Source organism: Salvelinus fontinalis, chromosome 15, assembly GCF_029448725.1.
Source record: "Salvelinus fontinalis isolate EN_2023a chromosome 15, ASM2944872v1, whole genome shotgun sequence".
Classification (NCBI taxonomy): Eukaryota; Metazoa; Chordata; class Actinopteri; order Salmoniformes; family Salmonidae; genus Salvelinus; species Salvelinus fontinalis.
The window spans coordinates 42,869,848-42,941,936 of record NC_074679.1 but is presented as its reverse complement, the minus strand read 5'-3'; the positions used below and the strand labels follow the sequence as shown (position 1 = coordinate 42,941,936).

The window sequence follows — 72,089 nt, the reverse complement described above, 5'->3', positions numbered from 1 at the left end:
CTTCAACATCCTGGCAGCCTGCCAGCCTTGCTCTGTGTGTGGACTTCCCCTTCCTCGCTGTCTTCCTTTCTCTCTTGTTTCACGTGTTTTCACTGTTCTTTGACAACACTGTGCGTACATGCATACGTTCCCCCACTGTAGACAGTAAACACTGGGTGAGTCATAATACTCCTTTCCTCAGCACGTGCTGAGATATGATGCTGTGCAAATAAACTAAAGGATCACTTGACCAGATAAGGCCCTTGTGATGTTGCTTCTGAAGAGTGATTTTATTGCAGATTTATTATGTAGGTGTATGCTTGCATCAATCTTCAGTAATCAGAGAGAGAAAAGTTTGATTTATATGATGCATGTCTAAAGGTTGCTGTTAAATTGTAAACGTAATTTTCCCTGAAATAAGACCACAGATTTGTCCATTTGCATTGTATCCTAGCAACTGGAAAGGAAATGCATAGTTTTTTTTAGCCACTGCTGTGCTTGTCACACTACCTTCAGGGAAGTCACTTGTTAGGCAACGCAGTGGCTGAATTCAATGTGCAAACCTTCTATCTGATCCAATGTGCCCGCTCTTGGCCCCTTGACCACAAGCGTCTTCATTAGCATTGCTTTGAGGGCTTTTCTTGGCTTTCTTATCACAAGATAAATTCCGAGTTTGGTTAATTGTGTTTCCTTGGACTGCTAACTGAATGCACGTAGGCCAGTCCTTCTGAAACCACAACGCATCCTCTCCATGCAATACTTACAGGACATTTTTGCAACCAAGGTATTTACCCATAAATCTGTTCTTGTTCTATTTTTGTCTCTGAAATGCAGAAACTATTTCTGAATATTCCAAGGACACTGGAAAAATACACAAATACTTTCCCACAGGAAGGCTTCTGTAATAGTGTACACTACAGTCTGTGGTTTGTTACATATTATCAAATGATTATTAGCGAGTATACTAAATATAATGTGGAATGGACTGAGAATTGATGTTTTGTGTTTGTCTATTTCAGGCGATGGTGGCGTGCTATCCAGGAAATGGGACGGGATATGTGAAACATGTGGACAATCCCAACGCTGACGGCCGCTGTGTCACCTGTATCTACTACCTGAACAAGAACTGGAACGCAGAGGTGGAGTGGTAGATTCATTACATATGCATTCCATAATCATTCAATTAACTACACATTATTATTATGATTATTTTTACATATTTATTGAATATATATTACACGTATACATTCTTATTACATGTATTTGTCACCTATTACAAAATAATTTAGGTGCAATCAACACCAATCCTTTTTAACTTACGCCTACATTTCCAAGAAAGTCACTCTCTTGTATTTTCCGATTGTTTAGTTCCCGCTATAACATAATGAACGATTGTCATTATATTTAAGCATGGTTTATTTTCAAACTATGAAAATGTGAGATATTGCCATAAAAATCGCACGCTTGTTGGAAACCCCCCTTTGGCTTCTGATCTTTGTCAAATGCATACCAAGCCTCTTAAAACTTAACTTCTTACTCTGTAAAGCTGAAGTCAACAATATGTATTTGTTATGTTGCAGGAGCATGGAGGAATTCTTAGGATTTTTCCTGAGGGCAAATCCTATGTTGCAGATGTTGAGCCCCTGTTTGACAGACTGTTGTTCTTCTGGTCAGATAGAAGGAATCCACATGAGGTGCAGCCTTCATATGCAACAAGGTCTGTTTGATGCATCACACTGTTGTTATTATTATGGTTATATTACAGGTTTTCATAAAATGATAAAGATGCAATGTAATTCTGTATTAATCATTTTGAATTTTGCTATGTTCCAGATATGCTATAACAGTGTGGTATTTTGATTCAGAAGAAAGAGCAGAGGCAAAGAGACGGTTCAGAGACTTAACAGGTACATTTCTCCACTGGATCAATTAACTACGTTACATCTATGTGTAAACAAAAACCTCCTCTAACGCTTTACATTAACTTGCTCTTATTTCTGTGCAGTAATAAATTGCAGTTATGTAGTACTGACATTAGGTTACAACCTGTATCCTAATCATTAATGACATTCATCTGTCTGTTTCAGCCTCCACTCAGGACCAGGACAGAAGGACCCTGTGAACTGTGACCTTTAGAGACTCCATCTTGTATAGACACAATAGAACAATGAATCCCAAATCCTTTGTGCTGACTGAGAGTTTTCACACTTTGATCTAATCACTGTTTGGATTTTGGTATCTCTTCTAAAAGCTACAAAGATGTGTGCTTGATGGCTTTGTACATTATTTTTCTATTAAATTATTTGCTGCTCTTTCAATAACCAGGGTACTCATTACTGTTTTTAAACCCAAGTGTCCTGGATCAAACCAAATAACACTGTACCACTTCTGGAAATGTCTTCATCCTCCTGAGACCCAGCAATTCATTTTTGTCCACTCTAATGGATAATAGTTGTTGAGCTGTGTCTCTAAGGCCGTACATGCCACTGTGTTAAGTCCTGTTGTAACTTTGCGAGGACATTCTGGGCTTTTCAATGATATCACATGTTTGGGGGTGGGACTTTTAACTTTTTCTGTTTGGATTTTCAAAATGTTTTTCACCTACTGTAGAGGCTTTAGACAACGCCCAACATTCTAAAATAGGCCACTTCTATAGACGCGTTTACAGGAACGGTTCCAATGCATTTTCCCCCTAGATTAGTTTTTGTTGTTGCAAATAAAATAAAATCTATTACTCAAGTTATTATACAATTTGGCTCAGCTGTAATTAAAATGTGTGCATATAAAGATTAATTGAGCTGTCAATGTCATGTTGAAGCACAAAATCTAAATGGGCACCTGTAGTGGCTCAAAGACATTGTCACATCGTATATCTTGTTGTAAGTTGATAATAACATCTGGAGTACTCAAGTGTGCATCTCAAATGGTGACCTACTTCCTATGTGGTACACTACTTTTGACCACAGGCCCTTTTGACAGAGGGTTTTAGATCATCCAAATCCTTACCAATTTATTACATGTCAACAATCGTTATAAACTAGTTGAGAGTAGTTATGAGTGACTCCCAACACTTCTGTCATTATTGATCGCTCTGAGCAGATGGCTTTGACAATAACTGCAGGTTGTTTGAGAAGCTTCTGTATACACCTTGTGAGAAAAAATTCAATCATTGATGCAACTTTCAACGCTTCACAGATATACAGCACTGTATTGTTGGCTGTAAACGATTTTAGTGCTTAAAATCGGCTTGTATGCTGGTGGATATAGCCTACAGTATGGTGATTTAAGAGTGGTTTTGTAAAATGTTTGTTTCAAACAAAATAAAATATTTTTTCACCTGAATATTGTCACTGATTGTTCTATATTTGTATCTTAAGGTTACACTCCTAAAAAAAAAAAGGTGCTTTCAAGTCAAATTTTATTAGTCACATGCACTGAATACAACAGGTTTAGACCGTACAGTGAAACGCTTACTTACGAGCCCCTAACTGACAGTGCAGTTTCAAAAACTACAGATAAGAATCCGAGATAAAAGTAACATGTAATTAAAGAGCAGCAGTAAAAAATAACAATATATACAGGGGGTGCCGGTTAGTTGAGGTAGTATGTACATGTAGGTAGAGTTAATTAAAGTGACTGCATAGACGACAACAGAGAGTGGCAGTGACGGCGGAGGGGGGTGGGGCAATGTGAATAGTCTGATTAGCCATTTGATTAGATGTTCAGGAGTCTTATGGCTTGGGGGTAGAGGCTGTTTAGAAGCCTCTTGGACCTAGACTTGGCGCTCCGGTACCACTTCCGTGCGGTAGCAGAGAGAACAGTCTATGACTAAGGTGGCTGGAGTCTTTGACAATTTTTAGGGCCTTCCTCTGACACTGCCTGGTATAGAGGTCCTGGATGTCAGAAAGCTTGGCCCCAGTGATGTACTGCCGTTCGCATTACCCTCTGTAGTGCCTTGCGGTCAGAGGCCGAGCAGTTGCCATACCAGGCAGTGATGCAACCAGTCAGGATGCTCTCAATGGTGCAGCTGATCTGAGGACCCATGCCAAATCTTTTCAGTCTCCTGAGGGGAAATAGGTTTTGTGGTTCCCTCTTCACGACTGTCATGGTGTGCACCAAGGAACTTGAAGCTCTCAACCTGCTCCACTGCAGCCCCGTCGATGAGAATGTGGGCGTGCACGGTCCTCTTTTTCCTGTAGCCCACAATCATCTCCTTTGTTTTGATCACGTTGAGGGAGAGGTTGTTGTCCTGGCACCACACAGCCCGGTCTCTGACCTCCCTATAGGCTGTCTCGTTGTTGTCGGTGATCAGGCCTACCACTGTTGTGTCATCGGCAAATTTAATGATGGTTCTAGAACCTAAAAGGGTTTGTCGCCTTTCCCCATAGGATAACCTTCTTTGGTTCCAGGTAGAACCGTTTTGGGGGCCATGTACAACCTTTCCGCAGAGGGTTCTACCTGGAACCAAAAAGGGTTCTATGGGGACAGCTGAATAACTGTTTTGGAACCCTTTTTTCTAAGAGTGTAGGGTTATGGTGAGTGTAAGGGTTAGGGGTTTGGCTAGGGTTAGGGTTGAACCAGGGTGTGGACATGTAGCAGGGTTAGGGTGGAACCTGGGTGTGGACATGAAGCTAGGGTTAGGGTTGAACCTGGGTGTGGACATGAAGCAGGGTTAGGGTGGAACCTGGGTTTGGACATGAAGCTAGGGTTAGGGTTGAACCTGGGTGTGGACATGTAGCAGGGTTAGGGTGGAACCTGGGTGTGGACATGAAGCAGGGTTAGGGTGGAACCTGGGTTTGGACATGAAGCTAGGGTTAGGGTGGAACCTGGGTGTGGACATGAAGCTAGGGTTAGGGTTGAACCTGGGTGTGGACATGTAGCAGGGTTAGGGTTGAACCTGGGTGTGGACATGAAGCTAGGGTTAGGGTGGAACCTGGGTGTGGACATGAAGCAGGGTTAGGGTTGAACCTGGGTGTGGACATGAAGCTAGGGTTAGGGTTGAACCTGGGTGTGGACATGAAGCAGGGTTAGGGTTGAACCTGGGTGTGGACATGAAGCAGGGTTAGGGTTGAACCTGGGTGTGGACATGAAGCAGGGTTAGGGTTGAACCTGGGTGTGGACATGAAGCAGGGTTAGGGTTGAACCTGGGTGTGGACATGGAGCAGGGTTAGGGTGGAACCTGGGTGTGGACATGAAGCAGGGTTAGGGTAGAACCTGGGTGTGGACATGTAGCAGGGTTAGGGTTGAACCTGGGTGTGGACATGAAGCTAGGGTTAGGGTTGAACCTGGGTGTGGACATGTAGCAGGGTTAGGGTTGAACCTGGGTGTGGACATGTAGCAGGGTTAGGGTTGAACCTGGGTGTGGACATGAAGCTAGGGTTAGGGTTGAACCTGGGTGTGGACATGAAGCAGGGTTAGGGTTGAACCTGGGTGTGGACATGAAGCAGGGTTAGGGTGGAACCTGGGTGTGGACATGAAGCTGGGGTTAGGGTGGAACCTGGGTGTGGACATGAAGCTAGGGTTAGGGTTGAACCTGGGTGTGGACATGAAGCTAGGGTTAGGGTGGAACCTGGGTGTGGACATGAAGCAGGGTTAGGAAAGAACCTGGGTGTGGACATGAAGCTAGGGTTAGGGTTGAACCTGGGTGTGGACATGAAGCAGGGTTAGGGTTGAACCTGGGTGTGGACATGAAGCAGGGTTAGGGTTGAACCTGGGTGTGGACATGAAGCAGGGTTAGGGTGGAACCTGGGTGTGGACATGAAGCTAGGGTTAGGGTTGAACCTGGGTGTGGACATGAAGCAGGGTTAGGGTTGAACCTGGGTGTGGACATGAAGCTAGGGTTAGGGTTGAACCTGGGTGTGGACATGAAGCTAGGGTTAGGGTTGAACCTGGGTGTGGACATGAAGCTAGGGTTAGGGTTGAACCTGGGTGTGGACATGAAGCAGGGTTAGGGTGGAACCTGGGTGTGGACATGAAGCTAGGGTTAGGGTTGAACCTGGGTGTGGACATGAAGCTAGGGTTAGGGTGGAACCTGGGTGTGGACATGAAGCAGGGTTAGGAAAGAACCTGGGTGTGGACATGAAGCTAGGGTTAGGGTTGAGCCTGGGTGTGGACATGAAGCAGGGTTAGGGTTGAACCTGGGTGTGGACATGAAGCTAGGGTTAGGGTTGAACCTGGGTGTGGACATGAAGCTAGGGTTAGGGTTGAACCTGGGTGTGGACATGAAGCTAGGGTTAGGGTTGAACCTGGGTGTGGACATGAAGCAGGGTTAGGGTGGAACCTGGGTTTGGACATGAAGCAGGGTTAGGGTTGAACTTGGGTGTGGACATGAAGCTAGGGTTAGGGTTGAACCAGGATGTGGACATGAAGCTAGGGTTAGGGTTGAACCTGGGTGTGGACATGAAGCTAGGGTTAGGGTTGAACCTGGGTGTGGACATGAAGCAGGGTTAGGGTGGAACCTGGGTTTGGACATGAAGCAGGGTTAGGGTTGAACCTGGGTGTGGACATGAAGCTAGGGTTAGGGTTGAACCAGGATGTGGACATGAAGCTAGGGTTAGGGTTGAACCTGGGTGTGGACATGAAGCTAGGGTTAGGGTTGAACCAGGATGTGGACATGAAGCTAGGGTTAGGGTTGAACAAAACTACTACAAACAGTGTAGTTATTCAATCCGTAAGGCATTTAAACAGGCAAAACTTCAGTACAGAGACAGGGTGGAGTCACGATTGAAGGGCTCAGACACGAGACGTATGTGGCAGGGTCTACAGACAATCACGGACTACAAAGGGAAAACCAGACACGCCGCGTACCCCGACATCTTGCTTCCGGACCAGCTAAACACCTTCGCCCGTTTAGAGGATGACACAGTGCCACCGATGCGGCCCGTTACCAAGGACTGTGGGCTCTCCTTCTCCGTGGCCGATGTGAGTAAGACATTTAAGCGTGTTAACCCTCGCTAGGCTGCCAGCCTAGACGGCATCCTAAGCCGCGTCCTCAGAGCATGCGCAGTCCAGCTGGCTGGAGTGTTTATGGACATATTCAATCTCTACCTATCCCAGTCTGCTGTCCCCACTTGCTTCAAGTTGTCCATCATTGTTTCTGTACCCAAGAAAGCAAAGGTAACTGAACTAAATGACTATTGCCTCTTAGCACTCACTTCTTTCATCAGAAGTACATACTTTTTGTAGGAATGTAGTGGAGTAAAAGTTGTCCAAATATAAGTAGTAAAGTACAGATACCTCAAAAGATTACTTAAGTAGTACTTCAAAGTATTTTTACTTAAGTACTTTAGACCACTGAAAAGGAGCTCTCGCATGTACAGTTGAAGTCGGAAGTTTACATACACCTTAGCCAAATACATTTAAACTCAGTTTCACAATTCCTGACATTTAATTCTAGTAAAAATTCCCTGTCTTAGGTCAGTTAGGATCACCACTTTATTTTAAGAATGTGAAATGTCAGAATAATAGTAGAGAGAAGGATTTATTTGAGCAACTGCACATGGGGGCAAAGTACGATCTTTGTCCCCATGTGCAGTTGCAAACCGTAGTCTGGCTTTTTTATGGCGGTTTTGGAGCAGTGGCTTCTTCTTGCTGAGCGATCTTTCAGGTTATGTCGATATAGGACTCGTTTTACTGTGGATACAGATACTTTTGTACCCGTTTCCTCCAGCATCTTCACAAGGTCTTTTGCTGTTGTTCTGGGATTGATTTGCACTTTTCGCACCAAAGTACGTTCTTCTCTGGAAACAGAACGAGTCTCCTTCCTGAGCGGTATGACGGCTGCGTGGTTCCATGGTGTTTATACTTGCGTACTATTGTTTGTACAGATGAACGTCGTACCTTCAGGCGTTTGGAAATTGCTCCCAAGGATGAACCAGACTTGTGGAGGTCTACAATTTTTGGCGTCGTACAATTTCGTACAATTTCATTTGAATTTCCCATGATGTCAAGCAAAGTTTGAAAGTAGGCCTTGAAATACATCCACAGGTATACCTCCAATTGACTCAAATTATGTCAATTAGCCTATTAGAAGCTTCTAAAGACATGACATCATTTTCTGGAATTTTTCAAGCTCTTTAAAGGCACTGTCAACTTAGTGTATGTACACTTCTGACCCACTGGAATTGTGATACAGTGAATTATATGTGAAATAATCTGTCTGTAACAAGTTGTTGGGACAATTACTTGTGTCATGCACAAAGTAGATGTTCTAACCGACTTGCCAAACTATAGTTTGTTAACAAAAAATGTGTGGAGTGGTTGAAAAACGAGTTTTAATGACTCCAACCTAAGTGTATGTAAACATCCAACTTCAACTGTAGCTGTGGACGCCCCACTCATGAGCACTATGATTTCATTTTGAATATTGTGTGACGTGTATGTGGGATTGTGGGGTATGGCCAGTGGTGGAAAGAGTTCCCAATAGTCATGCTTGAGTAAAAGTAAAGATACTGTAATAGAAAATGACCCAATTAAAAGTTGAAGTCACCCAGTAAAATAAAACTTCAGTAAAAGTCTAAAAGTATTTGGTTTTAAATACACTTAAGTATCAAAGGTAAATATAATTGCAAAAATATACTTAAGTATCAAAAGTATAAATCATTTAAAACTACTTATATTAATACAACCAGACGGAACTATTTTAGTATTTGTTTTATTTATCGATAGCCAGGGGGACACTCCAACACTCAGACATCATTTACAAACTAAGCATTTGTGTTTAGTGAGTCCCCCAGATCAGAGGCAGTAGGGATGACCAGGGATGTTCAATTGATAAGTGCGTGAATTGGACAATTTTCCAGTCCTGCTAAGCATTCAAAATGTAACAAGGACTTTTGGGTGTTAGGGCAAATGTATGGAGTAAGAAGTACATTATTTTCTTAAGGAATGTATCAAGGCAAGACCCAGATTCCAGGCACAGGAGGCAGATTGTTGGAGTCTTACAATGTTTATTAATCCAAAAGGGGTAGGCAAGAGAATGGTCGTGGACAGGCAAAAGGTCTAAACCAGTTTAGAGTCCAATATGTACCGAAGGGCAGGCAGATTAAAGGTCAGGGCAGGCAGGATGATCAGGCAGGCGGGAAAGTAATCCAGGGTCAGGCAGTGGTCAAAACCAGGAGGACTAGCAAAAGAGAATAGAAAAGGAGTTTGGGGAAAAACACACTGGTTGACTTGACTAAACATACAAGACGAACTGGCACAGAGAGACAGGAAACACAGGGATAAATACACTGGGGAAAATAAGCGACACCTGGAGGGAGTGGAGACAATAACAGGGACAGGTGAAACAGATCAGGGCATGACAGGAATGTAGTGAAGTAAAAGTAAAAGTTGTCAAAAATATAAGTAGTAAAGTACAGATAAGTATTAAGTAATACTTAAAAGTATTTTACTTAAGTACTTTACACCACGGGTTACGGTGCTAAACACCTGCCGGTTCCAAGAGGTAAAAGCATCAACTTTATTTTTTCAGATAGAATCCCCATGCACTGTAATTTATAAATTGATCAGAGCTATTGATAAAACCTAGATAAATGAGATCGGGATTGTAAATACACATACCACCTGTCGGTTTCAAGTTGAAAAACATCTACTATTTCCGATAGAAATAACACAATTTTCCATGCGCTGGAAAATATAAATTGATAGGAGCTAGGTAAATGAGTAATCCGTTTGGAAAAGGAAATTGTCAATACAAATAGAAATTGTTTTAGATGATTTGTCCTTGTCATCCCTGGAAACGAATGTGAACCCAGTCCATTGCTGTTTGGAAATTGACAAAGAGGAGGAGTCTTGAGAAAGAGCAGGACCTTTAAAGCTATTATGTTACCTCATAATCACTAGAGACAAATGTGAAACCAGTCATATGGCAGCAAACTGAAACGTATCAACATATCAACTTTCCCACAGTAAAGTTTATAAAATGCTGTGCCATTATGCAGAATTTAAATTGCACAGCCTTTTCATTTGCAGGGATGGGCACTCTCGAATGTCTCAATTATAGGCCTCCTCGACTTTCTCTGTCTCCTATTTCTATCATGTTAAATATTAGACACTATCAGTATCAACCCTCAGTAATCCTAATAACCACACATATTCAATTGCCAATTTACTGTCAGTTCCCTTCGGTTGGCATAGCCTACATTATCATTCCATTTAATTACATTGTTTAGTTTACCTTCATTTGCTTCCCCTGTAAACGCTGTCACGGCTGTGGGGTTGTTGCTGAGGATCATTAGTAACAGTTGATAATGTAAAAAAATGCATGTAGGCTAAATAAATGGTTATAGAGCGGAGCACAGACCAAGCCGTAACAGTTTGAACCTCACACATGGTGTAATACTTGGCCGGGTCATCACACAGTTGAGCTGCAGTTAGTTTCAGAGTGGGTGGCAAGGAATAAGTTAGTCCTAAATATTTCTACAACTAAAAGCATTGTATTTGGGAAAAATCATTCACTAAACCCTAAACCTAAACAAAATCTTGTAATAAATCATCTGGAAATTGAGCAAGTTGAGGTGACTAAACTGCTTGGAGTAACCCTGGATTGTAAACTGTTATGGTCAAAATATATTAATACAACAGTAGCTATGATGGGGAAAAGTATGTCCATAGTAAAGCGCTGCTCTACCTTCTTAGCAGCACTATCAACAAGGCAGGTCCTACAGGCCCTAGTTTTGTCGCACCTGGACTACTTTTCAGTCGTGTGGTCAGGTGCCACAAAAATTGACTTAGGAAAATTGCAATTGGCTCAGAACAGGGGAGCACAGCTGGCCCTAGGATGTACACAGAGAGCTAATATTAATAATATGCATGGCCATCTCTCCTGGCTCAAATTGGAGGAGAGATTAACTTCATCACTACTTGTATTTATGAGAGGTATTGACATGTTGAATGCACCGAGCTGTCTGTCTGAACTACTGGCGCACAGCTCGGACACCCATGCATACCCCACATGCCACAAGAGGTCTCTTCACAGTACCTAAGTCCAGAACAGACTATGGGAGGTGCACAGCACTACATAGAGCCATGACTACATGGAACTCTATTCCAAGTAAGTCATGCCAGCAGTAAAATCACACAACAAAAAACAGATGCAAATACACCTTATGGAACAGCGGGGACCGTGAGGCAACACAAACATGGGCACAGACACATGCACGATAACACACGCACTATACACTCACGTACACATGGATTTTGTACTGTAGATATGTGGTAGTTGTAGAGTAGGGGCCTGAGGGCACACAGTGTGTTGTGAAATCTGTTTTTAAAATAGTATAAACTGCCTTAATTTTGCTGGACCCCAGGAAGTGTAGTTGCTGCCTTGGCAGGAACTAATGGGGATCCACAATAAGCACAAATACAAATACAGTTCCATGGTTAGTGCCGGGAACAGACGAATAGACTATCCTCCCTATTACAATTCTATGTACATTAATATTCCAACATTACCATGGGTTGAAGAACTGAATGTGGCAAATTTCAGAATTAATCCAACGTTTTCTTTCGTGCGTAAAGGCTCTCCAAACTAGTTTTTGTGATTCATAAATACTTTCCTAAACCTAAATAATCTACAAAATCTGAATATTTTTGGTGCTGAAACAGCGATGAATATGCATGTATTTATTTTCTTTCATTGTTCCCTAATATTCTGAACCCGTTCTCTCGAGTCTGTCGCCAAAATTCAAACTAAAAGGTACACCGTATTTAAAGGTATGGCTGAAGATATTGAATGATGAAAACTCCAAAATCTGTTGGACAGTAAGTGGGAGGGTTTTCAGCAGCAGAGCTAATGCGACTGATTAAGGTTAGTCTGAATACCAAATACTGAGAAATGCATAGGGAAGCGTGTGTAGGAAAGGCGTTCATTTCTAAGTCGGAATCGGCCCCTATATGCCTTTACCACATTCCTTACAGCTGAAAACCCAGAGAAGGATTCTGGAAATTGTAGAGAAATTATATGAAGAAAAGTACATATCCTCTAAACAAAAAATGTATCTTTATGGTCCTGACCCTCCCAGAGCCAGAAAGATGTATCTGTTAAGTAAAATACAGTATATGGACGGCCCCTCTTGACGTTCCCACCAGTCGACCAATTGTTTCAGATTGTGGAAGTGAGTCATGTTGAGAGGCAGAGTATATTGACTCCTTTCTAAATCCCAATCTCAGAATTATGTCAGACACCTTTGAGTATGTAAACAAATTTAGGCCCCGATTCCGACCCGACATAAGCATAAGCACGCCTAAATATAATATATATAATAACATAAGCACACCTAAATGGAATGTTATTCCTGTCTTGTGCACTTTTCTCTCTATGCCTATTCTGACCTATAATTTAAGAATGGGTCCGATTCCGACTTAGGACATTACACCTTTCTTATACACATCTTTCCTATGCACTTCTCAGTAGTTGGTAATCAGACTTACCTTATGAAGGAGCATAACAGGTTTTACAGGTGTGGTTCCCTTGCGCTTGCTGAATAAATATAATTAAACTAATGAAAACCCTCCTTCTGGCGGACTCACTAAACACAAATGCTTTGTTTGTAAATTATGTCTGAGTGTTGTAGTGTGACCCTGGCTATCCGTAAATTTAAAAATCCCGAGCAATTGTGCCAACTGGTTTGCTTAATATAAGGATTTTTTTATTATTCATACTTTTACGTTTGATACTTAAGTATATTGTAACGGCTGCTCTCCTCCTCTTCGTCTGAAGAGGAGAAGCATGGGTCGGACCAATACGCATCGAGGTATGCAGTCATAATGAATTTATTTAAAATAATAGATGAACACGAAACACTTGAGAATTTACAAAATAACAAACGCAGTCAACAGACCTGGACACGAACTTACATATAACGTGAAGAACGCAATAACAGGAAAACTGACTACATAAAACGAACGAACAAACAAAACCGAAACCAGTCCCGTGTGGCGTAACATACACTGACACAGACACAGGAGACAACCACCCACAAACAAACAGTGTGAAAACACCTACCTTAATATGGCTCTCAATCAGAGGAAATGAAAACCACCTGCCTCTAATTGAGAGCCATATCAGGTCACCCTATTACCAACATAGAAACACATAACATAGACTACCCACCCAAACTCACGCCCTGACCGTCAAACACATACAAAATAACAGAAAACCGGTCAGGAACGTGACATATATTTTAGCAACTACATTTACTTTTGATACTTAGGAATATTTAAAACCAAATACTTTTGGACTTTTACTGAAGTATTATTTCACTGGATGACTTTCACTTTTACTTTAGTCATTTTCTACTAAGGTATCTTTACTTTTACTCAAGTATGAGAATTTAGTACTTTTTCCACCATTGGAAACTAGCCATATGGAAGCAAATATTAACATGACATGTATTGTGGCCCCTTTCCCATAGTGAAAAAGGCTATAAATACACAGCCTGGAGGTGTGTTTTGAGGCATTGTCCTGTTGAAAAACAAATGATATTGTGCAAAGCTGTCATCAAGGCAACACTTTTTTTGGTCACTACATGATTCCATATGTGTTATTTTATAGTTTTGATGTCTTCACTATTATTCTACAATGTAGAAAATAGTAAAAACCCTGGAAGGAGTACATGTGTCCAAACTTTTAACTGGAACTGTATATATACAGTGCATTCCCAAAAGTATTCTGACCCCTTGACTTTTTCCACATTTTGTTACATTACAGCCTTATTCGAAAATTTATTAAATTATTCCCCCCCCCCCTCATCAATCTACACACAATCCCCCATAATGACAAAGCAAAAACAAGTTTTTAGATTTTCTTTGCAAATGTATTAAAAATAAAAAACAGAAATTACACATTTACATAAGTATTCAGACCCTTTACTCAGTACTTTGCTGAAGCACCTTTAGCTGCGATTACAGCCTCGCGTATTCTTGGGTATGACGCTACAAGCTTTGCACACCTGTATTTGGAGAGTTACTTCCATTTTTCTGTTCAGATTCTCTCAAGCTCTGTCATGTTGGATGGGAAGCGTTGCTGCATAGCTATTTTCAAGAGATTTTAGATCGGGTTCAAGTCCGAGCTCTGGCTGGGCCACTCAAGGACATTCAAAGACTTGTCCCGAAGCCACACAAAATAATACTGTCCTATGCTCACCTCTAAGGCTTCCCCAAATAGGGTCAAACTCCCAGTTAACCATCTGCCTCTTAACGTAGCCTACACAAGAGGGCTCCCAATTATTAACAGAATTATTTAGAATGCCAGTTTTGAATTGTTTAAACTCAAATATTAACAGTGTCCCTCTAATCGATCAGTTGTATCCTCCATTGGCTTTAACAAACGCAAATAGCCAAATAATATGCTTTTGTTCGTCAAGACTTCGGCCTATGGGTTGTGTTAGGGGCGCGCTCCACGCCATGCTCCCTCAGCCTCACCACCCAACTGTGTCCACAACCACAGGGAGTAAAATATGATACTCAGGCGCAGCATGACCACAAAGACTACACCAGGGAACGCACCTCACAACACGAATGCCAAAATATTTAAACGTCAATGTCAATGAATCTCGGTAGAGGCAAAAGCGAGATATATCCAAAAACCCACTAAATCAAACAGACGCATTACAGTCACATGAAAGCAAATGCAAACAAGAAAGTAACCAGAGTCAAACCCTGAGATTGTAGCATTAGCAAATAGTCTTTAGAGAGGTACAGTTAAATGACTAGCTATTGCCAACTTAGTTCAAACAAAAACATAACAAACTCACATTGGATATTTAACATGTGTTACTAGTACCAGCTAAGCTAGTCAGCCAGCCAATGTTACTTACAGTCGATTCTAAATGTAGCTAGCTAGGTAATTGTCCAAATGTCAAGCTATATCTCAGCTAGCTAGCCACTAGTAATGGTGGAGAAGCGCTTAGCTAAATCCACCGCCATATTCAAGTAGCCCAGTCAGTGCTTGAGCACTCTGGGTTTTGATCTTGTTGCCATGTAAAAATATATATATATATTTTTAAATGTGGCGTTAGCTAGCCAGCCAGATAGTAAACAGTCAAGTGTGTCCAGCCAGCTCCCGCTATCCAGCCAATTTGATTGTGATGTATTAGCTAACGTTGCCACTAATCTCAGTCAGCAACATTGCTTTCATGTGAAAAGTAATATCCAAGTGGATGTCATGAAAATCAGTCCGTTGCCAGCTAGCAAAGTAGCCAGCCACATATTCCTCCCGCCATGGCCAGCCAGCCAGGCCGCTTCCTCTATCACCTTTACTCTACGTGCCAGACACAGAATGCTTTAGCCTTGGCCAGTGTCTCAAAAATTAGGATATCTCCGTCATAAAAGACACGAAGATGTGAAGGGTGTAGGAGCTGAAACTTTATCCCCTTTTTTTGTAGAGACAGGTTTTGATGTCCTTGAATTCAGCTATTTTCTTCACGAGATTGGCACTCAGGTCTGGGTAGAATTGTATATCTTTGCCACAGAATTGTTGGTTAATGCTCCCTCGCCCAGCACATTGCACTTTCCTTGTCTTAGTAAGGATGAAAGCACGCTATGATCGCCCTAGGCAGCTCCCCTGAGTTGGGTTTGGGGGGCAAGGGATCTGTACGCTCAGTCGAGCTCCGACGGCTTGTCAAAGACTCCGTTACCCATCACTTCCACCAGCATGTCGGAGACAAATTTGACACCAGTCTCAATTCCCTCTATGACGCCAACGATCCGGATGTTTTCCCTTCTGGTATAATTCTCCAACGAATCTACCTTGGAAAGTAGAGCTGTGTTGGCCGTTTTCATATGTGAGACAGCTGCCTCTAGCTCGGCAATCCACTCTGTGTTGTCAGTGGAGAAACGTGGTCATAGACACGGCCTCTGACTCTGCAGCAGGGCTAGTCACGGCAGCCATTTTTTTGTTGTTTGAGTAGTTGTTTCGGGCCTTCAATGGTGTGTTAGTCGTAGCAGTTCTCTTCGGGTTGGTCTTGTTCAAAACTGGTGTTTTGTGGGTACTATTTAATGAAGCTGCCAGTTGAGGACATGTGAGGGGTCTGTTTCTCAAACTAGACCCTCTAATGTACGTGCCCTCTTGCTCAGTTGTGCACTGGGGCCTCCCACTCCTCTTTCTATTCTGGATAGAGCCAGTTTGCGCTGTTCTGTGAAGGGAGTAGTGCACAGTGTTGTACGAGATCTTCAGTTTCTCGCAAGGCATAGCCTTCATTTCTCAGAACAAGAATAGGCTGACGAGCTTCAGAAGAAAGTTCTTTGTTTCTGGCCATTTTGAGCCTGTAATCGAACCCACAAATGCTGATGCGCCAGATGCTCAACTAGTCTAAAGAAGACCAGTTTTATTGTTTCTTTAATCAAAACAACAGTTTTCAGCTGTGCTAACATAATTGCAAAAGGATTTTCTAATGATCAGTTAGCCTTTTAAAATGATGAGCTTGGATTAGCTAACACAACGTGCCATTGGAACACAGCAGTGATGGTTGCTGATAATGGGCCTCTGTACGCCTATGTAGATATGCCATGAACAATCCATCATTTCCAGCTACAATAGTCATTTACAACATCAACAATGTCTACACTATATTTCTGATCAATGTGATGTTATTTTAATGGACAAAAAATGTGCTTTTCTTTCAAAAACAAGAACATTTCTAAGTGACCCCAAACTTTTGAACGGTAGTGTAAGTCTGAAAACCAACTAATGAGAAGTGTGTACGAAAAGCTTGGGCCCTTAATTTTAAAGAGTTCGAGTTACCCCTGGAGCAATGCTTTCTCTGTTGGTGTAGACAGTGGCTATTTTAGCATGTAAATCTTGGTGGGGCAAAAAATATACATATATATTTTTAGATGCATGCCAACAAAGCCACTACACAACACTAAACACTACATTAATTGCACTATAATGATGACAAACGGTGCCCACAAACAGTTAGGGCCTACATCAATTACAATACAATTAAGTCATTTAGCAGACGCTCTTATCCAGAGCGACTTACAAATTGGAAAGTTCATACATATTCATCCTGGTCCCCCCGTGGGATTTGAACCCTGGTCCCCCCGTGGGAATTGAACCCACAACCCTGGCGTTGCAAGCGCCATGCTCTACCAACTGAGCCACACGGGACCATAAAGCTGTCCCAACTGGAGTGGATCCTTACCACTGCTACACCTGGCTATCAACGAAACCTTGTCTGACAGCGAAACAGATCATCAGCCTCATTTACTGCCTTTAAAAAAAAACATAACTGATATGGCTGACTTACGTAAACAAATGTGGTTTCTACTGACAATTGAGATGTACAAACTATGGCATAAGGGGACGACGAGCGGATAAGAGGCAATCCGTAATTTCTATTAAGACATTAATGAGCGAGCTAGGATGGATGTAATCAATATAACTATTTGTTCAGCACTTTTGAAATATACAGCTACAGAATGCAGAACATGGGCCGCTCTTACAGTATTCTCCCTGTACACCAAGTCGGGGCCATAGGATACAGTGCATTTGAAAAGTATACCCCATCACTTCCACATTTGTTACGTTACAGCCTTATTCTAAAATGTATTAAATACATTTTTGCTCTCATCAATCGACACACAATACCCCATAATGACAAAGCGAAAACAGGTTTTTAGAAAACAGAAATACCTTATTTACATAAGTATTCAGACCCTTTGCTATGAGACTCAACATTGCTCTCAGGTGATCATCCTTGAGATGTTTCTACAACTTGATTGGGGTCCACCTGTGGTAAATTCAATTGATTGGACATGATTTGGAAAGGCACACACCTGTCTATATAAGGTGCCACAGTTAACAGTGCATGTCAGAGCAAAAACCAAGCCATGAGGTCAAAGGAAATGTCCGTAGAGCTCAGAGACAGGATTGTGTCGAGGCACAGATCTGGGGAAGGGTACCAAAACATTTCTGCAGCATTGAAGGTCCCCAAGAACACAGTGGCCTCCATCATTCTTAAATGGAAGAAGTTTGGAACCACCAAGATTCTTTGTAGAGCTGGCCACCCAGTCAAACTGAGCAATCGGGGGGGAATATCCTTGGTCAGGGAGGTGACCAAGAACCCAATGATCACTTTTACCGAGCTCCAGAGTTCCTCTGTGGAGATGATAGAACCTTCCAGAAGGACAACCATCTCTGCAGCACTCCAACAATCAGGCCTTTATGGTAGAGTGGTCAGACAGAAGCCACTCCTCAGTAAAAGGCACACGACAGCTCGCTGGGAGTTTGACAAAAGGCACCTAAAGGAATCAGACCATGAGAAACAAGATTCTCTGGTCTGATGAAATTAAGATTGAACTCTTTGGCCTGAATGCCATACGTCACGTCTTGAGGAAACCTGGCACCATCCCTACTGTGAAGCATGGTGGTGGCATCACCATGCTGTGGGGATGTTTTTCAGAGGCAGGGACTGGGAAACTAGTCAGGATCGAGGGAAAGATGAACGGAGCAAAGTACAGAGAGATCCTTGATGAAAACCTGCTCCAGAGCGCTCAGGACCTCAGACTGGGGTGAAGGTTCACCTTCCAATAGGACAATGACCCTAAGCACACAGCCAAGATAACGTGTCTTCGGGACAAGTCTCTCAAAGTCCTTGAGTGGCCCAGCCAACATGACAGAGGGGCTCCCAATCCAACCTGACAGAGCTTAAGAGGTTCTGCAGAGAATTATAGGAGAACTCCCCAAATACAGGTGTGCCAAGCTTGTAGCGTCATACCTAAGAAGACTTGAGGCTGTAATCACTGCCGAAGGTGCTTCAACAAAGTACTGGGTAAAGGGTCTGAATACATATGCAAATGTGATATTTCAGTTTCTTTTATTTTTTTATAAAATAAATTGATACAAACCTGTTTTTGCTTTGTCATTATGGGGTATTGTGTGTAGATTGATGAAGAAAAAATGTCATCCATTTTAATCAATATTTTAGAATAAGACTGTAATGTAACAAAATGTGGAAAAAGTCAAGGGGTCTGAATAGTTTCCGAATGCATTCTAAATAAAGGGGGCATATAAGCAGACAATGAAAGCTCTTACAATATTCGATTAATTAATTTCTCTAAAACAGTTTATAGCCTACATGTGCACCACCAAGTCAGAACAGTAGGCTAAGTTATGAGGGGGAAAGGGACCAAATTATCATCAGGCACATGGGCTTAAATGACATCAGTGATCTTCAGGTCGGAGCTCTAGAAAGAGGCCTGTGTTCCCGACTTGGAATTCCGAGTTGGATGACCTTTCAAAACGAAATTTCCCAGTTGGAGCGAGTTTTGTAACTCACTGAAGTCTGAGATTTCCCAGTTCCGAGTTCCCAGTTGTTATGAACGCTGCAGAAGTCATGCTGGATTGACAGCATGGCCAATGTATTCAACCTTTTAGGCTAATAATAGCCTAAACAAACCGTCATAGCTCCGTTGTTGTCTTAACATGCTTGTGCCAACATTATCTTAGCCTACAATGCAAAACCAAACTCACCTCTTTTAACAAACTAATTTGATCCCCCCCCCCTCCACCCCCGCCACAGTGCTGATCTCTTCTGTCCTGCGCTTTCCCCGGGGTTGAAACAGCAAGCTGTCTTATTCTCTGTCCTTCAGCTGAGGTAATAACTGTGGCGCTCACCTGCATTGCGTCAAAAGAGTTTCCCCTTTCAAACAGGGAGCCCGTCCACAATGAATACCGTTTTTACGGTAAATTAACAAAGATGTGAATAACTAATTCACTCATACTGAATTCAACCTTTTCTGGCCCATGGTGTTGTATGTGAATATTTATCCCTTTAAGCTTGGAAAAGAGACACTTAAACACAGACTTGGACCACACACCCACCTCACCGAATAGCAGGCTAGTGATTGCTTTGCAACGCTCACAGAGAGCCACTGATTCCTTCCAAACCACTCATTGTTGAATTTACGATGTTATGTTCACGACGAGCACCGAGACGTTTTATCTATAATTTCTCTTCATGTGACAAGATTCATTGTATGCCAACATTGACACAGTTAGGCCTGAAAGCAGTTAGACAAGTCTTCCAAAAATACCCAGACCCTAGACCGGCTGAGGCTATCCTCTCTCTCCTCGAGTTGGGATTAATGCACAATGATTTAGAGTTTGAGTCCAAACATAACTTGCAGGTTTTGGGTACTCAGATGGGTAAGCTCAGAAGTTTGCACCTGCATATGCCAATATACATGGCCATTGGGAACATACTGTCTTTCCCAAGGGCAAGTAACTACCCTCCCTATACTTAGCTTATATTTTTGGAATTTGGTGCCACCCAGTGGTGGATTTGGAGGATTTTATAGACACTGTGGCCTTCTCTCAATCAGATTTGCTCAACTCCTGCGTCCTCTGTCCTCTCTCGCATTCTTTTGAAAAAGGTCAAAGGTAATCGAGGAGAGGCAGCAGGGAGATTGAACAGGATGAAAATGAGCTTGTATGGAATGAGAAGCTCCTTCTCCACTCGCGCATCAGTTTACATAGGTGGATCCCAAAATAATAGAGAAAACAGCTGATTCAAAGGGGTGTGGCAGATATCAAAACTATTCTGCAGTAGGATACACTTGTGGTTTCTCACCAAAAGGAGGCTATCGAGGAGGGGAGGACCGTCTTCCGTTTACTTACTAACGAATTGACACACTCCTCGACCATTTGACCGACCACTTATTGGTTTCGGGTTCACAGAGGAGAGGGAACAGAGGATGGACTTTTTCCCAAAATGAAAAAAGGCCTCTGAATGCGTATCACCCTTCTATCAAGATGAATTATAACCTACATCCCGAAAATATAAAATTTTCTTGAGACTGAGGTATTTCTGATGCCGGGGAACGATGGGAGGAATCTCTTGGGAACAAAGGTGGGTAACATACATCATTCTCCTTACCTAATCCTAGCTTCATGTCCACACCCTGGTTCAACCATGACCCTAGCCATAAGCAAACCCTGACCCTAACCGCAGGAGGCTGCTGAGGGGAGGACCGCTCATAATAATCTAATTAAAATTAAATCACAGGTCATTGGTTGCATACACAGATTCGAAGACATTATCGCAGGTGCAGTGAAAGGCTTTTGTTTCTACCTCCAACAGTGCCTAGTGTAACGGATGTGAAATGGCTAGCTAGTTAGCGGGTACGCGCTACTAGCGTTTCAATCAGTTACGTCACTTGCTCTGAAACCTAGAAGTAGTGTTGCACCTTGCTCTGCAAGGGCCGCGGCCTTTGTGGAGCGATGGGTAACGATGCTTCGTGGGCGACCGTTGTTGATGTGTGCAGAAGGTCCCTGGTTCGCGCCCGTGTCGAGGGGACGGTTTAAAGTTATACTGTTACACTAGCAATACAATACATAGCAATACAAAACAATACACACATAATCCAAAAAGTTAAAAATAAAGAAATATCAGAACGAGCAATGTCAGCATCTGGAATATAAATATATATAAAATGGTGTGTATAGACAATATGGACAGTATATGGATAGAAAAGGTGTAAACAGCAGTAGTTACTGTATATAGGATGAGCCATGACTAGAATACAGTAAACTGAACAAAAACATGAGCTGAAATAAAAGATCCCAGAAATATTGCATCTGCACAAAAAGCTTATTTCTCTCATATGTTGTGCACAAATTTGTTTACATCCCTGTTAGTGAGCATTTCTCCTTTGCCAAGATAAACCTGACAGGTGTGGCATATCAAGAAGCTGATTAAAACAGCAGGATCATTACACAGGTGCACCTTGTGCTGGGGGAAATAAAAGGCCACTCTAAAATGTGCAGTTTTGTCACACAATGCCACAGATGTCTCAAGTTATGAGGGAGTGTGCAACTGGCATGTTGACTGCAGGAATGTCAAACAGAGCTGTTGCCAGATAATTGACAGTTAATAACTTCATTTTAGAGAATTTTGTAGTATGTTCAACAGGCCTCACAGCCAGCAGACCAGGTATAACCATGCCATCCCAGGACCTCCACATCCGGCTTCTTATTCTGATTTGGACCTGGCTCCCCAGTGGGTGGGCCTATGCCCTCCCAGGCCCACCCATGGTTGCGCCACTGCCCAGTCATGTGAAATCCATAGATTAGGGTCTAATGAATTTATTTCAATTGACTGATTTCCTTATATGAACTGTAACTCAGTAAAGTCGTTGAAATTGTTGCATGTTGCGTTTATATCTTTGTTATACATATAAAGTGGGTAAAACAGCACATAAATAAACTCGGTAGCCAGGTTCAGGGCAACAGAAGCTTCGGGCTCCAAATTTCATCCCCGCAAATTATGAGGACATACAATTAACATTTGGAATAACTGCACAGCTATTTATAGCCTACATCACTGTGTAAAAGGGGCTGAAATACATGCCATGTTGATATGATTTTCAGTTTCCTTCCATATGACTGGTTTCACATTCGTCTCCAGCGATCATAAGGAAAAATCATCTAAAATAATTTCTATTTGTATTTACAATTTCCTTTTCCAAACGGATTACTCATTTACCTAGCACCTATCAATTTATAGATTCCAGCGCATGGAAAATGGTGTTGTTTCTATCGGAAATAGTAGATGTTTTTCCACTTGAAACCGACAAGTGGTCGACTTTATTCATGGTTTCCTTGTACGTAAAGGTGGAGGAATTATGAGGGGATTAAGTAAAAATCAGAATACGGCATGTCTGGAGACAACTCTGCCACACCTCCTTTCTATGATCTTCACCCCAAAGAAATGAATAGCTGGCTGTCACATGCTTTACCTCATGCTTAAATTCACGGTCAGAATACAGGTAGAGAGAGAACAGAGAGAACAAAAAGGGAATAAAGTTCCATTTACGTGCACGTAACTCTGGTCTGAATTACCCCCTACGTGCGCGGTAAGAATGCAATAAAAATAATCTCAACAGTAGACCTGCATTAATTCAAACATTCCCTCTGTGAGACGAATTCATTTACTGAAATATATAAATGATCCCTGTATTACCAATATTGATTGAATCGTGTCTAGTGTTGGTCTTACTTACAGTATAGTGTACGTACACATTTTTCACACATGTAGACACTGGTATTGTGCTGGAGATAATGACAATATGGTTGAAAAGGGGTGAAGTTGCCCTTTAAGCTCTCAAATGAGCTAACTGAGTGTTCAAAAAATTATAATGAAATACATCATGGGTAACTAGCCTACCATATATATTGCATATTGTAAAGTGGCACCAACAGTGTTTGAGTATTTTCATAAATCAAATTCAAACAATTTGATACGTGTTTCCACCTTATAGTTATCAGGGCCGGCCGGCTCTTGCCTTTTGGGGGCCCATAAGTGAGATTTGTTTTTTAAGCTAATTTCCTGCAATTCTACACTTTGTGCCACGACTTATGCCATGTTAATGATATCTGCGTGCCCGGTCGGCATTTGGCCATGATTATTACAGATAGACTAACTTACCCATCTAAAAATGGTTACCTGACATGGGTAATTGAGTGACTATCCATGACCGACATAACAAGATTAACACTGCTGATGCACAACCAGATTTTCTACTATTCTAACTCTCAACAGTAAGTTGAGACCCCGACTGAGTTAAAATAAAAAATAAAAAATAAATGCTTATGTCGCTTATGCCTGGAGTCGGCCCTGATAGTTATGGGTTCATGTTTTATGCGTATGTGCAATTTTCCTTGATGGTTGTGAATAATGCAAGGAGAGTTTCATAACTTTGACCGAAATATACAAAATGTAACCAAGGGCAAAGCAATGAAATTGTAATGAAACTAATGAAAACGAACTTCATTTGAAGCTCTCCTGTTTGTGCAGTGATTTTCTCTGCTCATTGAAAGGGTTGCTCTATCAGTCTAATGGGTGATCTTTCTAGTGTACACACAGAACACTGTGAGATTCTAAATCAGAATCCGAAGGCTGGACTGGTTGGATGAGTTCTGAGATGGACAGCTTGAGGTCATTAGAGAATCTTCAGGTTCATAGTTTCTCTCTGCCCTGTGATCTATCATTCATAACCCTCATTTAAAATAGTGTAAAATATTTAAAATGGGCTGGATTGCCTTTTCGGGCTTCTGCTATGATATGACCTCTTCTCCTCACCGCTGCCTGAAATCATGGCAGGAAGATTGACAGATGGGCAGCAGTTTGTGCTTGACATACAGACCGACAAATATCATAGAGAACAGATTGACAGACTCATTGTCCATATAGCTATGCAACATGGTGCTAATCAAGGGATATGTCTGTCAATTGATAGATTCAACAAATATATTTACAACGATCCTCTGCCCATGCATTTGTATATCAAAACGGGTTCAGTATTAAACAGCCTTTAAGTCAGGGGTCTCACATTCAAATGACCATGGGGCCAATATCAGTCTTGCTGTTCTCATAGGGTTCTTTATAATTTACCAGGTGTAACAACTAAAAAACTGTTACCAGATTTTCGAAACACCAGTTGAGATAAAAGAAGCACTCAAAATGTTCATACCATTTACTGCATTTATTACAGATGTCGTTAGTAATTTATCACATTTAATATGAAAAATGAACTCAACAGATTATGCTCATTACAAAATCACCAATGGAGAGACAGTTGATGACATGGGCATCCTTTTTCTAGACAGGCCTTGTCGGCAATAACTGGGGAAAGTGTTTAAAATGTTCTACACATTTATTTTCTGCCGCTTAGTCTGGTTGTCTCATTACTCGGATCAAACATACAGTATCTCCGGATAACTATGGCATTCAATAAGACGTCAGTGTTTTCAATGCATTTCCACTAGCTGCATTTCTCTCTAGGCATGATAGGCCTAATGGGCAAACAAAATGAGACATAAACATTGTAGAGGATATAGCTAGTTTGAAAGACAGTTTCAGCTTTAAACTGGTGTTACACCACAGTGACATTGACAAGATAGTCAGATTGTCTGTCCAAGATAATGATGTGTGTGTGAGTGTTATTCCATGTGATGATAGTCGCTTCATTTGTCTTGTTGTTAAACAGTCTTTCGGTCATTATCACAGTATTGTCTGTCCATGGGTGAGCTAACATCATACTGTATGTTTCGACAAACAGTACTAGCTGCACTCTGATTGACCCTCTGCTGAATCATATAACGATGTGATCAATCAGACTACATGAAATCATTAACAGAGTCTTCTGATTGGAGGGGGATGAACCTGGTGTATCCAGGACTGCGGTCTGACATAGCTACCGTTATGGCAGGAGTGTTGAGTGTGAACATACCTGAATGGATGTCCCAGCAATGTTCCCACAACATAGTTTCCAACTAGGAAAAGCATTAAAGACCAGTACACATATTTTTTTCAAGCAAGATCAGAAAAGAAAGAAAGGCATAAAGAAAGAAAGAAAAATTGAGGCAGCTCACTGAGGTGTGGGATAGTCATTGCGATGGTTGAATAAAATAAATGATGCCAGATGTGAACAAATCCAAGAGAAGTTTATTATGAATATGGCACATGTAAGATGGTACAAAAAACTTGTTACAGAAAGAACAACCATGTATGACATGTTTCTTTGAAAGGATGGAAACCTACAAAAGTATAAAATAACCCTGTTGTAAAATGAAGTATGTACATTTCTGGAATTGCAGCATTATTCATGGTAAATGAAAATAAAAATATGTTTTTCAAAATGTTTTAAAATAAGCCAGGCACTCAAAGTTAGCATCAGTTAGTTATGTGTTTTTTCTTCAAAGAAAAAAACAAAACAAATAAAATAATAAATGTACCATCGTTTTCTCTTTTTAATATTTTAATTTGTTTGTATTTAGAATTTATAACATTGTTAACACTGATACTAAGAGAATCCCCTTCTCCTGTAGTATTCATCTACTTGGCACCAAGTTCCTCATAAAAGAATCTGTATAATTGTACAAGAAATAGTTAAAAACACGGACACAGTCTTCACAGGTAATGAAGTGATTTTTCATATTTTAATTTTAAACACTATTTATCTGACAGTAGCTGAGATTAGTTTAAGTTTAAATCACCAGCAATTCATTTTGACACAACACAGTCACAGAGACATTAAAACAGCTCACCCTGCTGTTCTGTTGTAACATATGGGTGTATTTCCTGGTCCGTCCACAGTGTCTGTTTTAAGTGAGCTGCCCTCGACCCGACAGTCTCCCACTCTCACCCCGCTTCGCTACGTCGTAGAAAACACTAACATCTAGGATAGAATCAATCTCAAGTGGTGACACTACGCTCTCCTGCAACCATTCCACCGTTCCAACCAACCGACCCCCAATTTTTGTTCTTTTTTTAAAAACACATTTATTTCATGACCTGGATTTGAGTAACAACACATCTTCACAGAAACCACAGACACTGTTTCCTGATGTAGGGGAGTAGCCTGATTCATTTCAAAAGACAAAGGCTCCCCCTCCCTTTGCTGGACAGACTAAAAAACACTGAACGTTGAGACAAAGCTGCTGGACCGAACAAAATTAAGTAAACCAAACAATCAACTTAATTAACATGCATTTCCAAAACACCTAGCTATAAAAATAGATTTATAGTGCGAAATATTTTTTATTTTCATTTCTTTAGAAATCTTTAAAATTGTTTATTGTCCTGAAATGCTATCGTGATCTTTTTGTCCTGTAAGTTGCAGGGTCCTTGAAGTCAACAGGTTTGGTGGAAACCAATGAAATACACCCAATGCATACAAGAAGCACAAAGGACTCTGGGAATGTTTCACAACTGAGGCTTTTATGGTTCCAGTCTAGAAGATACATCTAAATGCTACTTTAGCTTTTTGTTGTCATTTTTCGTAGTGTAGGTAAATGCAAGCTGGAAACTGTTATCCCAGAATTCCTCAGTGGCAAAAAATGGCTCCTTAAACCTTTGAGCTAGTTAAGAGACTTTTATCTCTGAGAGAAAGAGAGGTCTGTAGACTACACAACAGCAAAGCAACAGCAGAAACAGAAAGAAATACAGACAAAAGGAAGCAGCAAAAAGGTGACGCTACATTGGAAGGCCACCACACGAAATCCACTAACCTCCACGGGTTCACTAAGACTGCAGAGGAGACGGAGAGGGTTACAAACGTTCCCTGTCCAACCCCAGACTACAGATAAAGCACAGAGAAGACAAAGGACAAAACGGCTACATCAGCTCAGTATATACTGCATATAGTAACACACACTGAAATCGCTATGGAGACTGACAGCCAGTGACACTTACACATTGTACACGTTTACGGTTATCACGCTTGGTAATAGATGACTTGATGGACGGCTGTCAAAAGATGAAGTGACAGTTTTTCCATTTTATTACTATTTTTTTTAAACAACAATCACAGTGTTCTTAACACCAAACTGTGAAATAACTTTTTTTTGGCAACAGAGAAAAAATGTGGGAATGTGATTTAAAATAAACTCATACTCCGTTTGATTGAAATGCATGTCCTTATTACAATCTCCTTGATATGTGATTTCAGAGAGTCCGACAATGGCTGATGGAAGAACAGATTTGGGAGACTGTTGTTAATAGTAGTGAGGTTTAGGATGGAAGAGAAAGAGGAAGGGTAGAGTAGAAAAAACAATTGACAGAAGCCGGTCAAAGTTAAACATTCATTTTTCAAGTTAATGATGCAAATTAGCCTCAGTTACACTGAGAAAAAGTGATCTAGTTTTGAAAAAATACAACTAAAATCAACCTGCTCCATATAGGTATATTCTATCCTTCAGGCCCAATCCGACCGAGCCTTTCAAACAACTTGACTGAGGGGAGTAGTAATGAACATGAAAATATGTTGATTAGAGGTTTGACTTTACCGAAGGAAGGAAATCTCCCCAGCTGTCACTCAATCACTCATCTCTGTGAGAGTGCTGTGGAACAGAATAACCTACATCAGCCCGCTGAAGGAGGGTAGTAACTGGATGGAACAGTAGCACCATGGAACTGCAGAGAAGGAGTGCATCCCAAATGGCACCCTATTCTCTATATAGTGCACTACTTTTGACCAGAGCCATAAGCCTGGTAAAAAGTGGCGCACTATAAAGGAAATAGGGTGTCATTTGAGACATAACCGAGGAAATGGAACCGGGAGAACACTCATATCTTGTACTGACCTGTCTCTTGTTCCAAAGTCCTGGGATTTGTAGTAACATTCTATTCACAGGTCAATACCCGGCTGAAATTGCTTTTTTAATGCTTGATTTGCAAGTTAAATCTGAGCTATAAAAAAAGAATAAAAATTAATTCTAAAATAGACAACTATTCCCTCATTATGAAATAACTTCCACATCTCTTTCTTTTAAGGTTATGTCTATGACCATGTCAAACATCCTTTTGTCTTCGTCAACCTTGATCACATCAAGATGTGCAGCAAAACCATCCAAGGGTTTCTTTCCATAGAAATATCTTTTTTCCGCCATCACCCTTAAAATACACTAGACATCTTCATAAAGATGCAACATAATCAACTCAAATAAAAAGTAGTTTACCCAAGACTCCAGTAGGAGACCAACGGTAATATGCATTCTCTGTAGGCAAAAAGGAATTCTTTACAATAAAGAATAGTCCGTTTAGTTTGATCAGAGAAAATGTCCATCGTACTGTAAGAGGAGTAAGAAGAGGACGAAAGATTGATAGAGTGGGAGTCAGTAGATAGAGCGAAAAGATAGAAAGACATGGAGCCATTCATTTCTATTATATAAGCTCGTTTGCTCAAATTCAAAGTGCTAGAATATATTTATTTTCCACTTGAAACACAGTCTTATGCCTCAACGAGTCTTTGACAGTTGAACACAGTAATATGGTCTTGGTGTTTTGCTTTAATCTTCTTTGCGCTCCAGAGTTTGTGTGGTGTGTATCCCGTTACTGTAGACAGGGAATGGAAGAGTAGAGAATAGTCCCTCTGCCGTGGTGAATACATTGGTTGCTGGCATCTGGGTGAGGCTGGCGCTGGACACGGCACCGCCAAAGGGGCCAGCCATGTTGAGCCGGTGGACGTGATGATACAGCATCTCCATGGGCGTCTTGGGGTCGATGCCGAAGCCGGGGCTACCGTTGACATCCACAAAGTTCATAGCGTGGGCAACGTTGTTGGGCAACAGGTTGGCGCCTGCCTGCATGGCCAAGGTGACGTCGGCAGGGGCATAGCGTATGGTGCCAGTGGTGTACACCCGGGAGGCGGCAGTGCTGGTCGTGGCGAGGGTGCCGGTGACCCGGTGGACCAGAGGAAGCACCACGTTCCCAGCCTGCAACCTCTGCAGGGCCTCCAGGTCGCTGGTGTACAGCAGGGAGGAGGAGGAGTTGGAGGCGGTGGGGGTGCCCTGACCCTGCTGCTTGTCGCGCGGCGAGGCTGAGAGGGGTGGGGACAGGGGGTCGGAGGAGGAGCCAGAGCTGGAGGGAGGGGCCAGGCTGGCCACGCTGGAGGCCGAGGAGGGGGCGCTGCTGTTACCGTTGAAGGAGGGAGGTACGCTCTTCCTGGTTCCTCCACCCCCGCCGCCTCCCTCTGTTCCTGGGGGAGTGAGCACTGAGTCTGGGATGGAGACCTGCAGACTGCCAGGCTGTGGGGAGGGAAAGGTGTCGTGGGTTGGGACGTGCTTCGTCATGCTGTAGGGGGACTCATTCCTGGAGATCTCCCTGTTGGGAGGGTAGTTCCAGATGCTGCTGTCGTTGTCGAAGTTGATGGGCTCGGACATTTCTGTTTTGATCTTGAGCACGGATGCACTGGCAGGGGAGGGGGGCAGCAGGAGGGCGGCGTCCCCCCCCAGGGTGGGGTGGTTCATGATGCCAGGGCTGGTGGTGGCAGAGGAGAGGCGCAGGCGTCTAGAACGACTACCGTCCCACTTCTGCTTTTTCCTCCTCTTCTTACGCTTCTGCTGTTTGCTGGCGGCGGGGGAGGCGAGCATCTCAGTGGCCCTGTCACAGTCTTTAATGCTGTCGTCATCATCATCATCGTCCTCATCATCGTCATCATCTTCCTCTTCTTCAGAGGAGGACGGCGAGTTGTGCAGCTCCACTCTTCCATCTCTATCTCCGTAGTGCTCCACCTTGATGTGCAGGCCCCCCAGTCGGCCTAGTCTGCTCTCCTTGGTCTCCAGCTCGCAGTCGCTGGGCTCCAGGTCATCCTCGCTCTCCTGGCTCTCTGGGTTGGAGGAGCTGTCTCCCTCCTCCTGACGCCTCATCTCCTGCTCTGAGGACGACTGGCCCTGCTGCTGCTTTTTACTGTCTGTCTCCGGGTCCTCGCTGTTCTCAGTCTGGTTCCCCTTCCCGTCCGACTTCGAGTTCTCGTTGTCTTCTGGGAGAAAGATGCCGTTTAGTGTGCAAACCTGAACAGTACTCAAAACTCCATGTATTCTGTATAATTATATGTCTAAATAGCCACTGCTTTGGAAGTTAAATAATCTTTCATGCCGTTCATTTAGCTTTAAAAAAAATATTTTAGGATAGATGATATTCAGATATATGTATAATTCCCATCATCACTCAATTTGAAGACTGCACTTCTTTACTTCCCAAAAAAACATGGTGTTCTACTGCTGTTATACTGTCTGTCTGTCTGTCTGTCTGTAGCTATGGTGTTGGCTTGGCACCCGATCACCCCTTGGATACTGGAGCAGTGGAGCTCTCCAACCGTACTGTCAGAGTGAGGAGGACTCGCTACCCAGCAGCAGCTGGCATGGGTCACAACTCTCACCATGCACGCTGGCATAGGGGGCACTGAGGGAGGCCTGGTGCCAATGGCCAATATGCTGGCACTTCCCACAGACTGTCACCCAAAATCATCCTCTCCTATCCTCCCCCCTCCTCCCCCTTGTCTGTATTAGGTATTTGAACAAAGCTGTGTATAGTCCTGCAGCTTGTATATAATATCTAAACAGTAATGCTGGCTGCTACCTAAATAAACATCTATCTTAGGCCAGGTTATAGTGTCAAGCACTGTCAAGCAACTGTTGATGTACAGTATATATGCTATTTAGCAGACGCTTTTATACAAAGTGACTTACAGTCCTGCCTGCATTAATTTTACATATATGTAAGCACCATGCTCTACCGACTGAGCCACACAAGACCAAAAAATTACTTTATTTATACAATTATATTGATTGATTGATCGATGGTACCGTACCAGAGTTCTCTTTGGACTCGGACTCGGAGTCGGAAGTCTCTGAAGACTCAGAGGCTTTCTCTGGAAGGTTGGGCAGCTGGGCGATGTCCATGGGCGTGTCCTTGTACTCTGGATTACTGCAGGAGATGGACAATACAGGAAGGAAGTCATTGTCTTTGCCAATAGAGAATTTAAAACAGATTCCTGCCAGGGATTGCACAGCACACAGCGTTTGCCATTCTCCTAGCGTTCTGATTGATCCAGCTGTCCCTAAAGCATAGCCCCTCGCTCTCTGGCTCTCACAGCTGCTCTATGGGCCTGCAGAGGTGAGGAAAAATTAGGAAGGCAATTGAAAAGATAAATCTATTACAGTTGACGAAATTGTTTTTTTTCTCCTGTGCTGGTAGCTAAATTCAATTAGAAAAATTACAAAAACAACATCTCAATCACTTTAGAGTGCTGACACAATTCTACAATGATCAATTCAGTGATGCCAATGGCAGAAATCATTTACAATGACAGTGCCTTACAGAAAACTAATACTGCCATTAGTAATACTGCCATTATCCTCGTATGACAAATTGGCAGCTATAGAATAGATGTACTATAAATATGCTTCAACAATTGGGGGGGGGGGGGGGGGGATGCTAAATGTGATTATTAGGAATTCACAAGAATGCATGGTTAAAATACTGAAATGATTAAAATAACTTTTTAATTATGTTCCATGTACCCCATCTCATTGGTTGAAAAATGAAAAAAATACATATTTAATTAATTTAATGAATTTAATATTTAACTGAATCAATGCTTGTGTTTGCTTCCTGGTGTAGCTGTGTCTGCTTCCCAAGTCGCACCCTATTCCCTATACAGTATAGTCTATTACTTTTGACCAGAACCCTATGGGCCTTGGTCAAAAGTAGTGCACTACATAGGGAAAATGGTGCCATTTGGGAAGCAGCCTGTTTCTGTGCGCTGGCTGGCATGTGTTGGGTAGTTCACAGATGGAGCCCTGCCTTACCTGAGTACGTAGTTGACCCAGATGATGTTCTTTTCATTGGCGTTCTTGGCATTGATGGCGATGGTGGCACTGGACTGGATCCAGATGTACCCACCGTTCTTCTGGATCCAGCGGTAGTACTTGGTCACACACTGGCCCTTGTTTATCACTGGGGGTGGAGAGAGGGGAGAGGAATAGAGGAATAGAGGAGAGAGGTGAGATACGAGAGGGGCGAGAGGAGAGGACGGGAGAGAGAAGAGCGGGGAGAGGAGAGAGATGGAGAGGGGAGAGGAGAGATAAGAGAGAGACCATCAGGTGGCGTCCAACAGCTGTGAGAGGGGCTGTGCTGCTCTCTGTTCTACCTACCATCATTAATCAACTTCTCTGACTGGCTAAAACAGGAACGGGGATGTGTACTTGGCTGCACAGGGCACACTATTAAATACCTCAGAGGACAGTGTGTGTGCTGATCTGGAAACAAACCATAAGGGAAAAAACGTGTGCATATGTAATATGGAATGAATGAGTGAGTCAATCGGGACCACTTATGAATAAATTTGTGCATCATGGTGAAACATATATCCGTTTTAACAAATGCAAAGATATCACTACATATGTGTGTGATTTCAAACAATGTACAGCGTATAACTAGTTCGTTAGTTAGTGATTGCACTTGTATCTATGGGTCTTGATTTAGGGTTAGGCATAGGGTTAGGCATAAGGTTAGTGGTGTAATTATCGGGTAGATGCTTAAAATTATATTGTAGGTGATAGAAAGGGTTTTCTAAAGAAATATTGTGCGCTTGTTTCTGACCCAGCACTCTGACTGTATGCATGGAGGCTGGCTGCAGTGAGCCTCACCCACCACCAAGGGGCACTGTGACTCTGCAGCTACCAGATACCTAACTACACTACGCTACACTGCTGGCTATGTCCTTGTCTGCCTGAGCATAAGTGAAGACGCTCTGGTGGTTGCAATAAATTTGGCTAAATTAACCGCTGATTGGTTATCTCAACCAATATGTATTTGCATTAATCATGGCTCTCTAAAACTGAAACAGTCAGAATGTGAGCGAGGTAGTAAATTCATATTCTTAGTTTAATTACGGCTACAAATAGCCTCTACCATAAAAATAGTTCCATGGGGGGGAATGATTTATATAAAAAGAAGGCCAGTAATTAAAAACTATTAGGAACTAATAGCATTGTTTAAGAAACCATCCCAAGGGTTCAAAAAATTTACTTTAGATCCCTGACTGCTTTCTTTTCCTATACATATATAGAATTAGAGGACAAGATAGAGGGAATTGAAAGAAAAAACTTGTTTTGCTTTCCAAACAACTAAGAGTAGTACAGAGGAGATATACTGTAGTGTATAACCTTGCTCTCACCTTCATTGTTTATTCTACGAGTCAACAATGATTTGATGTATAATGTGCTACATTTTAAAAGGGAGATGGATAAACAATATTTACATTAGTTTCAGTTGAATACTCATTCATGATTATCTGAATACCAAAATATTGATTCAAACTGCAACTACAATATTTGGGAAAGGTGGTTGAAATATTTTTGAAATAATTAAGAATTTGTTAACTTTATACCGTATTTACTGTGATCATATTGATTAATACTATTTGTAAAGGCACATTTCATATTTTTCTATTCATTTATTGCCATATTTATTTAAGATAACAAAAACATTTTCTAACCATAACCCTAACCAGGTAAATAACTTGACAAATCAAGTATACAAGACAAACTGTAAATCCTACAGTCATATTCTGATCTTAGTGAGTTTTGACCAGGCCTTGCACCTCTACAGCCAGTGTACTGGACCTCTGAATCTCTCTGCCTTTGAACCCGAGACACACCAGATCTCTCTCATCTGCATTAGCATCAATATACTCCACCCCTGGCTTCCCTGGCAACACGTCTTTCCAGGTGAGGCTTATATTTTAACCCCTTTCAGTTACAGTGCCATTAAATCAATCAGGGGTCTGCTTGCGACTATTGATTTAGTGTTAATGAAGGCCAGTGTTTTCCGGTGCCGGAGTCGTCCGCTAGCTTTTGGAGGCATTAAAAGGAATACGGGCCCTTTAATCTGTCTCTCTCTCCTGCAGCCCCAGGCATGCCTGTAGGATAGCTTCTGTGAGCCTCTTCTCTCCCTCTCCTCTCTTCTCTTCCTGTCCTTCAGTTTGTTTTAATCACTTGGATTCTTTCCATAATGGTGGCTACCTTTCAGATACCCTTTACCCAAAGTGGCCCGGCTTGCAACGAGGGGTGTCACCGTCATATAAAAGTAAGTAATTTACACCCGTGAAATTGCTTTATGGAAAAGTCCTTGCAGTCCATCAGGGTATTATCGTAAAGGCAACCCTTTTATGAATGAGAGAGGAGACGGGGGGAATGTTCTCTTCTCCGCCGGGTTTTAGATTTTTGTCTAGCTTTACAAGAAAATTCTGCCTGTTGTGGTGAGTGGTGTACGTCATGTTTTTCGAGGAACATTGCATTGTGTAGGCCGAAAGCTACTGTTTACCAAAGCTTTGAAATCACAGCAACTTTTGCCTGTGTCTATTCAACATTTCGGCTGTATTTTTCAGTATCTGTAGAGTCTGCTTTTAAGTATGCTAACAAGTGAGCTGAGTTGGTTTCATTAGAGTCGGTCTGAACTAGTCTTAGGAGACAGTTTCTGGTAGTATGCCTGGAGGCGGATGGCTTAAGTCCTCTGAGATTTAAGTTCTTTCAGCTACAGTATCCTCTCCAATCTCGCTCTCCCTACCTCATGAAAATCATCTCTTTTCCCCAAGTCTGATATAACAGAGACACTCAAAGCCATTTGTTCCTGCTGTATATGCGTCAGTTCATGTATCAGATAATCTGACTAATGCAGGTCTTGTCTTAACATCTATCTTTTTTAGAATGAATCAAAAAAATGACCTTTTCAGTCGTGCCACATGCTTAGAGAAGTGAAGTATGAACTGCACACACAGTATAGACTTCCTGTATATGAAATGGAGTCGATCGGATTGTTTCATAGTCCTAGGATATGCTATGAATAAAAAGTCGAGCGACTAAATGGCCATATTATAAAGCTTGGACAAAAGCCAATTCATTTAAACACCTTCTCAAGTCTGGCTCACTTATGACCTCGTGTCTAGAGAGTTGGCCAAGTGGAATAATATCTTACATTTCCTCCAGACCCAGTGACCTTGTCACCCTGTCTGATCTGCTCGCAGTGTGCATTTGTCATCAGCTGATTGTTGCTATTCAGACCAACTTCCAAAGAATCGAATACCTATGAACACCCTCTTCATAATGCATTATCAGCACATGCATGATGCCTTATGAGCTATGCCCAATGCACTATGATGCACGACTTAGGTGCTAATAGCTGCTCACGAACATCTGCAACTACATTTGTGTTCAGTTAGTTATCCTCATACAGGCCAAGTTATCATCAGATATGGGGTGATAATGTCACTGACGATGATAATGATGGGAATATGTCCATGATGATGATAACAATGGGAATATGTCATGATGAAACCATCAATAGAAAATAGGAATTTAGCAAAGTCGTTATTTTGTCAGGGGGAATTGAGAGACCTTAGTTTTCCGAATCCCAATTGCTAAAATAATTCCCATGGCTTTCTTCTCTAACAGTAGATACTGTATAATATACCTTGATGAAATCAATATCGAATCCACTAACAGCCATACTAAGGGGACAAACATTGGAAATTAGTGCATGCTTAAGTGCGATGCTGCAATTCATCTGACTTGTTAATTCAACTATCCAATAAATATACTGAGCAAAAATATAAACGCAACATGCAACAATTTCAACGATTTTAATGAGTTACAGTTCATATGAGGAAATCAATCAATTGAAATACATTTGTTAGGCCCTAATCTATGAATTTCACATGACCTATCAGGGGTGCAGCCATGGGTGGGCCTTGGCAAGCATAGGCCCACCCACTTGGCAGCCAGGCCCACCCACTGGGGAGCCAGGTCCAGCCAATCAGAATGGGTTTTTCCCCACTAAAGGGCTTTATTACAGACAGAAATCCCCCTTATTTCAGCTCATGAAACATGGAGCCAACACTTTATATATTGTGTTTGTACAGTGCAAATAAATTAAATAAATATTTAGCAGCATTGCACACTCAACCAATTCCAAGCCAATGCACTGACTGTAAATTGATTAAAGCCTGGGTGGAGTTGATCAGATGTAATAGATAGGAGACAGCCAGGGGTAGCTGGAGATATGCAATGGTGGAGCCACTGTTTGCTGCTACTGCCTAGCCTGCTGCCTCAATCTGCCTGCCTAAGCCTGTCTTATCAATGCGATCCATGGGCAACACTCCCTCTCTAACTCTCCCTCTGCTGGGTTTCAAATCAGCCGCTAATGGACCCAATCTGGTGCCTTTTTAAGGCGAAGGGACAGTTCCATGCAGCAGTAATTGTGCTCTAATTCAGTTGAACTCCCAATATCTAATCAGACGGCTCCAAATTCCCTGGCCGAGGAGGCAACCCCAAGGACACTCGTCCTACCTGCCCGGCAAACACCTAATAAAGCAAGGGAATTTACACCCTTTACACCCTACAATCCAGCATACAGCACGAAGGGAAAACCCAAGACGCAGCTGAGCTCACAGGACTCCAAAAATGGCAGTCTGCCTAGTACTGAATCCACGTCGCAAAGCTCAATCAAATGGTGCACTGCTCACGCAACGCCTCCTCAGTTTTTACCAGCCACAGTAAAGGTTTCATTGGCGAAACAAACATAGCAAATCATGGCACGTTTTGGAAAAAAAAGTTCAAATAAGCAGAGCGTACCTCATGCCATGGGCTATAAAAACTGCTCAGTTGGGGTAAAGATGCAAAGACATCTTACAAAGATGACCGCTACTCTTAAAGTAAACTTAGTTCAAAGTTGAACATAAACAAACAAAGAAGACATGCAGCCATTTCATTTGAATGGAATGTTGAGAGTGAACTTGATATCACTTTCACTGGGGTCTTGGTTTCACTTCTCCCTCCCTGGGGTTTGGAGATCAGTGGACTACCTACTGACCTACAGTATGGGGAGGATTTATTTCAATGGCACATAGTTCTAGAGCCCTGATGTTTCCACCCCCAGAGATTTTCCCTGTCCAAAGTAAGTCACCGAGGCAGATCACAATGGATCATCTAGTTGTTGTCTCTCTACAGGCCTATTACACTGTTTCCCGGCTTTAGCTCAGCGGACTAACCCCGTCTTGTGGCAGGTAGGTCGACCCGAGTTCAAACCCCAGATGGTCACAGAGGCAGATCATCTAGATGTTGTCTCTCTTCAGGCCTATTCCACAGATTCTGTACACTGACAAGACCAGAACAACTTTGTTGTGAACAGCAACAGCTCTGCAGTGAAGCAGACGAGGACGATGCTTTTGGTGTTGGGTGGAGAGATGACGCTGGAGATAATTGTGACGGTTGTCCTGATCTGCCCTGAGCGGACCACTACCCATAACAAAAAGCATCCTAAATCAGGAACTTTACTCTGCAATAAAGTGTTCATAGTAAGATGTGCTCAATACTGAGATGTTGTGGTAACGTTTAAAGTATAATACTCACAGTCTAAATGGCTGTGTCGGATGCCCTCCACGTCCTCCGCATGAATGAACTGGTAACACCTCTTCCCTACGATGTCCAATGGCGTCAGGTCCATGTAGTCGCTAATTCTAGAACAGGGATTTGAACAGGATTCAGCATGTAAGGCAAGAGAAGAAGCACCAACGGAAACGGGGAGAGAAAGATTCGAATGGGGTGTCATTACAGTGTAACCAGATAGGCAATTTTTCTTGTCACCCTGATATGTCAAACTAATGACTCTGAGGCAGATAAGCCCACGTATAACTCAGAACATTCAGGGACAAAAGGCTATTATGGAACCTAGGATGTCTTCCCATTCCACATGATAAAATGCCTATCACTTAGTATTGAATATCATCTATCCATTCTTTTTTTGTTCACCCAAAAGCAATCTGTCTACTATCTGTCTTAAATATTGTGCAGTTATTTTCTGATATTTCTAGTCTCCCACAAACCCTATGAAACAGATGAAAGAAGTCCTGATCAGTTTCCCATTTTATTTTCCCGAAAGGCTGAGGCTATCTCACTGTAAAACTGACTGTCCAGATGTGATTTCCCCATAAATAACTGACTGTCTGGTAGACAGCGGTAAAATACATCTCAGTGATCTCAATCCCATAGAGATGAGGACGGGTAGCAAAGAAATACAATGTATAAGATGAGGTGTACAATACATCGGCCTATTACTATGCAATTACAAACAAATCATACAAATAATACGTAACAACACTGTAGTGATTAGAGTGTAACTACCTACACAGGTATAAGAGCAACGTAATGTCAAGTTTTACCCATAATCCATTGTGGATATATTGGTAGTAAGAACCCCTTTTATGTAGTTGTGACAACATTGACATGGGTGATTAAAGTGTTAACAAAAGAGGAGAGTAGTTCTGTGATACGTATTTTATCATGTGTGTTTTACAATAATGTGTATTTCATTATCCAAACTACTAATCCCTCATTGAAATGCACTCTTCTCTTGGTGAATACCCATGTATTTCAGTTATGTATTTGACAGTCATGTGGGTAAGGTAAAGTCAAGTCTTACCTATTCTCGCAGTAGACAATGTTGAGGTCCATGTTGACCCGGGTGACAAACATTTGGCAGTCTATGCGCACCTCGTTGATGGTGGGAGGGGGGAGGGCGTGGGCTACCACCACCATGCCCATGATCTGAATGGGTACCGACCGACTGTGGGTCAATGCCATCCGGATTCTCAGCCTGCCTGTAACATGGATCACCTATATGAGGAGGGGGAGAGGGGGGAGGGAGAGAAAGAGACTGAGTGTTTCAGTCCAAAAGCAGTGATGGAGAATTCTAAACAAAAAATATAGACAGAGAATGGAGGTAGGACACAAATGTTTTCTCCTGAAATGATATTCTACACAAGAGAAGAGAGAGAGAGTTGAAGGTCCTAATTATTGCTAGCTTTAAAGTTTCAGCTAAGCTTTAAAGTCTTTGTAGCTCCATTTTGCCCTAGAGGAGGAATTGAATAGATATGCACACTACACTTTCAGATCCATCCATTTTAATCACTGCCAGTACACCCAGGGGGAATTGTTTTGTAGTCTTTAAACTACTGACACTGGCCTCTCAGTGGCACACCTCTGAGATTGGTGAGACGCGATTATCATCATTCACACAGACAGTTCCTGCTCCCTAAACTCATTCAAAGCCTCAGACCATAGGGGACCTCGGTGCCTCTCCTGCTTCACCAGGGACAGGCAACCCTCAACAATGGGAACGAGACATTGAATGCCAATTGGATAGAGAGACAGAGAGACACACACACACAGACACAAAAAAAGAACGGCCCTATTTCAGACATGGTGTTGTTTTTGGAGCTTGGGAAGCTAACAGAACATTGACATGTTACAATGGCCCCGTCAGAGTGCTGGCCCAGGAGGAAAATGGTTTTGATGGTGTATGATATCTCCTTTTCAAAGGGGAACGATCAGTGATTGTGACATGCTAGAAGCCATCATCAGTTTCCACAGTTAAATGATACTGACTCCTTTTCCCTGGAGTTTCTCCAGACAAAGAAGGACTGTGAATTGTCGTTTCAAACCCATTTTGAACGCAACTAAATAGGACATCCAATGGCATAGTTGAACATTTTTAAACAGTGTGAGAATCAAAAGAGCAGAAAGTGGGTACGAGCCAAGACCTGCTAAATCACATAAAACAGAATGCCAGGAGAGGCATTTTGGGGCTGAAGATTACAGCCTGTCTATAGGGCTTGACGTCACGCTGCTCTCAAATAGACTACTGTTTTTTTTAAGTTGAAGAGTGCAGTGAGACTTTGTTCAAGATCACCAGGGGAATGACTGTGAAGAACAGTTAAGAACAGTTACAGGTACTCTCAATCGACTACCCATGTATATTATATTCTGTTCAATATGCCCCCCATGATTTAGGTGCCTTTTGGCAAACTCCAGGTTTGTCATGTGCCTTTTACTGAGGAGTTGCTTCCGTGTGGCCACTCTACAATAAAGGCCTGATTGGTGGAGTGCTGCTGAGATGATTGTCCTTTGGGAAGGTTGTCCCATCTCCACAGAGGAACTCTGGAGCTCTGTCAGAGTGACCATTGGGTTCCTTGTTACCCCCTTGACCGAGGCACTTCTCCCCCGATTGCTCAGTTTGGCCAGGTGGCCAACTCTAGGAAGTCTTGGTGGTTCCAAACTTCTTCCATTTAAGAATGATGGAGGCTACTGTGTTCTTGGGTACCTTCAATGCTCCAGAAATGTGTTGGTACCCTTCCCCAGATCTATGCCTCAACACAATCCTGTCTTGGAGCTCTATGGACAATTTTCTCTGACATGCACTGTCAACTGTGGGACCGTATATAGACAGGTGTGTGCCTTTCCAAAGCATGTCTAATCAATAGAATTTACCACAGGTGGACTCCAATCAAGTTGTAGAAAAATCTCAAGGATGATCAATGGAAACAGGATGCACCTGAATTCAATTTTGAGTTTAATAGCAAAGGGTCTGAATATGTATATAAATAAGGTATTTCTGTTTTTTCTTTTTAAACATTTGAAAAAATGTAAAAAAAAATGTTTTTGCTTTGTCATTATGGGGTACTGTGTGTAGATTGATGAGGAAAACAACTAATTTAATCAATTTTAGAATAAGGCTGTAACGTAACAAAATGTGGAAAAAGTCAAGGGATCTGAATACTTTCCAAATGCACTGTACACTACATGACCAAGGCACTAATGTTGGGCGATTAGGCCTGGCTCGCAGTCAGAGTTCCAATTCATCCCAAAAGTGTTTGATGGGGTTGAGGTCAGGGCTCTCTGCAGGGCAGTCAAGTTCTTCCACAACAATCTCGACAAACCATTTCTGTATGGACCTCGCTTTGTGCTCGGGGGCATTTGGGGGCACCAAGTGGTGCGGCAGTCTAAGGCAGTCTAAGGCATCACTACAGACCCGGGTTCGATCCCGGGCTGTATTACAACCAGCCGTCATCGGGAGTTCCATAGGGCAGCGCACAATTGGCATAGCATCATCCGGGTTAGGGGAGGGTTTGGCCGGGGTCGGCCGTCATTGTAAATAAGAATGTGTTCTTAACTGACTTGCCTCGTTAAATAAAGGTTAAATAAATAATAATAATACCATTGTCATGCTGAAACAGGAAAGGGCCTTCCCCAAAATGTTGCCACAAAGTTGGGAGCACAGAATCGTCTAGAATGTCATTGTATGCTGTAGCGTTAAGATTTCCCTTCACTGGAACTAAGGGGCCTAGTCCGAACCATGAAAAACATGTTTTTTCAGGCCTCCTGAGTGGCGCAGTGGTCTAAGGCAGTGCATCGCAGTGCTAGCGGTGCCACTAGAGATTCTGAGTTCGAGTCCAGGCTCTGTCGCAGCCGGCCGTGACCGAGAGACCCATGGGGCGGCCCACAATTGGCCCAGCATCATCCGGGTTAGGGGAGGGTTTGGCCGGCAGGGAGATCCTTGTCTCACCGTGCACTAGCGACTCCTGGAGTGGGCTGGGCGTAGTGCACGCTGACACGCTCTCCAGGTGTATGGTGTTTCCTCTGACACATTGGTGTGGCTGGCTTCTGGGTTAAGTGGGCATTGTGTCAAGAAGCAGTGCGGCTTGGTTGGGTTGTGATTTTCTGAGGATGCATGGCTCTCGGCCTTCGCCTCTCCTGAGTTCATACGGGAGTTGCAGCGATGGGACAAGACTGTAACTACCAATTGGATACCACAAAATTGGGGAGAAAAAGAGGTAAAAAAATATATATATTTATAAAAAACATAAAAACAACCCCAGACCATTATTCCTCCTCCACCAAACTTTACAGTGGACATTGGGGCATGTAGCGTTCTCCTGGCATCCGCCAAACCTAGATTTGTCCGTCGGACTGCCAAGTGGGGAAGCGTGATTCATTACTCCAGAGAAAGCATTGCCACTGCTCCAGAGTCCAATGGTGGCTAGCTTTATAGCACTCCTGTCAATGCTTGGCATGAAGCTCCCAACAGTTCTTGTGCTGAAGTTGCTTCCAGAGGCAGTTTGGAACTCGGTAGTGAGTGTTGCAACCGAGGACAGACGATTCAACATACTTTTGTCCGCATACTTTTGTATATATAGTGTATGCGTTAGATATATTTCATGTGTTAGATACTGTATATTCTATATGAGTTAAATATGTGATCGATATATACAATGCTTTCAGAAAGTATTCACACCCCTTTACTTTTCCACATCTTTGTTGTGTTACAGACTGAATTTAAAATGGAAATGGATTAAATGCAGATTTTGTGTCAAGGATCTACACACAATAGCCCATATTGTCAAGGGAAATTTAGTTTGTAGAAAAAAAAAATTACTAATAAAAAATGTCAAGCTGAAATGTCTTGAGTTAAATGTCTTGAGTTAACCCCTTTGAATACTTAACTCAAGCCTAACTAAGTTCAGGAGTAAACAAATCGCATAAGAAGTTGCATGGACTCATTCCATGTTCAATAATAGTGGTTAACATGATTTTTTGAATGACTACCACATCTCTGTACCCCACACATACAATTATCTGTACAGATTCAACCACAAAGACCAGGGAGGTTTTTCAAAGCCTCACAAAGAAGGTTGGTAAATGTGTAAAAATTACAAAAGCAGATGCTGAAAATCCCTTTGAACATGGTGAAGTTATTAATTAGGCTTTGGATGGTGTATCAATACACCCAGTTACTACAAATATACAGGCTCTTTCCTAACAGTTGCCAGAGAGGAAGGAAACCACTCAGGGATTTCACCATGAGACCAATGGTGATTTAAAAAAAGTTACAGAGTTAAATAGTAGTGATATCAAAAACTGAGGATGGATCAAGAACATTGTGATTACTCCACAATACAGGACAGAGAGAAAGGGAGGCCTGTACAGAAATATTCTACAAATATAAATATTCTACAAATATTCTACAATATGCATCTTGTTTGCGACAAAAAATGCAAAAAATGTGGCAAAGAAATTAACTTTTAGTCCTGAATACAAAGCGTTATGTTTGGGGCATATCCAAAACAACACATCACTGAGTACCACTCTTCATATTTTCAAGCATGGTGGTGGCTGCATCATGTTATGGGTATGCTTGTCATCAGAAAGGACAAGGAAGTTTTTTAGGATAAAAATAAACGGAATACAACTATAACCACAGGCAAAATCCCAGAGGAAAACCTGGTTCGGTCTGCTTTCCACCAGATACTGGGAGATGAATTCACCTTTCAGCAGGACAATAACCTGAAGCACACGACCAAATATACACTGGAGTTGCTTACCAAGACGACATTGAATGTCCCTGAGTTTTGACTTAAATTTGCTTGAAGATCTATGGCAAGACTTGAAAAATGTCTGTCTAGCAATGATCAACAATCAACTTGGCAATTTAAAAAAATTATAATGGGAAAATATTGTACGATCCAGGTGTGCAAAGCTCTTAGAGACTTACCCCAAAATAACCAAAGCTGTAATTGCTGCCAAAGGTGCTTTGTGAAAGTCTTGACTCAGGGCTGGGAATACTTATGTATATTACATGTCTGTATTTCATTTTAAATACATTTGCTAAAATTTCTAAGAACATGTTTTCACTTTGTCATTATGGGGTGTTGTGTGTAGATTGGTGAGAAAAATATATATTTAATACATTTTGAATTCTGTCTGTAACACAACAAAATCTGGAATAAGTTAAGAGGTATAAATCATTTCTGAAGGTACTGTATGTCCCCAATATTTTGTAGCTACATTAATTCCTGTAATATTTTACATTGCGTACAGTTGAAGTCGGAAGTTTACATACACCTTAGCCAAATACATTTAAACTCAGTTTTTCACAATTCCTGACATTTAATCCTAAATTTTTTTTCCTGTCTTAGTTCAGTTAGGATCACCACTTCGTTTTAAGAATGTGAAATGTCAGAATAATAGTAGAGAGAATGTAACGGTCCTGACCTGTTTTATGTTGGTTTTGTATGTGTTTATGGTCAGGGCGTGTGTTTTGGGTGGGCAGTCTATGTTTTGTATTTCTAGGTTGGTTTTTGTGTTCGGCCTGGTATGATTCTCAATTAGAGACAGGTGTGTGTCGTTTGTCTCTAATTGAGAGTCATACTAAGGCAGCCAGGGTTTCACTGGGGTTTTGTGGGTGTTTGTTCCTGTGTCCACACATGAATGGTTGAAGGTTAGTCACGTTTGTTGTTTTGTAGTTTTGTAGTGTCTTGTTTGCTGTTTTCATTAAAAGATGGCTTATTTCCCTCAATCCGCATCTTGGTCCTATCCATGCTCCTCCTCGTCTAAGGGGGAGAACAACAATGACTACCTTTACAGAAATGACTACCTTTACAGAGTGGTTTATTTCAGCTTTTATTTCTTTCATCACATTCCCAGTGGGTCAAAAGTTTACATACACTCAATTAGTATTTGGTAGCATTGCCTTTAAATTGTTTAATTTGGCTCAAACGTTTCAGGTAGCCTTCCACAAGCTTCCCACAATAAGTTGGGTGAATTTTGGCCCATTCCTCCTGACAGAGCTGGTGTAGCCGAGTCAGGTTTGTAGGCCTCCTTGCTCGCATACGCTTTTTCAGTTCTGCCCACAAATGTTCTATAGGATTGAGGTCAGGGCTTTGTGATGGCCACTCCAATACCTTGACTTTGTTGTCCTTAAGCCATTTTGCCACAACTTTGGAAGTATGATTGGGGTCGTTGTCCATTTGGAAGAACCATTTGCGACCAAGCTTTAACTTCCTGACTGATGTCTTGAGATGTTGTTTCAATATGTTCACATAATTTTCCTGGCTCAAGATGCCATCTATTTTGTGAAGTGCACCAGCCCTCCTGCAACAAAGCACCCCCACAACATGATGCTTCCTCCCTTGTGCTTCACGGTTTGAACGGTGTTCATCGGCTTGCAAGCATCCCCCTTTTTCCTCAACATAACAATGGTCATTATGGCCGAACAGTTCTATTTGTGTTTCATCAGACCAGAGGACATTTCTCCAACAAGTACGATCTTTGTCCCCATGTGTAGTTGCAAACCGTAGTCTGGCTTTTTTATGGCGGTTTTGGAGCAGTGGCTTCTTCCTTGCTGCGCGGCCTTTCAGGTTATATCGATATAGTACTCGTTTTACTGTGGATATAGATACTTTTGTACCTGTTTCCTCCAGCATCTTCACAAGGTCCTTTGCTGTTGTTCTGGGATTGATTTGCACTTTTCACACCAAAGTACGTTCACCTCTAGGAGACAGAACGCGTCTCCTTCCTGAGCAGTATGACGGCTGTGTGGTCCCATGGTGTTTATACTTGCATACTATTATTTGTACAGATGAATGTTGTACCTTCAGGCATTTGGAAATTGCTCCCAAGGATGAATTTTCCAAGCTGTTTAAAGGCACAGTCAACTTAGTGTATGTAAACTTCTGACCCACTGAAATTCTGAGACAGTGAATTATAAGTTAAATAATCTGTCTGTAAACAATTGTTGGAAAAATTACTTGTGGCATGCACAAAGTAGATGTCCTAACTAACTTGACAAAACTATAGTTTGTTAAAACATTTGTGGAGTGGTTGAAAAACTAATTTTAATGACTCCAACCTAAGTGCATGTAAACGTCCGACTTCAACTGTATGTATCATATCAAACAATGTCTGGTTGATCCATTCAGAATCACTCTGCATATGAGAGTTCCCCACAGTCCATTGGGCAGCAAGGTGTTGAACAGATCTAGGGCAGCAGGTAGCCTAGTGGTTCGAATCCCTCAGCTGACAAGGTGAAAAACGTGACATCTTTCAAATATAGTTTTAGCGTTTGCTTTAGCCTGCCTGAAACCTGGGTAGGTAGGGTTCTGCTCTTTTCCAACTTCTCAATTAGTTCCAGTGTGCCAGGCAAGCTCAATCAAGCCCAGCTTTACTTTTTGAAATGATTTGAAATAGTACTTGAACCCAGGTCTGGAACAATCTGCCGATCAGGCTCACACATCAGTCAGACAGTATGCTGTCTATCTTGATCAGACCTCAGAGTGACGGCCAGGCAGGTGCTGACACACATTTGACAAGGCTGTTGGTTGGCAGGTTTCAATAGGACATCACAGCAGCACAACGAAACCAGGGCAGAGGAAGACATCTAATGACTGTACTGGCTGGATGGAACAAACCCATGATGCTTTGCTCCAGAGGACACTAGCCCCTGCAAAAATAAAATACATACCGCTCTGCTTCACTCAATTGAATACAAAGGAGCTCTCTGTTAAATAAATAAACATTCAAATGTATTAAAAACATACAAAATGGAAATTCTATTTTCAGAAGCCCAAAGCTTGGGGCATTAAAAGTTAGTTTGAAAAAGACAACTTTTCAAGTAATTGCCACAAAGCAAACGGCGGCTAGCTAGATTGCTGCAGGAGTGCTCTTGGCAAGAACATCATAAGCTCTGGCGAAACATTAAATATGCTCAAGCAGCTAAATGCAAACTGACACGGCAAGGGTTCACAACAGCGGCAGTGAGAGGCAGATGAATAGCATATCTCAATTTAATACAAGCCAACATAACAAAGGGATCAATTTTTATAATTCATGGTTCAGCACACAATGCACTCTCTCCCCCGCCAGTGAATATAGAAGAGGTATACATAAGAAATAAGATTCATCTGTTCCCAGGGATTCTCTGGAGTGCTTTTGAAATGTGATACAGCACAAATAATGATGGAGAACCTTTACATGAGCGTATTAAATGAGATGGGCTGAGATCTGTTTTAAAAAGATGGGTTTAAAGCTAGAGCAGAATTCACTTTGATTTGACCTCCAGAGTGAAGTGGGGATATAAGCGGCCATGATGCGTGCCGCCGACGCTGCCGTGCATCACCTCGCTTCGCCGCCCGGGCTCTCAGGTGGAGGAGCAGATCACCTAATGCCCGGTGGATGCTGTATGCAAAATTCATACCTACAAAACCACCCGCCTGTAACAACACAAGTGTTGACTTAATTTAAAGTAAACGCAATAAGAGGTGTCCTTGTCTGGCCTGTAATGTATGCATGTGTGTGTATGTGAATATTTATGCTTGGGCACCATGGCGTCCATACTTCATGGTTATTTGCATATGTCTGGGTGGACATGGCAAACATCATGGGAGATGTAGAACTATGGAAAGATACTTTTGGATTCCCTCTTTCTCTCTCTCTCTGTCTCTCTCTCTCTCTCTCTCTCTCTCTCTCTCTTTCTCTCTCTCTCTCTCTCTCTCTCTCTGTCTCTCTCTCTCTGTCTCTCTCTCTCTGTCTGTCTCTCTCACTCTTTCTCTCGCTCTTTCTCTCTCTCTGTCTCTCTCTCTCTATCTCTCTCTCAGGAAGAGCCTTAGTTTACTACCATAGCCAGCCATTATCGTCCAAGACCAACGAAACCCAATTTTTGGTGTCAAGTCAGACGGTCAATTTCTTTCTACCTTCTCATTCTTAGTCCGGCAAACTTTGCTACTGCAAATACAATAAAGGCATTGGAGAGATATATCCAATCCCGCTCCACTGCTGTTGGGTTTACCCTTGAGAACACAAAGTGCATTAGGGTGGGATAATGCCAGAATGAGGCCAGACACAGACAAAGAGACAGAGATGATATGGAGATCCTTGGAGAGAGATAGAGGCATCAGGATGAGGCTGGGCTCGTCCCTGTGTGTCCTTACAGCCCATAGCATCAGCCTTAATCCTATATCTCTGTTCCAAACCCCAAAAGCCACACATCTTATCAACTTAATGTTGAGCCTGCTTGAATTTCTCTATAAAATAATGTTAACACCGACAGCTACAATTTTTCTGACATGCTATGAGTATGATGATGACTACAGGCCCGTAGAATTACATATAGAACGCCATACACTAGGTATACAAAACATTAAGAACGTGAGCCAGCATCCCTGTGGAACGCTTTTGATACCTTCTAGAGCTTCTGACACCTTGTGAGGGGGGGGGGGGGGCAACTCAATATCAGGATGTTGTTCTTAATGTTTTGTATATTCAGTGTATTTACAGTGTCTTCGGAAAGTATTCAGATCCCTTGACTTTTTCCACATTTTGTTACATTACAGCCTTATTCTAAAATGGATTAAATAAAAAAAATCTATCTACACACATTACCCTATAATGACAAAGCGAAAATGTTTTTTTTTTTACATGTTAACAAATATATACAAAAATGAAAAACAAAAATACCTTATTTACATAAGTATTCAGACCCTTTGCTATGAGACTTGAAATTGAGCTCAGGTGCATCATGTTTCCATTGATCATCCTTGAGATGTCTCTAAATTCAATTGATTGGACATGATTTGCAAAGGCACACACCTGTCCCACAGTTGACAGTGCATGTCTGAGTAAAAACCAAGCCATGAAATCGAAGGAATTGTCCGTAGAGCTCCGAGACAGGATTGTGATGAGGCACAGATCTGGAGAAGGGTACCAACACATTTCTGCAGCATTGAAGGTCCTCAAGAACACAGTGGCTTCCATCATTCTTAAATGGAAGAAGTTAAGAACCACCAAGACTCTTCCTAGAGCTGGCCGCCCGGCCAAATTGAGCAATTGGGGGAGAAGGGCCTTGGTCAGGGAAGTGGCCAAGAACACGATGGTCACTCTGACAGAGCTCCAGAGTTCCTTTGTGGAGATGGGAGAACCTTCCAGAAAGACAACCATCTCTGCAGCACTCCAGCAATTAGGCCTTTATGGTAGAGTGGTCAGACAGAAGCCACTCCTCAGTAAAAGGCACATTACAGCTCACTTGGAGATTTGCCAAAAGGCACCTAAAGGACACTCAGACCACGAGAAACAAGATTCTATGGTCTGATGAAATCCAGATTGAAGTCTTTGGCCTAAATGCCAAGTGTCACATCTGGAGAAAACCTGGCACCATCCTTACGGTGAAGCATGGTGGTGGCAGCATGGGGGGGGGGGGTTGTTCCTAATGTTTGGTATACTCAGTGTAAAATGTTAAAATCCTTGATGAAAACCTGCTCCAGAGCGCTCAGGACCTCAGACTGGGGCGAAGGTTCACCTTCCAACAGGACAATGACCATAAGCACACAGCCAAGACAACACAGGAGTGTCTTCGGGACAAGTCTCTGAATGTCCTTGAGTGGCCCAGCCAGAGCCCGGACTTGAACCCGATCTAACATCTCTGGAGAGACCTGAAAATAGCTGCGTAGCAACGCTCCCCATCCAACCTCACAAAGCTTGAGAGGATCTGCAGAGAAGATTCAGAGAAACTCCACAAATACAAATGTGCCAAGCTTGCCAAAGGTGCTTCAACAAAGTACTGAGTAAAGGGTCTGAATACTTATGTAAATTTGATATTTTTATTAAATTTGCGAAAATGTCTAAAAACCAGTTTTTGCTTTTTCATTATGAGGTATTGTGTGTAGATTGACGAGGGGTAAAAAATGATTTAATCCATTTTTGAATAAGGCTGTAACGTAACAAAATGTGGAAAAAGTCAAGGGGTCTGAATACTTACCGATTTGACTGTATGTATGTAACACCATACTGCTGAGGGAATGTGGATTAAAGGATCTCTGTGGCTTGGCCACTGTGCCTCTGGGTCTTACCTTATAGCCTGAAGACTTGATGTGGACGCCTCTCTTGGTCAGTGTCGACTTCATACGGATGAAGAAGGAGCGCTCTAGAGTGTTGTCTGGGGAAAGCAGGCTGGGGCTGGTGGACTCAACTGTGGAGGCAAACACACACGGTTACTTTACATTACCTGGCCAATACATGTGTGTGTTTTGTAGTAGTGTTTTGTAGTAAGCCTAAGAGAGGTGGCGCGATATTAAGTAAGATGGGCAGACGTGGTAACTTCTCATTGAGTTTCTATCATCTCCCAGGTAATCTTCTAATTTGGAGAAAAAAAACTCAATCAAAACAACACAATACAAGTTGCCAATATAAGTTGGACAATGTTTTAATCATGTTCTGTAATAGGGTACAACCTCTGCTTCGTCTAACACTGTAATTGTTAAAAAGTCAAGTGCATGTTTCTCCTCACTGAGCTCAAGTGTAGTATGTATTCTCCATGAAGTACAATATTTCAATTTCATGTAATGGAATACTTATTAGAGTTGATTCACGTTTTTTTTATTTGCACAAACAAACAAGCGTGACATTGTCAATGAATTACAGCTCATCTAACTCTAACAATGATATTCATCCTTGATTCAACAAAGTTCAAGATCTGAAGTCAATTCTAAATATACGTTTGTCATCTACATCTCAACGCATTTAAAAACGACCACAACTGAGGTCAGTCTGAGTCTCGGCAACAGAACACAACAAGGATACCTATTAGTCAAAGGTGAAACGGTCCATTTGTCACTCTGTGTCCCTGCGCTCCTGATCAAGGCTTAATAATCAAATGCATATTCATAACATTCAATCCATCTGGGGAGATAATATAGGTGCAGACAGGCCCACCCCTCCTTGTCTCACTGACTGTGTGTGTGTGTGTGTGTGTGTGTGTGTGTGTGTGTGTGTGTGTGTGTGCGTGCGTGCGTGCGTGCGTGCGTGCGTGCGTGCGTGCGTGTGTGTATGTGTGTGAGTAGACTTGTTAAACTATACTTTTGCGGACCAGAAGTACCAACAAGAATAGGAAACTAAGGAAAATTGGGTTGATTAATGGGTTGATTATTGATTAAAGGCTATTTCTAAGGGGTTTAGTGTTAAGGTTAGAATTAGTGTTAGGGTTAAGTTTAGGGTCAGGTTTAGGGTTAGGTGTTAGGGAAAATAGAATTTTGAATGGGAATCAATGTTGCGTCCCCAGGTTAGTTAAACAAGACTGTGTGTGTGTGTGTGTGTGTGTGTGTGTGTGTGTGTGTGTGTGTGTGTGTGTGTGTGTGTGTGTGTGTGCGTGTGCATGTGCATGTGCATGTGCATGCGCTTGTCTCCCCTGACTGTCTCTGTCCCCAAAGCTGGACAGGACATTAGACAGCCTCCACTTTACTCTACAGGCAGACTGGCAGACACACAGCCATGGACAAGACTAGGAGATTACATTGAAATGGGATTACTAAAACAGCACACCTGGAAAATCCGGTTTTCTGCTACTCTGCATATAACAAGGCTGCAGTGACTTTGGGTCTCTGGAACCGGAAACAATGTGATCAGTGTAAAGGAGGAGGGTGGGGATGGAGGGATGAAGGGAGGGGTGAGGAGGCCGGGGGGGAGGGGGTGAGGGGTGGTGGTGCCATTCTCTTTCACAAGGCGACATTTTTTTCTCTTCTTTTCTGAGGACATGAATTAAATGTCATTTAAAATCTAACCAGTCCTTTATCACTCTGGGGAGAAGCCAGAGCCATGTTATATTTAGTCATTTCATTTCTTCTGATTAAATATGAATTACTATGAAATTCTGCTCATCATCTAACACAGCAGAATACGCCAACAGCTTTTTAATACACTGTATAAGCAGCAGCAGCCACAAACTTCAGCAGTAGCTCTAGGAGTTTAATTCGCCTCTCTAATCCAATCACATCAACCTTATTTCTCTTATCACAGATTCCCATTTTGAATTAAATGAGCTCATTAGTTTTAATCAAAGGCAGAGAGATCAAAACGTACACTTAAATGCTTTAGATCAGAGCTGCCAGTCAGCTGCAGAGTTCTATTTTACTAAAACACAAGATCAGAGCCTCTTCGAACTGAGAATTTTCATTAGGGAAGGAGGGAAGGCACGAGCCAACCGACTGGCCTTAAAGACACAGGGCTCTTTTTTCACCCTACGGACGTCTAACTAAAGCAACATCAGAGTCAATTGATGAGGGGTTAGGGGGGGGGGGGGGGGGGGGGGGGGTGGTGTGTTTGGGCTTCTGTTAGTTGGCGGTTATGATGTGAATGTGAATTATAGACTGGGCAATTTACGAGTCAGACACGTCGGACGCCATTGCAATACTTTCTTCATCAAACTAATGGTAATATCTGGTCTGTTGGAGCATTACTCTGATTATTATAGTGTGGAGTGGCACAGGGGATCATTTGTGTTCCTAGATAGAGAGGCTGATTTCACATGATAGTGTATTCGTCCCAAATGGCACCCTAGGGATTAGGGCGCTACTTTTGAGACTTTGGTCAAAATGAGTGCACTATATAGGGGAAAGGGTGCTATTTGGGACACACTCGTGGTTCTATTGCGAGGGCAGCCCCAGCCCAATGAATGGTTTTGATACTGCATGGGAGAATAATGATTTACTGTACTGTAGGTATGTGTTATAGGGTTGTAATACATGAAGTACCGTGCTAACACGTAAACCATAGAGTGATTACCACCTAATCGTTTGGTCAAGTGACCATATTGAGATCCATGCATGTTTATGTTGATAGTAAAACGAGAGCAGTGCGCAAATCTTGAAAAGTTAATGTAGCCTACCACACTTTTACATGTAGAGTAAGCAGCCGTCAAACATCAAGTGCCAGAGCACTTTGCAGTGAAATGTGAAACTATACAAGACAATAAGCTTTACAAGCCTAGATCTAATATAAAAAATGACACCATAAAAGAATACTTCTTAAAAAGAAAAAATAATTTGTGAGCATAATTTACAGTTTGGCAGGGTCTGCCGGTCTGGATTAATTTTCCTGATGAAAGCCCTCAGAATGAACCATCTCTGTGTGTAAGTGATGAGACTTTAAAAGTATTACTTTCTGTGCTGTGGTGTTGATTGTTGACCATCATCAATAACCCACTGGCAGTTCTTTAGCCCCCTGTTGCTCCTCTCCTCTCCCTGACATCCCCCGTCACCATACCATTTCTACACACCTGGGACGACTCAGAGGAGGAAGCTGCTACAAAGACAAGACACTTCTACAAGCTACAAGCTCCCTGTCTTAAATGACTTATATGCCTTAGCGTGGCTCCCCTACTCCGGCTGCTAATATTCCTCAATTTACATTTATATAAATATTAGTACCAATTCAAAGCGTCAAGCATTTAACGCACAGATAAATCAAGATAAAGTGTATAGCCCATGGCTCAGGCTCAGTGTGTCTGTCCTCCATATCTAGATGCGGGGAGGTCCTTGTCTCGCCCCGCTCTGATGAATGAGGGCCTCTCTCTGTACATTAGTAATGATATATAATGCACCAGGCCCTGTACTAATTGGAAGGCTCTGCTGGCTGGCTCCATATTGAGAGGTAGAGGGTGATTTTTCAATACAGCTCGCCTTTGTGTTTGGGAGAGAAAGTGTGTCTGTGTGTGTGTGAGAGAGAGTGTCAGTGTGTGTGTGTGTGTGTGTGTGTATACGTGTGTGTGTGTCTATGTGTGAGGGGGGTGTGAAACATACAGAGAGAGACTTGTATTGTAATGGCACCTTTAATAATTAGAGGTTGACAGGAAAAATGCCGTGACGCACTTTGTCCTCCTCTGTCACTTGTGCCTCCTATCCTCTACACCCAGTAACCCTCTAGCCAACACTCCCAGGGAGGGAGATGAATTAAAAACATACAGCTATACCGTGCATCATTTCAGGCAGTGACATTCAAAAGAAATTAAAAATTCAATAATTTTCACATTTTCCTGTATGGCGAATTCAAGATATCAACTAATAATTGAGGTACTGTGACAGGTGTCCAGTTTTACAGTGGAAGTGGAAAGGGTGAATACGTTCTGTATTTCTCTCAAGAGTGGAAAACTGGATTCATGTATCTTTTTGCATCAAGGTCAATATCATTCTTAAATGGTTGCCAATAGACGCCATTTCAACATCATGCAATGCCACTGAGACGGCTAGTGGTGGGAATCTGTACATATCATACAGAGCTGTGCTCTCCCTACAGGACCCCCTGAGACCTTTCAAGAGGCACCTCTTATATTGTAATACAATACAATAGCTGCATTTCCTTGACGGCCAATTTCAATCTCCATCACTAAGTGTGCCCAGCCACTTTGCTGATTTCACAATACATCTCTGAAGATAAATTACGATAAACAGAAGCAAATATGTTCCAATATGTTTCTCCTAGACCAAGTGATTACGTTAATTGATGAAAACACATTTTTCCAACCAAACATGGAGCACCTCTAATATAGTTGAATAAAGTGGTGATATGCCTTGGTTGACAAGACAGAAAGTATAGGATACAAAAGGTGTTTCTAAGAGTAATTTCTACATGATATACACTGAATAATAAAAACTGAAGTACCAATGTGACTAAACCAGCAACAAAGAAAAATACTTTGTTTGAAAACTAAACTTCCAAAGGTTTTCCTTGAAATATTCTCTAAACCTCCCTACATGTACATAGTGCCAATATGATAACTACAACATGACAAACCATGAGTATAAATACACTCATATAAGGGTCTACTCATAAATATATCCTTTATAAACTGTCCTGTTCGCATTTCCTTGGAAAACTAAACTTCCAACGATTTCCCCTAAAACACTCTCTAGATCTTCTCTCTATTTGAGAGCCGTATCTATCTAAGCTGGAACCCCACCTGAGTCACCATGTCAAGCGCTAGATGAAGGCAACATGAGGCGTGCTTACAGGCGTACGTTTACAGCCAAATGGAAGGATTAAACGCTAACGTAACAACGAGCAACACAGCAGATCAATTTGGAGGTGCAAATAAAGCTGAAAGGCCCCGAAGACTGAAGTGATAATTAAATCCCAAGTTGTAAATGCTCTTTAAAAGGTTTTCTCTCAAATTGACATAAATCCCTTCAAATTAATTTATTATTCCAATCAGGGAGCTACAGCCATATAGTCCATCAACGTGAATAACAAAAACAGGGGTCTTGTTGACTAACTAACAATCATTTCTATTGTGTCTATTAAAATGTAAAAGGCTAAATCAGAAGCCAAACGAGTTTGTCATTAAAAGAACTGAGGATGAATATTGATCTCTTCAACATCAAGTTTTCAGATGCCCAGCCCGCATCTACATGCTGTTTAACGTATCAGACCAGACTTCATAGAGACCTTCCATACACTGATTATGGTTATCCCAACCACAAATACAGTACCAGTAAAAAGTTTGGACACACCTACTCATTCAAGAGTTTTTCTTAATTTTTTAAACTATTTTCTACACTGCAGACATCAAAACTATGAAATAACACATATGGAATCATGTAGTTACCAGAAAAGTGTTAAACAAATCAAAATATATTTTATATTTGAGATTCTTCAAAGTAGCCACCCTTTGCCTTGATGACAGCTTTGCACACTCTTGGCATTCTTTCAACCAGTTTCATGAGGTAGTCACCTGGAATGCATTTCAAAGAACAGGTGTGCCTTGCTAACAATTTATTTGTGGAATTCTTTTCCGTCTTAATGCATTTGAGCCAATCAGTTGTATTGTGACAAGGTAGGGGTGGTATACAGAAGATAGCCCTATTTGGTCAAAGACCAAGTCCATATTATGGCAAGAACAGCTCAAAAAAGCAAAGAGAAACAACAGTCCATCATTACTTTAAGACATGAAGGTCAGTCAATACGGAAAATTTCAAGAACTTTGAAAGTTTCAAGTGCAGTCGCAAAAACCATCAAGCGCTATAAAGAAACTGGCTCTCATGAGGACTGCCACAGGAAAAGAAGACGCAGAGTTACCTCCGCTGCAGAAGATAAGTTCATTAGAGCCTCAGAAATTGCAGCCCAAATAAATGCTTCACAGAGTTGAAGTAACAGACACATCTTAACATGAACTGTTCAGAGGAGACTGTGTGAAGCAGTGGTAAAGCAATGGCGCCGGAGAAGAAGGCTGATGTTTTACGTGTCCCCAACCGATTGTGTTTTTTGTTCGTTTATTTGTGTTGTTTGCAACTTTTTTTTCCTCTTATTTTGTACATAATGTTGCTGCTACCGTCTCTTATGACCAAAAATAACTTCTGGAGATCAGGACTGCGATTACTCACCACGGACTGGGAGAATCCTTTTTTTCCTTTAACAAGTCAAACGCGAATGATATACTGCTTTCTCGGGAACAGGCCCAGATCCCTGTCATTTGCGTGAAGAGGAGGCAGAGAAAAAGGGGCCAGAGGGCGGGCTGCCTTCTTAGAATTCGTAGGCGATCTAATAAACCTCCTCTTCCTTCCATTCTGCTAGAAAACGTACAATCTTTGGAGAATAAAATAGATGACCTACGCGGAAGATTAAACTACCAACGGGACATTCAAAACTGTAATATCTTATGCTTCACAGAGTCGTGGCTGAACGACAACACTTATAACATACAGCTGGCTGGTTATACGCTGTACAGGCAGGATAGAACAGCGGCGTCTGTTAAGACAAGGGGCGGCGGACTATGTATTTTTGTAAATAACAGCTGGTGCACGATATCTAAGAAAGTCTCTAGCTATTGCTCGCCTGAGGCAGAGTATCTCATGATAAGCTGCAGACCACATTATCTACCTAGAGAGTTTTCATCTATATTTTCGTAGCTGTTAACATACCACCACAGTCAGAGGCTGGCATTGAATGAGCTGTATTCCGCCATAAGCAAACAAGAAAATGCTCACCCAGAGGCAGCGCTCCTTGTAGCCGGGGACTTTAATGCAGGGAAACTTACATTTGTTTTCCTTCAATTCTATCAGCATGTTAAATGTGCAACCAGAGGGAAAACACTCTGGGACACCTTTACTCCACACAAAGAGACACATACAAAGCTCTCCCTCGCACTCCATTCGACAAATCTGACCATAATTCTATCCTCCTGATTCCTGCTAACAAGCAAAAATTAAAGCAGGAAGCACCAGTGACTAGATCAATAAAAAAGTGGTCAGATGAAGCAGATGCTAAGCTACAGGACTGTTTTGCTAGCACAGACTGGAATATGTTCCGTGATTCCTCCGATGGCATTGAGGAGTACACCACATCAGCCACTGGCTTTATCAATAAGTGCATTGAGGACGTCGCCCCCATAGTGACAATACGTACATAACCCAACCAGAAGCCATCGATTACAGGCAACATCCGCACTGAGCTAAAGGCTAGAGCTGCCGCTTTCAAGGAGTGGGACTCTAACCTGGAAGCTTATAAGAAATCGCGCTATGCACTCTGACGAACCATCAAACAGGCAAAGCATCAATACAGGACTAAGATCGAATCGTACTACACCGGCTCTGACGCTCGTCGGACTACAAAGGAAAGCACAGCTGAGAGTGTACTGCGGGCATGCACTGAACAAGTGGCAAGTGAAGTGTCTTCACTGACATTTTCAACCTCTCCCTGTTCGAGTCTGTAATACCAACATGTTTTATGCAGACCACCATAGTCCCTGTGCCCAAGAACACTAAGGTAACCTGCCTAAATGACTACATGACCCGTAGCACTCACGTCTGTAGCCATGAAGTGCTTTGAAAGGCTGGTCATGGCTCACATCAACACCATCATCCCAGAAACCCTAGATCCACTCCATTTTGCATACCGCCCAAACAAATCCACAGATGATGCAATCTCTATTGCCCTCCACACTGCCCTTTCCCACCTGGACAAAAGGAACACCTATGTGAGAATGCTATTCATTGACTACAGCTTGTTGTTCAACACCATAGTGCCCTCAAAGCTCATCAATAAACTAAGGACCCTGGGACTAAACACCTCCCTCTGCAACTGGATCCTGGACTTCCTAACGGGCCGCCCCAGGTGGTAAGGGTAGGTAACAACACATCTGCCAAGCTGATCCTCAACACAGGGGCCCCTCAGGGGCCCCTCAGGGGTGCGTGCTCAGTCCCCTCCTGTACTCCCTGTTCACCAATGGCTGCACGGCCAGGCACAACTCCAACACCATCCTTAAGTTTGCCAATGACACAACAGTGGTAGGCCTGATCACCAACAACGACGAGACAGAGACCTGGCCATGTGGTGGAGGTCAGAGACCTGGTTGTGTGGTGCCAGGACAACAACCTCTCCCTCAACGTGATCAAGACAAAGGAGATGATTGTGGACTAAAGGAAAAAGAGGACTGAGCATGCCCCCATTCTCATCGACGAGGCTGCAGTGGAGCAGGTTGAGAGCTTCAAGTTCCTTGGTGTCCACATCACCAACAAACTAACATGGTCCAAGCACACCAAGACAGTCGTGAAGAGGGCACGATAAAACCTATTCCACCTCAGGAGACTGAAAAGATTTGGTATGAGTCCTCAGATCCTCAAAAGGTTTTACAGCTGCACCATCGAGAGCATCCTGACTGGTTGCATCACTGCCTGATATGGCAACTGCTCGGCCTCCGACCGCAAGGCTCTACAGAGGGTCGTGCGAACGGTCCAGTACATCACTGGGGCCAAGCTTCCTGCCATCCAGGACCTCTATACCAGGCGGTGTCAGAGGAAGGCCCTAAAAATCATCAAAGACACCAGCCACCCCAGCAGTGACTGTTCTCTCTGCTACCGCACGGCAAGCGGTACCCGAGCGCCAAGTCTAGGTCCAAGAGGCTTCTAAACAGATTCTACCCACAAGCCACAAGACTGCTGAACATCTAATCGAATGGCTACCCAGGCTAGTTGCATTGCCCCCCTCCCCTCTTTTACACCGCTGCTACTCTGTTATTATCATCTATACATAGTCCCTTTAATAACTTTACCTACATGTACATATTACCTCAACTAACCGGTGCCCCCGCACATTGACTCTGTACCGGTACCCCCCTGTATATAGTCTCGCTATTGTTATTTTACTGCTGCTCTTTAATTACTTGTTACTTTTATTTATTTTTCTTATCCGTATTTTTTTTAACTGCATTGTTGGTTAGGAGTTCGTAAGTAAGCATTTCACTGTGAGGTCTAAACCTGTTGTATTCGGCGCATGTGACTAATACAATTTGATTTTATTGATTTGATTTGAATCAGGCCTTCATGATCGAATTGCTGCACAGAAACCACTTCTAAAGGACACCAATAAGAAGAAGAGACTTGCTTGGGCCAAGAAACACGAGCAATGGACATTAGACCGGTGGAAATCTGTCCTTTGGTCTGATGAGTTCAAATTTGAGATTTTTGGTTCCAACCGCCATGTCTTTGTGAGACGCAGAGTAGGTGGATGGATGATCTCCACATGTGTGGTTCCTGCTGTGAATAATGGAGGAGGAGGTGTGATGGTGTGGGGGTGCTTTGCTGGTGACACTGTCAGTGATTTATTTAGAGTTCAAGGCACACTTAACCAGCATGGCTACCAAAGCATTCTGCAGCGATACACCATAACATCTGGTTTGCGCTTAGTGGGACTATCATTTATTTTCAGCAGGACAATGACCCAACACACCTCCAGACTGTGTAAGGGCTATTTAACCAAGAAGGAGAGTGATAGAGTGCTGCATCAGATGACCTGGCCTCCACAATCACCTGACCTCAACTCAATAGAGATGGTTTGGGATGAGTTGAACAGCAGAGTGAAGGAAAGTCAGCCAACAAGTACTCAGCTGTTCCAAGACCGTTGGAAAAGCATTCCAGGTGACGCTGGTTGAGAGAATTACAAGTGTGTGCAAAGACGTCATCAAGGCAAAGGGTGGCTACTTTGAGGAATCTAAAATATATTTTTTATATAATAACACTTTTTTGGTTACTACATGATTCCATATGTGTTATTTCATAGTTTTTATGTCTTCACTATTATTATACATAATAAAGAATAATAATATATAATAAATAATAAAGAAAAATCCTTGAATGAGTAGGTGTGTCCCAGCTTTTGACTGGTACTGTATGTCCATCTAGACAAGTGAAGATTCATTTTATTGTCCCTGAATGGACATTTGTCCAAGGGAGCTCCTCCCTGTCCTGTAACTGTATATACATACAGCCATAGCCAGTGGTCAGATAACATGCTCCCCTAGACATCTCCAGCCTGCCACCCTGTGGGGGAGCACAGGACAGGGGAGCACGGGGCGATGTGACCCAGGCCCATCCATTATTAATATGGTAATGGAGGTGACGCGGTGATATGGCGGTCCAGTTGTTATCAGCTGCAGGTCACTGTAGCCCCATGTCCACGCTGCGTCCCAAATAGCACAATATTCCCTACATAGTGCACTACTTTTGACAGTCAACACCAGATAAATGGCCTGCTCTGTTCTTTTCTCATGACTTTGCTGCTTACGTGATTTTAAATGAAAGCGAGACGCTGAGGTGAGGGTGAGGTGGTGGGTGTCAGATTGAAAGCTAGATGGAGTAGATGAAGGTGTGTGTTTCTTCTTCCCTTATCATAACGGCCCACCCTGAGGGTGACATAACAGTGCAGGGGGAGATGGTGGCAATGGGGAGGGTTGAGTGTGTCTTGTCATGGCTACATTTAGGAGGTTGCTGGCCTGCTGCTAATCACAGGTAGCCTGGTTTAACCAGACTGAACGCTGTGCTCAAAAGTGAAACATAGGGAAATTAGTTATGACAGGCTAGATCTCAGGGAGTTCGCTAGGGTGTTGGAGGAAGAGGTGAATGGATCAGACAGAGTAGATGTACAGGATGGAACTGGATGGAACTGGACGGAACAGGACGGAAGAGGAAGATACAGGACGGAACAGGACGGAACGAGACAGAACAGGACAGAACAGGACAGTACAGGACGGAACAAGACGGAACAGGACGGTACAGGACGGAAGCGGATGGAACGAGACAGAACAGGACAGAACAGGTCAGTACAGGACGGAACAAGATGGAAGAGGACGGTACAGGACGGTACAGGACGGTACAGGACGGTACAGGATGGAAGAGGACGGTACAGGACGGAACAAGACGGAACAGGACGGAACATAACGGTACAGGACGGTACAGGACGGAACAAGACGGAACAGGACAGAACAGGACGGTACAGGACGGTACAGGACGGTACAGGACGGAACAGGATGGAAGAGGACGGTACAGAACGGTACAGGACGGTACAGGACGGTACAGGACGGAACAGGATGGAAGAGGACGGTACAGGACGGTACAGGACGGAAGAGGATGGTACAGGACGGTACAGGACGGTACAGGACGGAACAGGACGGAAGAGGACGGTACAGGACGGTACAGGACGGTACAGGACGGAACAAGACGGAACAGGACGGTACAGGACGGTACAGGACGGTACAGGACGGAACAGGATGGAAGAGGACGGTACAGGACGGTACAGGACGGAACAGGATGGAAGAGGACGGTACAGGACGGTACAGGACGGTACAGGACGGAACAAGACGGAACAGGACGGTACAGGACGGTACAGGACGGTACAGGACGGAACAGGATGGAAGAGGACGGTACAGGACGGTACAGGACGGTACAGGACGGTACAGGACGGAACAAGACGGAACAGGACGGTACAGGACGGTACAGGACGGAACAAGACGGAACAGGACGGTACAGGACGGAACAAGACGGAACAGGACGGTACAGGACGGTACAGGACGGAACAGGATGGAAGAGGACGGTACAGGACGGTACAGGACGGTACAGGATGGAAGAGGACGGTACAGGACGGTACAGGACGGTACAGGATGGAAGAGGACGGTACAGGACGGTACAGGACGGTACAGGACGGTACAGGACGGTACAGGACGGTACAGGACGGTACAGGATGGAAGAGGACGGTACAGGACGGTACAGGACGGTACAGGATGGAAGAGGACGGTACAGGACGGTACAGGACGGTACAGGATGGAAGAGGACGGTACAGGACGGAACAAGACGGAACAGGACGGTACAGGACGGTACAGGACGGTACAGGATGGAACAAGACGGAACAGGACGGTACAGGATGGAACGAGACAGAACAGGACAGAACAGGACAGTACAGGACAGTACAGAATGGAAGAGGACGGAACAGGATGGAACGAGACAGAACAGGACAGAACAGGACGGTACAAGACGGAACAAGACGGAACAGGACGGAAGAGGACGGTACAGGACGGAAGAGTATGGTACAGGACGAAACAGGATGGAACAGGACAGAATAGCAATAACACTTGTCAAGACAGAGACTCTAGTCACAACTAATGAACATGGGATGAGAAGATAAACAGAGACAGGGCTACTTACTGTGTAGTGCCTAGTACAGCACTGACTCCAGCATATGAAAGACATAGAGATAGCCAGGGATTTGTGTTCATTTATGATTGCGAACATGAAACCGTTCTGAAAACTGGTTTGCTCATTGCCAGTCGTTTAAGTTAATCAATGTTGTGCTGCCGAGGAAACGTATAATCACGCGGGATAGTGGACTGGACTTCACTCTTGAGTGATTCAGAATGAGAATAAATAGGTGAAGCCTCGAGCTGCAGATGGTCGGTCTATTGGTGTGATAATAGATACAGAAAAAGCACAAGGGATTTATTAGAAAGGAAATCGTATTTGTCTTTATCTAAAAAAACTAAAAAAACATGAAAATGCACTTTATGTATCGACGGCCTCTAATGACAGTCTAATCAAGTTGATAGAATTTGGCATATCATTTTAGCCTTCCCCTCTTCCTATCCGCCCGCCGCCCCTCCCCAGTCAAAGTCCTTTTCTTTAATCAAGTTGCAGGAGAGACAGAGAGCGCTTGGCACTGGGGGCTCGGAGGTTGCAGATGGCTGCTATACTCCAAAATGTTCAAGCTTGACTGACCCATTTCATCAGCTCTGTCAAAGCCTTGCACTGATACATGTTGACAACATTTAATCTTAAAAATGGAAAGAAATGAATTAATATGCAAATTCCATCAGCTTTGTAATAAAAATGTCCTTGAAAAAACGGAGAACTCCACCCCAGAGGAATAGTGTGAATTATCCCAGCTCCGTTGTTCTATAAGTTAGTCTGAGGTACACAAGTCCACCAGGAAATCAGTGCGGATCTGACTGGGAAATAATTATGATGGAAGAACAAAACACTAGCAGGTTGAATAAATGGAACAACATGGGAAAAGGCCTGCTACTCTTTGTTATTCACTTTGAATTAATAGGATTAGTTTCCCTTTCAGATCCATATACACCTAAAAATCAACACCTCCCTATCACACCAAGGTGTGTGTATTTGCGTGTGTGTGAGAGAGAGTATGTGTGTGTGTGTGTGGTTGTCTGTGTGTGTGGTTGTCTGTGTGTGTGTGTGTGTGTGTGTGTGTGTGTGTGTGTGTGTGTGTGTGTGTGTGTGTGTGTGTGTGTGTGTGTGTGTGTGTGTGTGTGTGTAGGTGTGTAGGTGTGTGTGTGTGTGCGTGCGTGCGTGAGAGAGAGAATGTGTTGTACGCATACAATTAAAATTTTAGGCAAGTGCACGGAGGACACTGTGGGGAAAAAGAGACATTTTCTCATTCTTCATGAGCTGCAATAGTCTACGGGGACAGAATCTTACAAGACAAAGATTACCCATACAAAAGAAGCAGGTGGCTACAGCCAGTTCTCAAGTGGAATTAGCTGAACTATGGGACCTAATTATCTGTGGAGAACCAACGTATAACGAAGGAGAGAAACTTGACTGTTTGAAGGACAAATGATTAATTAAAAAGAACACCTCTCCTAAATTCTGATCTGTGGACAAACGAACCGGTGTCGGTGAAACCCTCAGTGGAATGCCAACCATTGACTAACACACTAATAACATTTACCGGGCTATGTCTGTATGGCTGATAACTAGCAAATGAAGCCAGCGACAAAGTAGACAAAGACATGTATTTCCAAGGTCACAACGACCTTGTTAACTAGAATATAAACAGAGAAGCTATCGCACAACATCATTCTAACAGTTGTCTACTCCCAAAAGATCCCTTGTCTCGTTACATTTTCGCAACTGTCTTTTTGTCCGCGTTTTACCATGACATTATTGTAGATCTTGCTTCTTTATAGTTCACTATGCAGGTAACGCTAGCGAGATCGTCGGTTTTCTGACGTTAAATGCGATTTTTCTCCTCACAGGACAGACAGCTGTGTATTATCAATGTGTGTTTGTGTTGGACACTCTTTGCTCCACGCCTTCGCTCCCTACTTTTAATGGGCTTTTGAAGACTACCACGATTAAAGTAGAAGACAAAGACAGGATGAAAGGGAAGACAGTAGGGGGCTGCATCCCAAATGGCAACCTATTCCTTATATAGTACACTACTTTTGACCAGGGCCTATAGGGTGCCATTTGAGACGTAAGGAGTGTTGAGCGCTAGCAAGCTGGCACACAAACCTGGCCCTATATTTTATTTAAGACACAGTACATCATCACAGGAGTCCTATAGGAACAGACTCTACACACCATCATGCAATTATGAATATTGACATCCCATGTAGATACTGTCAGTCTCTTTGATGGAAAATATTCAGATTCCATTAGATAAAGAGTAGCTTTGAAATCATTTCTACCCTATTAAAATAGGGTTTGAATTTGCCAACTGTCTGATAACAAATGAAATGCAAACTGCCTGAGAATTGGATTGTATGTTAACACGGAATACATTTTTTGCACCACATAAGATAATCTTATGATTATACCAAACTGCTGTGCCTCCCTTGACACTTTACTCTGGGTTTGAGCCTTCAGGTGCAGATGTTATACACTGTATGAGTGTGAAGAAATCAAATACAAAATACTAAATGTATACTATACTAAATGTAATTGCTAAACATAAACTAAATGTAAAGTCATTCTAACCTAAAGTGCTATGGTTTCAGTGCTCACAACACAGTCATTTTTTATGGAAGAAATAGCTAGTCCTCTTTTAACATGTCCTTGACACGTTTAAAAACCCCATCTCTGTTTTAAGAGGGTCACTCGTTGCTTCTGTCCTCTCAACAATAGAACAAGCTTTTTCTTCCCCACACTCCATCCCCCTTATACACCCCTCCACACCCTCTCTCTACTAAGCCCTCTCCCTTTCCCCCTCTCTCTCCCTCTCTCCACTCTTTCTATAACCCCTATCTCCTTCTCTCTCTCCCCCTCTCCCCACTCTCTTTCTTAACCCCTATCTCATTCTCTCTCTCACCCACTCTTTTAACCCCCCTCTCCTTCTCTCTCCTCCAAACTCTCACTTCTTCTCCCTCCCTGCAACAGCTCCCGGCCAGCCCTGGAAGATCAGAGCAGCTGTAAAATAATGAAAAATGTGCAATCCTTGTGGGACATTGCTTGTGCACACACACCTCAGCCCAGGCATTCATCATTCGCCAGGTATTGTCAGTGAAAGTTTAATTGCATAAACACTCTGTAACTGTCCTGTCATATTTCTTGTCAGCCTGGATTCTCTCTCTGGGCTCACTATCTCACAAAACTATAATTGAATTGCTACCGAATCACACCGATGCTGACGGGAGGAGGGGAACCTTATGAATAGAATTTGTTTCCTATCAGCAGGTTTGACAAATTGTGTCACGAGGAAGAGCAGAAGCGATAATTTCCCAGTTTATTGGGAGTAGACCTGTTTGCTGTTTGTTGTTATCTACTACCGGGTCTTATAAGCACCTAGTTAAACAAAAAAATATATATGAAATTTAGGCCCAACAAAAAGCAATTCAGCTCTGAGAGAGGGCAGTCTAAATAGTGCACAAAGCTGCAAATAAGGCCATTATTTACTCCTGTGAATGATCTAAAATATGTATTTAAAAGGGAGGAAAGTCAGATTGCAGCAGCAGTTCCTTTTCTATGAATAAATGCCTGAGAAACACAGTGACCCATCTTGCCTATAAGAGCTTAACAGAATACCAATGCATTCCTACCCAGTTAGACAGAGTCATTCAGACATCCCAATATTTCATGTCTGATAAGTTAATACTCCCAATGTACAATTCTAGAAGGCCGTTATTTGTGAGCGAGGAGTCGTTGGCGGAGTCGGACAATATGACTGTTATTTGTTTGTGCTTTCTGTCAACATGCTTGGTCTTTGATATTCCACCCTCTGCGATATTCAAAGGGACATGGTTTGTCATTTCCACAAACTGGAAAAAGAACTCAATTGCTTTAAAAAAAAAAAACAGAGCGACTGCAATGGCTACTATTTTGTATTCCCTTTCTCTTCCCGGTGGGGAAGTCTGAAAACCCCTCTGTCTTGCCAGGTTACTACTTCTCTGACCACGTATTTCTCTTACACAGAGCGATTCATTGACAATACATTAACCAACGCAGACTGTTCAGACTACACAATAAAGCTCTGTCTACATATGAAGACAAAAATACAATATATAAACAAGAGGGTCCCCATTCTCAACAGTGTGTTATTATTCTCCACCGCTTAACATCAGAGAGCTGAACTCCAAAGTGGCTTTTCCTCCTGTGTGAAAACATGTGGCAGCTTTATCAAAAGCCTTTCCCACAAAGCACTGCAGCCCTCTCTCTACACTGCATGGGAACAGAGCAGTGTGGTAATGCCTCCCTACTACACTAGGCTGATAAAAAAAGCCTTTTCTGACAACCTTATCAGCCAAATAAGCTTAAATAAAACTGGCTTCTAATAGTCAGGAGACTGCTTGATCCTGCCTCTGTCTTTCAAAGCTCTGATGCCTTCCTCCTCCAGTGATCTTGTACTTTCAACGTGACAGAATTTTCAATCTTTTAGGCCGGCTAAGCTGTCATTAGTTTCTTTGTTCCTCTTTAGGGATTGTTTTGCGTATGTAGGCGCCGAGCCCGAGCGGTTTGATAGCGCCTGGGAGCAGCTCCGGGTACTAGGAGGAGTGATGATGGAAATGCACATGCGTTTCAAAAGCATTGATAAGTCTTTTGAGTAATGTGGGAAGGGCTTTTTAAGGGGTTACAGCAGAAGCCATTGTCTTCATGTACAGTCAACTAGCTGTCAGAGGTGTGCGTTGTACACAGACGGACTCTAGATAATACTACATAATTGGCTGCACCTGCAACCTGAATAATTACACTCCAGAGTGGTTGAGATGTCAGCTTTCAGACGAACGCTTTCCTTGTCTAACATTGATCTGCATTAAGAACAAATATGTATAACTGAGCACAGTCACAGCCAACTGTAAGTGACAGAATTGATATAAAAAGTGTATGAGGCACAGCGGGGACAATGGCCTTGTTGAAGGGGGTTCATTTGATAAATAACACAAGCAAAACAACACTTAGAATTCATCAATACACACTCGTTTCATATCTAAAAGTGGGGTCTATGAATAAAGTCTGGGTTAAAACTACAGCTATAAGCATAACAGAAAATACAATATATTCAGTGCTTTGTAAGGAAAAATACAGCAAGCAGTGAATCATTTTATCAAAGACCTGCTGCCACACGAAGGCTAGCCATGATTGATGGGTATTTTGATTTATTAAAAATGTTAAATCAAGTTATGCTTTAGCAAGAGGCTTAATTTAAGGCTAAAGTTAGCGCCCTGGGATAAATGAACACATCGGATGATTAAAAAACATTTGTCTTAGCGATCGAGGAGCCAGGTAGGCCTTTATTTACGATGCCTAGTTCATCAACACCCACACTGATGCTTTGACAGAGAATCTATCTGATGGACTGGTATGTACTTTCATCCTTCTAAGGAAACTTATGGTTTTTACCCCTGCAAGCAGAACATCAAGGACTATATTACGACTTTTACCCTGTTAGGAGCTTTATGAGTGTTGAATTAGGATACCAAGACAGGTAGATCATTCACAGAAATCACACAGTACAAGCTTTGTTTAAACAACCACTAATCTCAATTCATATAGGTAGCTATATTGATTTATATACAGGAAAACCAACTACTTTCAACACTGCATGCAACCTCAGACACACTTACAGTAGTAAAGACAATAGCCAGATATTTTTTTTGTAGCTTGTTTGCAATTCCTTCTGACTTAATTCTGGAAATTGCTACTGTGTTCATTTCATCAATAAAATAATATATTTCAATACGAATTATCCTGCTCTATTGACCTTAAATTTGTTGGGATTACCACAGCAGGTTTGTGAAGTGGGATCCCTTAAGGTGTCACGATCGTGTGGAGGATTGACGGACCAAAACGCAGCAGTAGGAAAATAAGCCATCTCCTTTTATTGAGGAAGAAGGCAAAACGAAACAAAAAACACTTACACACTAACAAAACAAGAAAACGATCGTGAAGCTAAATAACGATGTGCACACACAGGCTACAAACGTATAACATAGACAACTACTCACATCAAATGAAAGCCTATGGCTACCCTAAATATGGCTCCCAATCAGAGACAACAGAAATCAGCTGTCTCTAATTGGGAACTCATTTAGGCAACCATAGACTCTCCTAGACAACTAAACATACATAGACAACGCTAGACACATGTACTCAACACAAACCCATATACTACACCCAACACCCCCTTTACCATAGAATCACCCAAAACCAACAAAACACAAACATTCCCCATGTCACACCCTGACCTAACTAAAATAATAAAGAAAACAAAGAATACTAAGGCCAGGGCGTGACATAACCCCCCCCTTAAGGTGCGAACTCCGGGCGCACCATTACACAGTCTAGGGGAGGGTCTGGGTGGGCTTCCATCCACGGTGGCGGCTCCGGCTCTGGTCGTGGTCCCCACGTCACCACAGTCCCTAACCGCCTCCTTAGCTTCCTCCAAATGACCCCCCTCCACATTAACCCCACTGCATTAAGGGGCAGTTCCGGACTAAGGGGCAGCTCCGGACTAAGGGGCAGTACCAGGGTAAGGGGCAGTACCAGGGTAAGGGGCAGTACCAGGGTAAGGGGCAGTACCAGGATAAGGGGCAGCTCCGAACTAAGGGGCAGTACCAGGGTAAGGGACAGCACCAGGATAAGGGGCAGCACCAGGATAAGGGGCAGCTCCGGACTGAGGAACGGCAGCTCCGGACTGAGGGACTGCAGCTCCGGACTGAGGGACGGCCCATGGCTGGCTGACAGATCTGGCTGCTCATGGCTGGCTGACGGATCTGGCTGCTCATGGCTGGCTGACGGATCTGGCTGTTCATGGCTGGCTGACGGATCTGGCTGCTCATGGCTGGCTGACGGATCTGGCTGCTCATGGCTAGCTGACGGATCTGGCTGCTCATGGCTAACTGACGGATCTGGCTGCTCATGGCTGGCTGACGGATCTGGCTGCTCATGGCTAGCTGACAGCTCTGGCAGATCCTGTCTGGTTGGCGGCTCTGGCAGATCCTGTCTGGTTGGCGGCTCTGGCAGATCCTGTCTGGTTGGCGGCTCTGGCAGATCCTGTCTGGTTGGCGGCTCTGGCAGATCCTGTCTGGTTGGCGGCTCTGGCAGATCCTGTCTGGTTGGCGGCTCTGGCAGATCCTGTCTGGTTGGCGGCTCTGGCAGATCCTGTCTGGTTGGCGGCTCTGGCAGATCCTGTCTGGTTGGCGGCTCTGGCAGATCCTGTCTGGTTGGCGGCTCTGGCAGATCCTGTCTGGTTGGCGGCTCTGGCAGATCCTGTCTGGTTGGCGGCTCTGGCAGATCCTGTCTGACGGACGGCTCTAGCGGCTCCTGTCTGGCGGGCGGCTCTAGCGGCTCCTGTCTGGCGGGCGGCTCTAGCGGCTCCTGTCTGGCGGGCGGCTCAGTAGGCTCATGGCAGACGGGCGGCTTTGCAAGCTCATGGCAGACGGGCGGCTTTGCAGGCTCATTGCAGACGGATGGCTCAGATGGCGCTGGGGAGACGGATGGCTCAGATGGCGCTGGGGAGACGGATGGCTCAGATGGCGCTGGGGAGACGGATGGCTCAGATGGCGCTTGGCAGACGGGCAGTTCAGGCATCGCTGTGCAGACGGCAGACTCCTGCCGGCTGAGGCGCACTGTAGGCCTGGTGCGTGGTGCCGGGACTGGTGGTACCGGGCTGGGGACACGCATCTCAGGGCTAGTGCGGGGAGCAGCAACAGGACGCACAAGACTCTGGGGACACACAGGAGGCTTAGTGCGTGGTTTAGGCACTGGTGGTAAAGGGCTGGAGACACGCACCATATGGCTATTGCGTGGAGGAGGCACTGGTGGTACTGGGTTGGGGCGGGGAGGTGGCGCCGGAAATACCGGACCGTGCAGGCGTACTGGCTCCCTTGAGCGCCGAGCCTGCCCAACCCTACCTGGTTGTATGCTCCCCGTCGCCTGACCAGTGCGGGTTTGGCCTATGTAGGCGAACCGGGGACACCATGCGTAAGGCTGGTGCCATGTACGCCGGCCCGAGGAGACGCACTGGTGACCAGATGCGTTGGGCCGGCTTCATGACATACGGCTCAACGCTCAGTCTAGCCCGGCCGATACGTGGAGCTGGAATGTACCGAACCGGGCTATGCACGCGTACAGGAGACACCGTGCGCTCTACTGCGTAACACGGTGTCTGCCCGTACTCTCGCTCTCCACGGTAAGTACAGGGAGTAGGCGCAGGTTTCCTACCTGACTTCGCCACACTCCCTTTAAGGCCCCCCCCAAGAAATTTTTGGGTTGAACTCACGGGCTTCCAGCCTTGTCTCCGTGCTGCCTCCTCATATCGCCTCCTCTCGGCTTTAGCTGCCTCCAGCTCTTCATGAGGAAGGCGATATTCTCCCGGTTGTGCCCACGGCCCCTTACCATCCAGTATCTCCTCCCATGTCCACGAATCCTGTGTAGGTGGGTCCTGTTGCCGCTTTACATGCCGCTTGGTCCTGTATTGGTGAGTAGTTCTGTCTCGATCGTGTGGAGGATTGACGGACCAAAACGCAGCAGTAGGAAAATAAGCCATCTCCTTTTATTGAGGAAGAAGGCAAAACGAAACAAAAAACACTTACACACTAACAAAACAAGAAAACGATCGTGAAGCTAAATAACGATGTGCACACACAGGCTACAAACGTATAACATAGACAACTACTCACATCAAATGAAAGCCTATGGCTACCCTAAATATGGCTCCCAATCAGAGACAACAGAAATCAGCTGTCTCTAATTGGGAACTCATTTAGGCAACCATAGACTCTCCTAGACAACTAAACATACATAGACAACGCTAGACACATGTACTCAACACAAACCCATATACTACACCCAACACCCCCTTTACCATAGAATCACCCAAAACCAACAAAACACAAACATTCCCCATGTCACACCCTGACCTAACTAAAATAATAAAGAAAACAAAGAATACTAAGGCCAGGGCGTGACATAAGGGACTTTCCTCATAATAATAAAGAAAAAGAGTCGCGCTGAACTCAATGCCACAGCACAGTCCACTACTGTGTCCCAAATGGAACCCTATTCCCTATTTAGTGCACTGCTTTTGACCAGGGCCCATATAGGGAATAGGGGGCCATTTGGGATGGAGACCACATCTCACAGTCACAGGAAACTAGCATAAATCCCACTTCCTATCTCCTTATTGAAAGTAACCGACATGAAAATCAAACGCTAAATCCAGAAATCTTTGTCACGGGCATGTTTCAAATAATAAATATTGGACAGCAAATATCATATTTCCTGGTGAGTACACAAGACACAACACATTTCCTTATTTCCATTGGCATTTCCATCCTAAGCTAAATAAGCGCTGTCTGCTTTGTAGACTGACTGTTTCTATAGATAAAAGAAAGAGAAGGGGGGCATCACAACAAAGACTGATGTTTATTTAATTGAATATATCCTCGTATTGACAGAGACAGATGAACAAAACACTTGGATTTGCATTCCTAATCAGAGGGAGACGTGAGAGAGAATAAACCGACGCCGGTTGATGCTGCTAGACAGGGCTGGAATGGACTGGGACGGGATCCACTGTCACCAGCCACCAGCTACAGTATTCACCGTCACAACATGCCATGTTAAACCCTTCACAACATTTGTGAACATACACGTCTGTGAAATGTACACTCCACATATAGCCTGTACAATATGACTGCATAGTATTGCCTTGCTGCCCACACCACCAAAGAACAATATGGACTCTGGGCTACAAGACATCTAAAAGAGAGCAATTTCACCAGCAGACTATAAATGAGGCAGGACGGGCGCTATGGTAGATACAAATCTGTGACAGCTGCCCCTGTGTAAGAGTATCACATCTGAGCACACATGACCCCAACACAGTC

General features: G+C 43.2%; 2 protein-coding genes across 2 annotated transcripts in view; one reads left to right on the top strand and one right to left on the bottom strand.

The window, feature by feature from the left end:
- Positions 1-3,321, top strand: part of LOC129812012 (prolyl hydroxylase EGLN3-like) — a 7,642-nt gene extending 4,321 nt beyond the window's left edge. The window contains exons 2-5 of the mRNA XM_055863890.1: positions 999-1,118; positions 1,560-1,696; positions 1,813-1,886; positions 2,067-3,321. Coding sequence (XP_055719865.1) covers positions 999-1,118; positions 1,560-1,696; positions 1,813-1,886; positions 2,067-2,101 — 366 coding nt within the window. The 3' untranslated portion in view covers positions 2,102-3,321. The remainder of the gene's footprint in view (positions 1-998; positions 1,119-1,559; positions 1,697-1,812; positions 1,887-2,066) is intronic.
- Positions 3,322-25,410: 22,089 nt separating this feature from the next.
- LOC129812124 (neuronal PAS domain-containing protein 3-like) lies at positions 25,411-49,914 on the bottom strand (the record flags this gene model as incomplete). Its single annotated transcript, XM_055864051.1, has 6 exons — positions 25,411-30,246; positions 31,078-31,193; positions 32,078-32,225; positions 37,679-37,785; positions 38,748-38,941; positions 49,783-49,914. Coding segments are annotated over 6 exons (2,169 nt in total), but the record flags the coding sequence as incomplete, so codon positions are not given.
- Between the last annotated feature and the right edge of the window lie 22,175 nt (positions 49,915-72,089).